This window comes from Corythoichthys intestinalis, chromosome 4 (assembly GCF_030265065.1).
Source record: "Corythoichthys intestinalis isolate RoL2023-P3 chromosome 4, ASM3026506v1, whole genome shotgun sequence".
Taxonomy (NCBI): domain Eukaryota; kingdom Metazoa; phylum Chordata; class Actinopteri; order Syngnathiformes; family Syngnathidae; genus Corythoichthys; species Corythoichthys intestinalis.
The window spans coordinates 42,411,599-42,483,687 of NC_080398.1; the positions used below are offsets into that span (position 1 = coordinate 42,411,599).

The 72,089-nt window shown below is 38.8% G+C and overlaps 2 protein-coding genes across 2 annotated transcripts in view; both read left to right on the forward strand.

Moving 5' to 3' along the window:
- Window positions 1-647: 647 nt before the first annotated feature.
- LOC130915341 (collagen alpha-1(I) chain-like) lies at window positions 648-46,895 on the forward strand. The gene is made up of 24 exons (XM_057835301.1): window positions 648-746; window positions 987-1,169; window positions 5,638-5,775; window positions 5,841-5,894; window positions 5,966-6,019; window positions 6,121-6,174; window positions 6,274-6,327; window positions 6,426-6,479; window positions 6,562-6,615; window positions 7,380-7,433; window positions 8,838-8,891; window positions 10,819-10,863; window positions 15,566-15,619; window positions 15,755-15,808; window positions 15,887-15,940; window positions 20,339-20,410; window positions 25,511-25,546; window positions 31,250-31,294; window positions 31,370-31,402; window positions 36,909-37,055; window positions 37,133-37,309; window positions 38,776-38,866; window positions 38,936-39,013; window positions 45,967-46,895. Exons 1-24 carry the CDS (start codon window positions 648-650, stop codon window positions 46,164-46,166), a joined length of 1,938 nt encoding a protein of 645 aa, XP_057691284.1. The 3' UTR covers window positions 46,167-46,895.
- An 11,772-nt stretch (window positions 46,896-58,667) lies between these two features.
- The window catches only part of LOC130914347 (uncharacterized), a 22,117-nt gene continuing 8,695 nt past the window's right edge, over window positions 58,668-72,089 (forward strand). The window contains exons 1-3 of the mRNA XM_057833445.1: window positions 58,668-58,969; window positions 59,054-59,187; window positions 67,430-67,664. Of these exons, the coding sequence (XP_057689428.1) occupies window positions 58,933-58,969; window positions 59,054-59,187; window positions 67,430-67,664 (406 nt within the window). The 5' untranslated portion in view covers window positions 58,668-58,932. The remainder of the gene's footprint in view (window positions 58,970-59,053; window positions 59,188-67,429; window positions 67,665-72,089) is intronic.

Here is a 72,089-nt window from a genome sequence, read left to right on the forward strand (position 1 = left end):
GATAAAACCTAATGAAGCAATAGTGTATTTAACTTTGGTGATTAAATATATATATATTTTTTGTGAATACCATGTTCACCACCTGGCACCTTGCTTGCTGCCGGATCACGTTGAATAAGGCGCTATTGGAATGGAAAACTGTTGACAGGCTAGGTGTTACTATGGCGCAAAAACGATTTTTCTCTTTACAAAAACATAGAAATTTTGTAAAATTCAATTTGAGGTCGAAAATGAATATAATAGAATAGAAGAATAGAATAGCCCTTAACTGTCATTATACAGTTGTACAATGAAATTGTGGAGCATCTATCGTGCAGTGCAGGACAAGTAAAAATCTCAAAAGTACAAGAATAAAAGTATAAAATCTAAATAAATATCGCAGGTGTATGAGGTACTCCTATGTTCAGGCAGTGCAAATAATTGAGTAGCAGCAGGTGATAGTGGAGGGATTGGATATTGCAGATTATTATTGCACGTAAATAAATATTGCACATAGAATTTGTGTAAATAGAAGTTAAGAAGCAGCAGTTGATGGTGAGGCATTGAATATTGCACATCCTAAGTATTGCACATAGTATATTGCAATACATCTCCCAGAGAGGTCAGTTCAAACAGCTGGAAGCCAGACTAATTATAATGATAGTTCTATGATAGTGCCCAGCGAGGACAAGTTAGCTGCAGATTTAGACTGTGGAGTCCAGAGAGGAAGTCTATCGTTGGTCTTAGACTTCACTATCAGCTTACGGGTCACGGGACTTGGGGCAGATCTGTCGGCTGCCTATTTTCAAAAACTTAAAATTCAAATATATTCAAAACCAAAGCCGCTAGCGACCTAAAACCAAAACAGGCACCTCCTTCAGGCATATATGAGTCTCCCTCAGTAATAGAGTCGCGAAACATGGTCCATTCGGACTGAATGTCTCCCGCCTCTCCCTGGACATGGGAGAAGCTCTGCCGGGGATGGGAGTTGAAACTCCTTCGGACAGGGGACTCCGCCAGGCGTTCCCAGCGAACCCTCACAGTGTATCACCAACACGGTGCATAGTGTGGATGGGGCGCTGCTCACCTTGACCTGGGATGTTGTGAGTCGGTGGACCGAATACTTTGAAGACCTCCTCAATTCCACCGACATGCCTTCCCATAAGGAAGTAGAGCCTGGGGTCTTAGAGGTGGGTCCTCCTGTCTCTGGGGTTGAAGTCAACGTAGTGGTTAAAAAGCTCCTCGGTGGCAGAGCCCCGGGGTGGATGAGATCCGCCCGGAGTTTCGAAAGGCTGTGGATGTTGTGGGGTTGTCTTGGTTGACACGCCTCTGCAACACCGTGTGGACATTGGGGACAGTGCCTCTGGATTGGCAGACCCGGGTGGTGGTCCCTCTTTTTTAAAAAGGGGACCGGTAGGTGTGTTCGAACTATAGGGGATCACACTCCTCAGCCTACCAGGGAAAGTCTACTCGGGTACTGGAGAGGAAGGTCCGTCGGGAAATCGAATCTCGGATTCAAGAGAAGCAGTGTGGTGTTCATCCGGGCTGCGGAACAGTGAATCAGCTCTATACCCTCAGCAGGGTTCTCGGGGGGGGGGGGGGGGGGGGGGGATCATGGGAGTTTGCCCAACTGTCAGAAGGCGTTCGGCGGTGTCCGGGGAGTCCTGTGGAGGGTGCACCGGGAGTTTGAGGTAACAGAATTCCTAATACGGGGGATCCGGTCCCTGTATGACTGGTATCAGAGTTTAATCCGTGTAGCTGGTTGTAAGTCGGATCCGTTTCCAGTGAGAGTTGGACTCCGCCAAGGCTGCCCTATGTCACTGGTTCTGTTCATCACCTTTATGGACAGAAAATCTAGGCGCAGCCAAAGCAATGGGGGGGTCCTGTTTGATGGCCTCAATATTGCATCGTTGCTTTTTGAGGATGATGTGGTGTTGTTGGCATCGGGCGGTGACACCTTCAGCTCTCACTGGAGTGGTTCGCAGACGAGTGTGAAGCGGTCTGGATGAGAATCAGCACCTCTAAATCCGAGACTATGGTCCTCAGTCGGGAAAAGGTGGAATGCCCTCTCCGGGTCAGGGATGAGGTCCTTCCCCAAGTGGAGGAGTTCAAGAATCTCGGGGTCTTGTTCACGAGTGACGGAAAAATGGAATTGGAGATCGACAGGCGGATCGGTGCCGTGTCTGCAGTGAAGCGGCCTCTGCATCGGTCCGTTGTGGTGAAGCGGGAGCTGAGCCGAAACGCTAAGCTCTCTATTTGCCAATCGATCTACGTTCCTACCCTCACCTATGGTCACGAGCTGTGGGTCGGGACCGAAATAACAAGATCCCGGATACAAGCGGCCGAAATGAGTTTCCTCCGTAGGGTGTCTGGGCACGGTCATCAGGTAGGAGCTCTGAGTAGAGCTGCTGCTCCTACACATTGAGAGGAGCCAGATGAGGTGGCTCGGGCATCTGATTATGATGCCTCCAGGGCGCCTTCCTGGCGAGATGTTCAGGGCATGTCCCAAGGGGATTAGGCCGCGGGGCCGACCCAGGACATGCTGGGGAGACCCTTGTGAAGCTGCTGCCCCTGCAACCCGACCTCTGATAAGCGGGAGTTGGTGGGTGGGTGAATGGATGGATGGATGGATGGATGGATGGATGGATGGATGGATGGATGGATGGAAGTACAACAAAAGAACAATTGGCTAACTTGCACAGCAACACTCCTCTAGCTTAAATGCTATATAATGCTAATGTTTCCCGGATTGTTTCTGGTGCACACCAGATGATTTAAATTTGTTATTTCTATCTATGTTCCTTTAGGGTAGGGGTCAGGAACCTATGGTTCCCGAGCCATATCTGGCTCTTTTGAGGAGTGCATCTGGCTCTCGGCCAATGTGTAATCTTAAATGTGGAGCTGATGGAGCATTCAGACATTGATCTTGGACATTTCAAACATACGTTGCCATGGTATGCTTCAGTTCGGTGCCCATTGGTGGTCCTGCCATTGCCGATTGCACAGAAATGGATAAAATGCGTAGAGGAAAATAAACCACGAAAGTGAACTGCGTGGTACCCCAAGTCACACGGGCGGGTGATCGGTTTCACTTTCATTACTTTTTTGCCTGTCAAATTGACGCCACTTCGAGCAGAGTGTGACTCACAAACTGGCTGCCTTGAGAGGCTCCACCTGTCTAAGCATAAATGATGCATATATCCACCTGGTTGTCCCTAGTTGTGCTTTCCACTTCCAGGAAATATACGTAATGCCAATCCATGTTTCCATTTGTTTTTTTCCAAGTGGTGAGTGCGCAACTGAGCAACGATTGTAATATATTAAGTGACGATTAGGCTTTCGTTGTTGTTTTCTCAAGATTTTTATCAATCACAACTCGACAACTATGTAATATATACAGTGGGGAGAACAAGTATTTGATACTCTGCCAATTGGTTTTCCCATTGACAGTTTATCAAATACTTGTTCTCGCCACTGTATATAGACACACAGACACAAAAATTCTGTATGGCTCTTGTAGAAATACATTTTTCTCTCAGTCAGAAAGGTTCCCGACCCCTGCTTTAGGGGGCTCCGTATAATATAGTGTAGATACCACAAGAGGGTGCTGACAACGTCTCTGAATGTGCCTGGTCAAAGGTTTAAAAAAAAAAAAAAAAAGTTTGTGGCGGTCTCGGAGACAGAAATCTAATGTCCTCAAATGAGTTTGCAGGGTCTTAGGAATTTAAGTAAATATCATTTTTCATTGTTTTATTTCATTTATTTAACTCATTGCTAGCCATTGACAACAATAGACGTTCAATTTGGTAAGTTTGGTACAAAATTAAATTTGTTTACTTATGGAAATGATATACTTACATATTTATGTCGTTTTCATAGTTTTTGCTTCAAATCCAATTTACAGCCAATATGCTAAGGTCAGAGTGATATAACAATAAAAAAACATTATTCAGCTCAACTAATCACAGATATTGAAATATACAGAGGTGTAGCAAGGGTCCCCGGGGGCCCCAGGCAACAAGTGGCCCTTTGAGCATGTGCAAGTAAGGGGGACAGTTGGACTTGGAGCAATAGCATATTTAATAAAAGTCTATTGTAGATACAGTGCCTTGCAAAAGTATTCGGCCCCCTTGAATCTTGCAACCTTTCGCCACATTTCAGGCTTCAAACATAAAGATATTACTTTTTTTTTTTTTTGTTAAGAATCAACAACAAGTGGGACACAATCGTGAAGTGGAACAACATTTATTGGATAATTTCAACTTTTTTAACAAATAAAAAACTGAAAAGTGGGGCGTGCAATATTATTCGGCCCCTTTACTTTCAGTGCGGCAAACTCACTCCAGAAGTTCAGTGAAGATCTCTGAATGATCCAATGTTGTCCTAAATGACCGATGATGATAAATAGAATCCACATGTGTGTAATCAAGTCTCCGTATAAATGCACCTGCTCTGTGATAGTCTTAGGGTTCTGTTTAAAGGGCAGAGAGCATTATGAAAACCAAGGAACACACCAGGCAGGTCCGACATACTGTTGTGGAGAAGTTTAAAGCCGGATTTGGATACAAAAAGATTTCCCAAGCTTTAAGCATCTCAAGGAGCACTGTGCAAGCCATCATATTGAAATGGAAGGAGCATCAGATCACTGCAAATCTACCAAGACCCGGCCGTCCTTCCAAACTTTCTTCTCAAACAAGGAGAAAACTGATCAGAGATTCAGCCAAGAGGCCCATGATCACTCTGGATGAACTGCAGAGATCTACAGCTGAGGTGGGAGAGTCTGTCCATAGGACAACAATCAGTCGTACACTGCACAAATCTGGCCTTTATGGAAGAGTGGCAAGAAGAAAGCCATTTCTCAAAGATATCCATAAAAAGTCTCATTTAAAGTTTGCCACAAGCCACCTGGGAGACACACCAAACATGTGGAAGAAGGTGCTCTGGTCAGATGAAACCAAAATTGAACTTTTTGGCCACAATGCAAAACGATATGTTTGGCGTAAAAGCAACACAGCTCATCACCCTGAACACACCATCCCCACTGTCAAACATGGTGGTGGCAGCATCATGGTTCGGGCCTGCTTTTCTTCAGCAGGGACAGGGAAGATGGTTAAAATTGACGGGAAGATGGATGCAGCCCAATACAGGAACATTCTGGAAGAAAACCTGTTGGTATCTGCACAAGACCTGAGACTGGGACGGAGATTTATCTTCCAACAGGACAATGATCCAAAACATAAAGCCAAATCTACAATGGAATGGTTCAAAAATAAACGTATCCAGGTGTTAGAATGGCCAAGTCAAAGTCCAGACCTGAATCCAATCGAGAATCTGTGGAAAGAGCTGAAGACTGCTGTTCACAAACACTCTCCATCCAACCTCACTGAGCTCGAGCTGTTTTGCAAGGAAGAATGGGCAAGAATGTCAGTCTCTCGATGTGCAAAACGGATATAAACATACCCCAAGCGACTTGCAGCTGTAATTGGAGCAAAAGGTGGCGCTACAAAGTATTAACGCAAGGGGGCCGAATAATATCGCACGCCCCACTTTTCAGTTTTTTATTTGTTAGAAAAGTTTAAATTATCCAATAAATGTTGTTCCACTTCACGATTGTGTCCCACTTGTTGTTGATTCTTGACAAAAAAATTTCTGTTTCAGGTCCCCATCAAGCACCAGGGACCGGATACGGGTTCGTCGGAGGAGTCTGGCGGCGACGCGGCCCTCGGCGAGGAGGGCCCCACCGAGTGCGACTGCGAACCCGGCGAGCCAGGATTTGCCGGTTTTGCCGGACCGAAGGTGCCCGCCGCTCAAAAAACTACCTCAGTACGAATCGCTTATCTGATCTTTTCACTTCCCGTCAGGGCTTGCGAGGCCTTCCCGGTAAACATGGTGCACCGGGACACCAAGGCAGAGAGGTGACGCAGCAAAATCGGTAACATATCCTCCCCAAAATGAAAAGATCTCAACTAATAAATCGTGTTTTTAGGGTTATAAAGGAACTAAAGGAGTTCAGGGACGAAGAGGAGATCCCGGACCAGTGGTGAGTTACTCAGAATAGGGGTTGGTGGGTAGTCATTTGCTGCTAACCCTCCCAGTTGAAATGGATTGGACGTCTGGTGCCAACCACTCTGTTTACTTCAGGGTGATCCTGGACCAGAAGGTGAAGATGGAGGTTCAGGTTTCTCTGGAGGAATGGTAAATAAAAAGCGAGAAAAACAGAGTTTTGCAAAAAAAAAAAAAAAAACACACAAAAAAAAAAAAGTTATCAATTTCATTGATTTACTTTTTTACCAGGGAGAACCAGGACTTATGGGATCACGCGGTGAGCCCGGAGTGCCGGGTCTGAAGGTGAAATGTTACCCAGAACACAATTGATTTTTTTTTTTTCTAAATTGACGACAGTTTTTTTCATGATCATAAAATCAAATATCGTTTCTTGTTTGCAGGGCGACTTCGGCATGGAGGGACCGCGTGGAGGAGTCGGGCTGCCCGGTAACACTGTACGGACACTCAATCATTCATAAATTTGTTATTATTTTTTCAAATTACAAGTAAAATTTTGCTTTTGTTGCTGTAATTTAGGGTTCTCGCGGAGACGCGGGCACCCCAGGATCAAGGGGAGGTAAAGGTCCCAAGGTAAAGAAAAATCATAAACATTATTTTTGTACTCATGAAATATTTAGGGCTGTCAAAATTATCGCGTTGACGGGCGTTAATTAATTTGTTAAATTAATCACGTTAAAATATTTGACGCAATTAATGCGCATGCCCCGCTCAAACAGATTAAAATGACAGTACAGTGTCATGTGCACTTGTTATTTGTTTGGAGTTTTGTTGCCCTCTGCTGGCGCTTGGGTGCGCCTGATTTTATGGTTTTCAGCACCATGAGAAATGGTGGTACTGAACAATGGCGAGGTACTAGTTTATTTTTTGTTTGAAAATTTTACAAATTTTATTGAATCGAAAACATTGAGGGGTTTTAATATAAATTTTCTATAACTTGTACTAACATTTATCTTTTAAGAACTGCAAGTCTTTCTATCCATGGATCGCTTTAACAGAATGTTAATAATGTTAATGCCATCTTGTTGATTTATTTTTATAATAAACAAATGCAGTACTTATGTACAGAATGTTGAATGTATATATATGTCTTGTGTCTTATCTTTCCATTCCAACAATAATTTACAGGGAAAATTTGGCATATTTTATAAATGGTTACAATTGCGATTAATTAATTTTCAAGCTGTGATTAACTCGATTAAAAACTTTAATCGTTTGACAGCCCCAGAAATATTTGATTATGATTCGCATTTTATTACTATTTTTTTTTTCCCAAATGTAATTCTTGTTTTTTTTTTTTTTTTTTTTTTTTTTTTTTTTTTTTTTGTTCTATACAGGGATCTGTGGGCGAAGAAGGCAAAGTTGGAGTTCAAGGACCTGAAGGACGCAAGGTAATTAAACGCAAACAAAAGATTTGAAGTATTTGGAGCATGTCAAATAAATGAAAATAACTTATTTCATTTTACATGAAGAAAACTAATTTTGCACTCAAACCTGGCCGCCCACTTTTTTGCCCAACCATTCTGGATGTGATATCACAATGAGCATGCCTAGCTTTTTAGTGTTACGCTAGCTTGTACATGTTGAAAGAATGACAGGATAGAACGCCTGCTAGCTAGCATGTTCGCTAGCAGACGGCTAAAATCTGTAGCTCACTCTGGGTGTGACATCATCTTTGAAATGACAAATGAATGGCAAAACGTTCATACGGCAACAACAAAATAGAAAGCCTGCTAGCTAGCAAGTACGCAAGCAGACGGCAAAAAATCTGCAGCGCACTCTGATTGTGACATAATCTTCTGTTTGGAGATTTTTTTTTAATGGGTGGTGTGAAGGTAGCTAAGAAAGAAAGACTCATTAGGATCCGCATTCATTGCTAAGCATTGTTCCTTTTTATGATGGATTTGTGTCAAAAATAACGTCTGCTATCATTTGAAGCAGTGGTTCTTAACCGGGGTTCGATGATTTTGATCGAAAGCTTAGCTCGCTGTCTAGCTAGGACTTAGCACCAACGTCTTGGCGAGGACGGTACAATGATGTATAATACATTTTTTGGATAGTTATTTTGAGATTTGGGGGGGTGTTAGGGGTACTAAAAGGGTTCCTTCCAACTTACATGGAAATTCGGGCTACGTCGCCAGCGTATGAACGGAACCCAGAGACCACCTGTAATGTAACTATGCAAATATTGCAAATGCAGTACCCAGTCTGAAACACATGTCTGAGAACATATTAATTCGTGAAGTTCATGTGACAATGTTGTGGCATTAGCAGTGCAATGACGGTGACATTTCAGTGCAAACTTGAGTAAGTCGACAGCTCCCAGTCTGTTAAACATGTAAACATGACAGAACATACATGGTCAAGGTTATTTCTACTAAACAGGCTTAACGTTGGACAATAGAAGATGTATTCCTCCAAAGTTGAATGAAAATTTCAAAGAATTGGGCAAGTCTTCGCCTTGTGTGATGATGAAAATGCCAAATGCATTCTTCAGGCTTCTCTATATCTAAAGATTACTCATAAAATTTTGACCTGTTTAAAAAAATGTCAAAATGAGAAGAAATTTGAATGGGGAAAATGCTTAGCTTGCTAGCTTAGCTATATTGGTTTTGAATTAAAAAAAAGTGTATTAATAAATTTATTAATTCGTAAGGGTTTGCTGACTGCACATGTAAAACTCATGGGGTTGGGTACCTTTTAGTAAGGTTAAATAAGTTTTAAACTGTGTGCGTGCTGAAATAGTCAACCAATAGGTGTCGCCATTGAGTCATAATTGTCTTGTGTCTACACAGGGTCAAACTGGAGCACCCGGATTTTCAGGAGATGTTGGCGAAAGAGGCTACACAGTAGGCAATTTTCTTTAAAAAATGTTATTTTTTTAATTACAGTAACTGCACTTAAATACTATGGAACACATTTAAACATTTGAAACTTATTTCTGAACGAGGAACGTATGGTTTTACAGCTTGTACCCAAAATATATGAATGCCTAGACCCCCAATAAATATCTTTTCAATCATTGGCTGCCCATCGTCAGGTTAAAAGAAGGATTGAAGAAGATTGTGACATTCAATCATCTTCAGCAAAAACAAGTGTCAACTGAAATACTTGCCGTTTTCAGTCTTTTTTTTAGTCAAATTTACTACATGGTGTTTTCAGTCATCTTTTTTAGTCAAATTTACATTGTCAAACAAAATAGTTTGCCGCCATTCAACGGTTCGTGTAAACACCAAATTAACAGGAGGCAGAACAAAGCACAGCACATGTGTCAAAATCAAGGCCCGCCGTTTTGCATGGCTGCGAAAGAAAATCGTGTGAAGTGACTCCATGAGTTTCGCTACGGAAGTCACAGACTATTTGTTGTTTTTGTATATTTTCAAAAACTAGAAACAACTCTTTGGCTGCCATTGACAGTGATAGATGTCCAGTCCATTTGAACTGGAAGAGTTGGCATTCGTTCACATCAGAAGGATGACTGGACACCACGTGATTGGACATCTCTCATCGTCAATGGCACGGAAAGAGTTAAATGTTGAGCAAAGTTACATTTAAATAAAGTGCAAAACTTCTATCTTAAATGTAATCTTTTTCTCTCCCACCACTGTCAGACCCCAAATAAAATTGGTCGCTAGACTTCCTTCTTTAGCAAAAAAAAGAAACCAACAACAACAAAAAACTCAAATTAAATATTTATTTTAATCATTCATGAATTCAAAAAACTTTTTTAAAAAAATAATTCATATACAGTCGTGTGAAAAAATTAGGACACCCCATTAAACATTCAGTTCTTGATCAAGAAATGTTCACATATCAATGTCTGATCTTGTTTATCTCTAGAAAAGAAAGTGATTAAATTGCAGTTAATCAACAAAAATTTACATTGTTTTACTCATTAAACGAAATATATATACAAAAATGCATATTCTAACTGAGGAAAAAGTTAGGACACCCTACCACCTAATAGCTAGTGTTACCCTCTTTGGCTGAAATAACGTCAGTGAGACGCTTTTTGTAGCCATCTATCGGTCTTTGTCATCGGTCTGAAGAAAGTTTGCCCCACTCCTCAACGCAGAATACTTTCAATGGTGACTGACTGTTCAAGTGAGAGAAAACTCATTGGTGAGATCAAAGGAGCTGTCTGAGGCCGTCTGAAAGAAGACTGTAGACGCTTATGAGTCGGGTAAGGGATTTCAAAAGATCTCAAAAGCATATAAAATCAGCCATTCCACTCTCCGGAAAATAGTCTACAAGTGGAGGGCATTCAAAACAACTGCCAACATGCCCAGATCTGGCCGTCCAAACAAGTTTATCCCGAGAGCAGACTGCAAGATGCTAAAAGAAGTCTCCAAAAAACCCTAAAATGTCATCACAGGACATACAGTAGGCTGTTGAAGCCTAGCTTGTACCAAAATAGATACATTTAAATAAATATGTATTTTACAGTGGACATTAAATCTCTCGCTGCCATTGACAGTGATTGATGTCAATAAAATTCAACTTAAAGACATAAAAACATTCAATAATCTTAAGCAAAAACAAATGTGAGCTGAAATACTTTGTTTTCAATCTTCTTTTTTAGTCGAATGTACTTTGTCAAACAAAATAGGCGAGTTTGCCGCCAACTAGTGGTTGTCGGTTAACACAAAATACACAGAAGTAACAAAGAGCACCAAAAAAGGCAACTATGCTATACATAAAAATAAATTTATTAATGCAGTGTGTTTTTTTAATTTACATTTCTGTCTGAATATTTACCTTTTTTGTATCCTTCAGGGTTATCCAGGCCAGACTGGAGGTCACGGACCAGTTGGACCGAAGGTACCCGCTAATTTTTCTCCTGTATTATTTGTTGTCACTCTGTTGAATCGGGTGGGCAAGCGAAAACTGAATTGGACTGACTATTAGGGGTGCACGATATCCATTTTTTTGAAACCGATATCGATAACTTCCTGCTCCTCAAAGCCGATACCGATATCGATAACCGATAATTAATATATAATTTTTTAAATGTATATTCACCTGAGTTTTTGAACACCTGGAGGTTTTAAAAAATAATAATGGTGGATTCAACATAGATTTGTCTTTGATCTCACCAGAATTTTCATAATGACATGAACATTATTATAATGAACAAAACAAAGACAAGAACAGTCTTGACTTCAAATAAAGTGCCAATATTTATTTTTTCAAATAATTATAATTTGAGTCAATCACAATTGGAGCTGAAACGAGTACTTGAGCAAGTCGAGTAACTCGAGTTTAAAAACTGATCCAAGTAATTTTATTCACCTCGAGTAATCGTTTATTTTGACAGCTCTAAGGATCACGTTTTGCTCGGACTACTTTTTATGCGGGACAACGCGCTGATGTCTCGTGCTTAGAGGGAGAAGCAAAAAAAAAAAAAAACTTACTGCAGCAGACAGCCGCTACAAACGACGCCGACGTTGCTAAATACTAGCCTGCACATGCTACGTTAGTTGCAGGTAGCGTCTGATGAGTCTCATAGTATGTTGAACTAGATGCGAAATGACAGACTAGGCCGCGTCTTGCCAGCGTTAGCAAACAGCCGCCATCTTAAAGCAGTAGAGCGCTAATAAAGAGCGCTAAGCGCTAATATATAAGATTAACGTTACTGTCACTACTAGCTCACGTAACGTTAGCCCTGCGGAGGGCTAGGTTTCTATTAATTAAGACCACTTTCGATGCGTGGCTAACGTGTCTTACAAACAGGCTTTAACATAACATAGCATTGTGGAGTGATGAGGGTGTAAAATTAAAACTTAATCATGCTAACTATCAATTTTAGCTCAGTAGTCCTTGCTGGATAAAACACCAAGTAGCACCCTAATGTGCTCCAATACAGCCTGTATCATACATTTATTTTGAACACTGCAAAAACTCAAAATCCTATCAGGACTTACAGTTTAGACTAACTTAAAACTTTCCTAGAACTTAAAAATGGCTTGACACAAATAGAAATTCAATTGAAAAACGTGGGAAAAAATCCTAACTTTTAGGTGATGTGTGTTATCAAGCGTAAAGGCATTTTTAGGTGTGTATATACACACACACACACACACACATATATATATATATATATATACTTTTTTTTTTTTAATAAGGTCTAAAGGTTTTTTTGAGTGAAAGCAGTGAATTAGTCTTTTTTTTTAATTCTAGTTACATCTGAGATGCAATTGTTGGCTGTTTTCAACAATATACATCAAAAATAAAGACATTGATTGACTGAAAATGGTTCAAGATTAAATGAAATGTCTTGTTTTCTCATGTATATTTATAATTGCTCTTCACCTAAAAATTTATTTGTTTTATCCGAATACTCGATTAATCGATAGAATTTTCAGTCGATTACTCGATTACTAAAATATTCGATAGCTGCAGCCCTAATTTAGTCAACCACTAATTGTGCAAGTTCTCCCACTTGAAAATATTAGAGAGGCCTGTAATTGTCAATGGGTAAACCTCAACCATGAGAGACAGAATGTGGAAAAAAAAAAACAGGAAATCACATTGTTTGAATATTTAAAGAATTTATTTGCAAATCATGGTGGAAAATAAGTATTTGGTCAATACCAAAAGTTCATCTCAATACTTTGTTATGTACCCTTTTTTTGGCAATAACTGAGGCCAAAAGTTTTCTGTAACTCTTCCCAAGCTTTTCACACACTGTTGCTGGTATTTTGGCCCATTCCTCCATGCCGATCTCCTCTAGAGCAGTGATGTTTTGGGGCTTTCGTTGGGCAAATTTTATGTTACTTATATCTTTATTATTAAAAAACACAGCAAAAAGTAAATGGTTACATTATCTTCAATTTTTATACATCCTATGTTCTTTAGTACCCTAATTTTCACACTATAAGGCGCACCTGACTATAAGCCGCCACCCACCAAATCTGAAATGAAAACGGCATTTCTTTGTAGATAAACCGCACTGGACTATAAGCCGCAGCTGTCCTCACTGTATTGTGAGATATTTACACCAAAAGATAGCAACTGGTGACACTTTTGTTGACAGCGGCATCATAAGACTGTCATAAGACCAAATGAACCACCATTGCTACATTGGTTCAAGAGGCTTCAATTTTGCCGTCACTGTTCTCTTGGGGGAGACAGTTGACCTCTGCTGCCACCTGCTGTCAACACTGTTGTTGTCCAACATGCCACCAAGCATGCATTGCAGTGCTACAGATGTAAATCAATCAAAATTCATGTTCTGTGTTAATTGTTTCTTCAGTTACTGGTCTAGTTGTTTCATTAATTACTAGATATTTAATTTGCTAACACTTTATTTGACAGTGGTGCCATAAGACTGTCATAAGACCATAATAATAATGACATGACACTGCCATTAGCACTAATGAATGCTCATGACAGATGTCATTTTGTGTCATCCGGCAAATTATCTCCCTTTTGAAAGGATGTAAAAGATCCGAGCTGGACATAAATGCAGTTAGTGAAACAATTTGCCGGAAGACACTGAATGACATCTGTCATAAGCATTCATTAATGGCCAATATACTGTCATGTCATAATTATTACGGTCTTATGGCAGTCATATGATGCTGCTGTCAAATAAAGTGTACCTATTAACCCAAATAAATCAACAAATAAGCCGCACTGGACTATAGACCCTACTCACATGACGTCACAGACACGCCCCCGCGCCATGTTGTCCGTATACTCGTCATGTTAATGCATTAGCGCTTCGTAAATTCCTCGTATTATGCCGTGTTTTTCTGCTCGTTAACATTAATAATCAAAATGGTGAAGTCGTGTGTGGCGGTCGGTTGCAAAAACAGAGACGATAGACGGAGAGACTTGAAGTTTTACCGTATTCCGAGAGACCCGGAGAGGAGAGCGAGATTGACTGCTGCAATTCGACGAGAAAACTGGGCTCCAAACGACTACCACAGATTATGTAGTAGTCATTTTATATCTGGTAAGATGCATTTAATATATATTTAGAGGGTTTTGGGCTGACAACCACAATTAAGATCATTGCGAGGCTAATTGCCGACAACATACACTCAGACGTTGTGAATGAACTACCTGAAAATATATAATTATAAGGGGATAATAAGACAGTTGTCATACATTTAATTTACAATTTCACTATTGAGGTCAAAAGCCAAAAAATAAATTCAACTAGGGACAATCTGGAGTAGTGCTATCGCACTTCATATTTATTACATATTATATATGTATGTAGTGAGAGTGCTATCGCTAAACCATATAAACATTAAAAGCTCTAGCTCCATTGACAAATGACATGAAATACATTAGACTTGACAGTGGATGTTAGCAAGAACAAAAGATTTTGAATTGAAAATTTCGTAACTCACCTTCCCGAGCACAAGATTCCTGCCGAATTTTCGTGTACGAGGACCTGTTTCACCCAACCAGCAACGTAGCATTTATAAGCCTCCAAGCTCTTAAAGTTTTTCAAACTTTCGTGAGAATAGGCTGATTTTGTGTGGACAAGATAGTTGTAAATATCAGTGTCAGGCAAAGACGGCGAAGACAGCGGGTCGAAAAACATCGATTTAGGCATCAAATACGGATCTAGCGAATGGATAAACTGAAGCTTTTCCACGTAACGCCTTTTATGCAACGCATCCAATAAGTTTACAGCGTCAGATAACACCGGGGCTTCCATGAATTGCTCTATAACTTGCACGACTAATTGAAAACAATGAGAATAGGTCTAAAACTATACGGACAATATGGCGGCCGGATATAGCGACACGTCATTTTGTGACGTAGGTGAGTAGGGTCTATAAGCCACAGGATTCCAAATGAGGAGAAAAAGTAGCGGCTTATAGTCCGAAAATTACGGTAGTTACAATTGAGATTTGGCATTTAGTATGTGAGGAACTGAGGGAAAATAAAAATTAGGAGATGGAGGTTGGGGTTATAGCTGCTTTTGTTATCTTTTATTTTGCAAATCATTGAAAAAACACAATTTTGAATGAAAATCAGTTTTTGTATGCGTTATAGAAATAACTGACCAAAACAGTTTTCTTTGCATTTCAGTAGTTTTGGCCCCCCAAATAAATAAATAAAATTTCTGGCTCCGTGGAGAGCTTCACGTCGGGGAGTTCCGGCAAGAAATTCTTCCCCCTTTCACCCCTGACTGTAATACACTAATATAGGGAAAAGCCGAAAGGAAAGTGAAACTACTTACGTTGGTTTCTCTCTTCTTATGAGGGCAGAAGCATCATGCAATAGAAACCAAAAATACTTTTGTGAGTCATTTGACCTTCCATGACATTCTCAGCGTGGTAATGCACCTGCCCGAGCTTCTGTCTTGACTCATGAGGACTCGAACCGCATGGTGATTTATTATTAGGAATTTTCTCATATGCAAATGAGTTTGATAGATGCTCTCAGTTCAGAACAATTCTGACACGTGGCTGTTTTTTCATGAACTGAAAATGATGCTTTACTTCTCATGTACTGTAAAACCTAAAACAAAAAAAATGGTTAATTATCTCCTCATCAGGGCTCCAAAGGTATCGGTGGCATACCAGGCAGTGATGGTGACCCTGGAGAAGATGTGAGTTTTTAATAAATAATATACATGTACAGTATGGCCTCTTAGCATGTGGTCATTCGCTCCCAGTCCAAATGGATTGGACGTTCATAACCGTCAATGGCAGTGAAAGATCTCATTCATAATTGTTCTCCTTAGGGTCCAATAGGTGTCCCGGGGCTGATGGGAGAGCCGGGTTCCTTCGGGGCTAAGGTGACAACCACTTTATACAAATGTATGACTATATTAAGTACAATGTAATGCTTAGGATATTCGTCAAAACTTTTGCAGGGCAGCAAAGGCGACCGTGGCGTGAGAGGGCCTCGAGGCCGAGTGGGCGCTGTGGTGAGTAAGCAGTGCACACACATTTTTTAAAGGTCACGTGTATGAGCAAGCACAATGGAAGGATATCACACTTCATGTGATACAATCAAACTATTCAGACCATCAGGACACTCAGATTCCCATTCTTTGTGTCTAAGCAGCTGAATAGGATAGGTTAAGAAGAAAAAAAAATTCACGGGCTTGATTTTCGTCATGTTAAAACCTCGGGGATAACGGCTATCTGGGCTAGCCCTAGCATAGCAGCTGTGTAGTAGCACAATTAAGCAATAGTGTGTTATTTTTAGGCACCAAGCATAAAATGATGTCTTAGTCAGCTATAAAATCCTCTTAGTGCTTGATAAAAACAGGTAGCCGTGAAGAAGCGCTAACAGCAGCTTCGTCATAGCTGCTTCTTTGTTTATCAGTGCCAGCCCTAGCATAGCAGCTTTTGTAGTGGCACAATCGAGCATTAATGTGTACTTCTTGAGGGCACCAAGCATCGCACAAAGTCTTTGTTAGCTGTAACTTCCTCTGAGTGCTTGATAAAAATATCTAGCCATTTAGAGGTGTTAAAAGAAGCTTTGTAATAGCTGTTTTTTTTTAAACGTTTTTATTTTTTTCTCAAATCTAACTTACCGCCCATTGTTAGCCAAAAACAAAAGCTCTATTGATCCATATAATCCCTAGAGTCTTAGCTAAAGTCCAATAAGACTAGATACCTTTGTTAGCACTAGCAACTGAGAGCCAAATCGTGGCAAACTTTCTTTCACTATACATATTTGGCCTTAAATGTACAGTGCCTTGCAAAAGTATTCGCCCCCCTTGAATCTTGCAACCTTTCGCCACATTTCAGGCTTCAAACATAAAGATATGAAATTTATTTTTTTTTGTCAAGAATCAACAACAAGTGGGACACAATCGTGAAGTACAACAACATTTATTGGATAATTTTAACTTTTTTAACAAATAAAAAACTGAAAAGTGGGGCGTGCAATATTATTCCGCCCCTTTACCTTCAGTGCAGCAAACTCACTCCAGAAGTTCAGTGAGGATCTCTGAATGATCCAATGTTGTCCTATATGACCGATGATGATAAATAGAATCCACCTGTGTGTAATCAAGTCTCCATATAAATGCACCTGCTCTGTGATAGTCTCAGGGTTCTGTTTAAAGTGCAGAGAGCATTATGAAAACCAAGGAACACACCAGGCAGGTCTGAGATACTGTTGTGGAGAAGTTTAAAGCCGGATTTGGGTACAAAAAGATTTCCCAAGCTTTAAACATCTCAAGCAGCACTGTGCAAGCCATCATATTGAAATGGAAGGAGCATCAGACCACTGCAAATCTACCAAGACCCGGCCATCCTTCCAAACTTTCTTCTCAAACAAGGAGAAAACTGATCAAAGATGCAGCCAAGAGGCCCATGATCACTCTGGATGAACTGCAGAGATCTACAGCTGAGGTGGGAGAGTCTGTCCATAGGACAACAATCAGTCGTACACTGCACAAATCTGGCCTTTATGGAAGAGTGGCAAGAAGAAAGCCATTTCTCAAAGATATCCATAAAAAGTCTCGTTTCAAGTTTGCCACCTGGGAGACACACCAAACATGTGGAAGAAGGTGCTCTGGTCAGATGAAACCAAAATTGAACTTTTTGGCCACGATGCAAAACGATATGTTTGGCGTAAAAGCAACACAGCTCATCACCCTGAACACACCATCCCCACTGTCAAACATGGTGGTGGCAGCATCATGGTTTGGGCCTGCTTTTCTTCAGCAGGGACAGGGAAGATGGTTAAAATTGACCGGAAAATGGATGCAGCCAAATACAGGAACATTCTGGAAGAAAACCTGTTGGTATCTGCACAAGACCTGAGACTGGGACGGAGATTTATCTTCCAACAGGACAATGATCCAAAACATAAAGCCAAATCTACAATGGAATGGTTGAAAAATAAACGTATCCAGGTGTTAGAATGGCCAAGTCAAAGTCCAGACCTGAATCCAATGGAGAATCTGTGGAAAGAGCTGAAGACTGCTGTTCACAAACACTCTCCATCCAACCTCACTGAGCTCGAGCTGTTTTGCAAGGAAGAATGGGCAAGAATGTCAGTCTCTCGATGTGCAAAACTGATAGAAACATACCCCAAGCGACTTGCAGCTGTAATTGGAACAAAAGGTGGCGCTACAAAGTGTTAATGCAAGGGGGCTGAATAATATTGCACGCCCCACTTTTCAGTTTTTTATTTGTTAAAAAAGTTTAAATTATCCAATAAATGTTGTTCCACTTCACGATTGTGTCCCACTTGTTGATTCTTGACAAAAAATTAAAATTTTATAGCTTTATGTTTGAAGCCTGAAATGTGGCGAAAGGTTGCAAGGTTCAAGGGGGCCGAATACTTTTGCAAGGCACTGTACGTCCTCTAACTTACCGCCCATTGTTAGCCAAAAAGAAAAGCCCTATTCATCTATAAAATCCCTAGAGTCTTAGCTAAAGTCCAATAAGACTAGATACCTCTGTTGGCACTATCAACTGAGAGCCAAATCGTGGCAAACTTTCTTTCACTATACATATTTGGCCTTAAATGTATGTCCTGTAGAGGCATATAGTTAGCATGTACCTGTAAATAACACGCTGTAGAATGTTATCGCTAGGAAACAACGCTAAGGGTGTGGTCAACAATGTGAGCGTTGCTACACTTGGTTACTCAAGAGTGTTGTTGGGTAACGCTGATATGTACAGTCCCTTTCCCAAGTATCAAACGAGCCTTTGTCAGCTATAAAATCCTCTGAGTACTTGATACAAATGGCTAGCCATTAAGCGGCGCTTACAGCAGCTTCGTCATATCTGTTTTTTTGTCCCTGTTTTTTTTAAAATCTAGCTTACCGCTCATTGTTAGCCAAAAAGAGAAAGCCCGATTCATCGATAAAATCCCTAGAGTCTTCGCAAAAGTCCAATAAGGCTAGCTACCTTTGTTAGCACTAGCAACTGAGAGCCAAATCGTGACAAACTTTCTTTTGAAATGTTTAACGATACATAGTTAGCCTTAAATTAATGTCCTGTAAAGGCATATAGTTAGCATGTACCTGTAAATAACACGCTGTAGAATGTTATCGCTAGGAAACGACGCTAAGGGTGGGCTCAACAATGTGAGCTTTGCTACACATGGTGACTCATGAGTGTTGTTGGGTAACACTAGTATGTTCAGTCCCTGTCCCAAGCATCAAAAGTCTTTGTCAGCTATAAAATCCTCTAAGTGCTTGACAAATACCGCTGGCTATTAAGAAGCACTAACGGCAGCTTCGTCATAGCTGTTTTTTGACGTTGTTTTTTAAAATCTATTAATCTATTTAAATCCGCCCATTGTTAGTCGAAAAGAGAAAGCCCTATTTATCGATAATATCCCTAGAGTGTTAATGAAAGTCCGATAAAGCTAGCTAGCTTTGTTAGCGCTAGCAACTGAGAGTCAAATCGGTGCAAACTTTCTTTTGAAATATGTTTAACTATACATAGTTAGCCTTGAATGTATGTCCTCTGGAGGCATGAAGTTAGCATGTACCTTTGAATAAGTCACTGTAGAATGCTATCGCAAGGAAACAACGCTAAGGGTGCGGTCAACAATGTGAGCGTTGCTACACTGGTAACTCACAGTGTTGTTGGGTAACGCTAATATGTACAGTGCCTGTCCCAAGTATCAAACGAAGTCTTCGTAGGCTATAAAATCCTCTAAGTGCTTGATAAAAAACGCTAGCCATTAAGAAGCGATAACGCCAGGTTTGTCATAGCTGTTTTTTTTTTTTTAATCTAAAGAAAAAGGCTAATTCATCATGAAAATCCATAGAGTGTTAGCTAAAGTCCGGTAAAGCTAGCTTTGTTAGCGCTAGCAACTGAGAGCCAGATCACAGCAAACTTTCTTTTGAAGTATGTTTAAATAAATAGTTAGCTTTAAATTTATGTCCTGTCGAGGCATAGGGCTAGCATGTATCTGTAAATACCTCAAAAATGTAGGTTGGTATCGCTAGGAAACGACGCTAAGGGTGCGCTCAACAATGTGAGTGTCGCTACACTTAGAATGTTGTGGGGTAACGCTAGTATGTAAGCATCCTAAACTGAACGCAACGTCACAAAGATGCGTCAGCCTGTTAAGCTAAACGAATGAATAAAAACATTTGCTTTGTAACAAGATAAGATGAAGCTAGTCTGAATGGAAAAATGTATAAATAATCCACTTTTCTGTTTAAGATGGAGAACAAAGTAGCGATTTACACTCTGAAAAATTTAGTAGTTTGTTTTGTTTTACTTCCTGTAGGTGTTGAGTCGAAACTGAACATTTATATTTTCTTCATTTTCACTTTGAACTTGTCTGATTATGTACATATTGATAAAGAGAAAACTAATAATCCCTGTCCTTTCAACAGGGCCCCAGTGGAGAGCCAGGAGATGCTGGCATACATGGAAAGCTAGGACCAAAAGGTCTGCAGGGACCAATTGTAAGTACTTGCAACATAAAACAATACTGTCAACTCCATTTCATTCATTTATTTGATTAGGACAATGCACATCAATCAATACATAAGAAAAAACATCAATATTAATATGACGGAGTTAGCATAGTAGCTAAATTTCATCTGTTGTCCTAAGGCAGGTACAGTGGTATGAAAAAGGATCTGAACCTTTTAGAACTTCTTACATTTCTACATAAAATCCCATCAAATGTGATCTGATCTTTGTCAAAATCACACAGATGAAAAAACAGTGTCTTGCTTAGCTAAAAACCACCCAAACTGTTTTCATATCTAAATGAGGATAGTATGCAAACAATGACAGAAGGGGGAGATAAGTAAGTGAACCATCACATTTAATATTTTGTGGCCCCGCTTTAGCAGCAATAACTTCAACCAGACGCTTCCGGTAGCTGCAGATCAGTCTGGTACATCAATCAGGACTAATCTTATCCCATTCTTTTCTACAAAACTGCTGTAGTTCAGTCAAATTCCTGGGATGTCTGGCATGAATGGCTGTCTTTAGGTCATGCCACAGCATCTCAATGCGGTTCAAGTCTGGACTTTGACCTGGCCACTCCAGAACTTCTACTTTGTTCTTCTGAAGCCATTCTGAAGTTGATGTACTTCTGTGTTTTGGATCACTGTCCTATTGCAGCATCCATCCTCTTTTTAGCTTCAACTTTTTGACTGACGGCCTCAGGTTTTCCTGCAAAACTTTTGAATTGATTCTTCCATTAATGATTGCAAGTTGTCCAGGCTCTGTGGACGCAAAACAGCCTAAAATCATGATGTTCCCTCCACCATGCTTCACGGTAGGGATGAGGTGTTGATGTTGGTGAGCTGTTCCATTTTTCCTCGACACATGATGTTGTGGTTTACTCTTAAACAATTCAACCTTGGTGTCATCAGTCCATAAAATATTTTGCCAAAACTTCGGTGGAGTGTCAAAGTGCCTTTTTGCGAACATTAAACGAGCAACAACTTTTTTTTTTTTTTTTAAGACAACAGTGGCTTCCTCCGTGGAGTCCTCCCATTCTTGGCCATAGTTTTATATATAGTTGATGTGTGTACAGAGATATTGGACTGTGCCAGTGATTTCTGTAAGTCTTTAGCAGACATTCTAGGGCTCTTTTTTTTACCTCGGAGTATTCTGCGCTGAACACTTGGCGTCAACTTTGGTGGACGGCCACTCCTTGCGAGAGAAGCAACAGTGCCAAACTCTCTCCATTTGTAGACAACTTCTCTGACTGTCGATTGAACAACATCCAGACATTAGAGATGGTTTTGTATCCTTTCTCAGCTTTATACAAATCAACAATCCTTGATCTTAGGTCTTCAGACAGCTCTTTTGACCGAGCCATAATACACATTAGATAATGCTTCTCATCAAGACAATTCTTACCAGGTGTGTGTTTTATAGTGAGCAGGGCGGCTTTAAGGCTTTAAACCACTCATCAGAGATTGGGCACACACCTGACTTAAACTGTTTGGTAAAAAAATGTTTCAATTGGTGTTTAAGTCTCCTTAGGCAGAGGGTTCACTTGCTTATTTTCCCCCCTTCTGTCATTGTTTGCATGCTATCCTCGTTAAAATATGAAAACCTATAAATGTTTAGGTGGTTTTAGTGAAAGCAGAAACTGTTTTTGCATCTGTGTGATTTTGACAAAGATCAGATCACATTTGATTGTGATTTTATGCAGAAATGTGAGAAATTTCAAAAGGTTCAGATACTTTTTCATACCACTGTATTCCTAAACAATAGGATAAATAATACAGCACAACAGAACATTATATCACATACAAAGAATACATACAGATGTATAAAAGAAAGTAAAACCATGTTGACCCTGTCGACTCAGATTAGGATCAGTAACGTTAGCAGGTCTGTCTTGTTTTCAGACACAGTTTAACTGTCATTTTAGGGGCGTTGATGTTGTTAGTCATCCTGATATGAGCTGGTGGGAAACAGGCAGGATACTGGCAGCAACAGTTCCTGTAACGGACACCACCATTTGGGTGATTCTCATGAAAGCTATGCATTACGCATTATGAAGGACATTTACCAAAGCTAGCTTGAAATGGCAGAATGCTATTATGACACAGACATTTTTTTTTCAGGTTTCAACATATTTACAGTAAAGTATCTAATATATTATTATATGTAAAAACATTATGGTTATGATCTCCTATGATGGGGAGGTAGGCATATAAACTTAACGATTAACGATATAAAAAAAGGCCGAACAATCCTAACTTGTAGCCGTCTTTTGTCTTGCTTTCTTTTTGGTGCATTATGGGTCAGATTAACTTTATTTTGATGACGAGACCATGAACACAGCACAACAGTAAAGAAAGCTGCAAGGTTGGACACTGGGTTTTCCTTAAATTTTTCTAATACAAAGTAAGAAACCATTATATCATATATAATCTGCTAAATTACATAGAATGTACATACTTTCATGAAATTGAATATTAATAATGCCATACATGTTTTTAGTGGACGCATTACGGTAATGAATTTGCGACTCTAAAATCAATTCAAAATAGGGCTGCAACTAACTATTATTTATTCTCAATTAATCGGACGATTAAGGAAACGATTAATCGAATTATCGAACAAATGTCACTTTTTTTAATTACCTTTAAGTTGTTTTAGGCATGTGGTAACTGGTAAGTAACAATGAAGACACAATTTTCTTGGAAAATAATGTTTTATGATAGCTTCCTGTAGTCTACAACTGAGTATAAAACCCATAAATAGTTTCTCAGTACACAAATCAGACAAAAGTCCTGTTCGTTCAAAAAAAAAAAAATATATATATATATAAAATATATATATTAAAAAAAAAATATATATATATATATATATATATATATACATATATATGTATACATGTGTATATATGTATGTATGTATGTATGTATGTATGTATGTATGTATGTATGTATGTATGTATGTATGTATGTATATATATATTTTTTAAATTATAATATTAATATAATATTTTTTATTATTATTATTTTATTTTATTTTTTTTAATTTGAACGAACAGGACTTTTGTCTGATTGTGTACTGAGAAACAATTTTTGGGTTTTATACTCAGTTGTAGACTATATATCAGGGGTCGCGTTAACCAAATATTTTCCGTCGTTGACCGGTTTTTTAAAACGGTGATGGAAAAAACTGAAGTCCATCCGTCATTTTAACAGGTTGCAATTCACACCCCCAGACCACAGGGTGGCGAGTGAGCAGATTAATTAGCTGTTGTCTCTCTTGATGCATGACCTCGTTGGCCTTACTCGGAAAAATGTCAAGGCAACTGAGTGTTTGCCTGGCACGGCCAGACTGTTCTCCCTGTATTTTTCAAACACTGAGAGAAAAGTCTGGGACACAGCCTCTCGAGTAGGTACAAAATCAATCGACAAATCAGATTTGTTTATTTGCGTGACGTGTTCTTCACGAGCAACGTCACTCTTGCGCGCCGAAAGTCGTCTCAACAACAACACGGATGGCGAACGGGAAAGCCGAGAATATGTTCCAGTCCGCGGTAAATTCAGTTTTAAATGAGCTAAAACACATCGACACAAGTCATTGACAACAGTCTGTCTCGCGCTAGCCATGTTGAATAAACTCCGTTCTCCTCGTATGTTTACTTCCGCGCGCTAGTCCCTCGTCCTGCCCTCGTCGCTTTGCTAACGGCACGTCTGCCCGTCGCTGATTGGTGCACTCCGCTGTCTGTTTGCCTCTTGTTAAGCTTGTTCGGACAGAATATTAATTAAAAATGAATGAAAACTAAATACTATTGAATATGTCATTATTATCATTTTTAAAATGTGACGGGTAAAAGTAGATTATGACCGGATTTTTATGACACTGTCAGTCAAAATGACAGACAACGAAAAAGTCTAGCGCAACCTCTGATATATATATTTACTTTTTTTTTTCTTGTGGGCAAAGCGCTGACATAAATTGTGTCAATGACTCATTTATTTTTTAAACAAACTAAACAACAAAATCAAATAAGGAAGAGGCAGACTGTAATGTAGTTGTTCATAAATACAATCCAAATCCAGTTTCAAAGCACACTCTCTTGTATGACAATTTACAGTTTGAATTGGAGTTTGTGTTGAAAGGAGACTCCAAGCCATGGGTACCCAATGTTTTTGCTCCAAGATCTACTTTTGAAGTACACAACCTCCCGAAATCTACCTTAAAAAAAAAAAAAAACTTTTTTTTGATGCCGCGAGCTATCCATTATATGAATGGGCTTATGTGTTTGGTTTCTTTTTAAAAGAAATTTGACAACTTTACCATCGCACAATACTCAAGCGCTAATATGCTTCACCAAAGCACATGACAAACGGAGACTTAAGACACTGATTAGCATAATCGCTACCGAGCGTAGCGCTCCGTGTTAAGTAGTAACGTCTCATCAACAAACAATACAAAATACAATTGGTTTCATTTACTCACCTCTGACAGAGGCACACTAGATCTAACAACACAAAAGACAATCTAACTCTGGACACTTCATGATATTATTGATTCAGCGACCCAACAGCAGCAGCAGTTGCAGCAGTGAACTCTCTCTCTCTCTTGCTGTAATTACTTGCACACGCGCAGCCTCATATCACACAAAAACAAGGACCCAAACGGGGCTGCTTGTAGCTGCAGGCAAAAATTGATTATTAAATTAGTTGGCAACTAATTTAGTAATTGATTTTAATTGATTTAATTGATTATTTGTAAAGATGCACGATAATATCGGCCCCCTAATCATAATCCCCATCTTTCAACTAAACTAATCCATGTTTTCATGTCTATATCCCTAAAATCAACAGAGCGACAGCTTAGCTTAGCTTCTTGAGAATCGAGAATCACCCGTTTGGGTTTATATAATTCTATGCCATTTCACCTCACAATCCACTTTTTCCCTTTTGTGTTTACACGCGAATTTTATTTTCCTTTATGAAGTCCTGTAATGGTGGAGGGACTATTCCATTCAAACTGTTTAAAATGAAACGGGCATCTAAAAAAACAATAACTGGAAACATCGTAATGGTTGTGTTTGTTTTGTTCTTCAGGGACCCAAAGGCGAAACTGGACCGGACGGCGAATTGGTGAGACCAGTCATCTAATCTAGTGTCTGCTTCTTGATGCAGCCCACCAATTTTAATATAGATGTGGGCAGTTGTTTGGAATTAGTTCATATAGTACTTCCCAGATGTTGTTAAGGCGCAATAACTGGGTGGAGCTTAAGGGGATCTGAAATCTGATTGGTTTATTTTAAATAGTATTTATATGGCCTTGGTCATCAACCCTGAGTCTGAAGGTCCTCAGATTATAATTATATGGCAACTGGTAAACTGAAATTTGATTGCAGGAAGATAATATTTAACCCTTGATTGTTGAGTTGTCCACTATTACCTATTGATAAACACATTTAATATTGGAAAATATCAGCATTGAATAAGTGCAAATATGTATGCTGGCCTGCAGCCTTTGTACTTGGGCTGGTCACAACTTAACGCAGCAGCTATGCTTAAAATTACCTCTTGAAGTCTCCAAACTAAGATGTTTGGGAGTTGTTACGTGAGCAAAGACCATTTGCATTCATGTTGCACAAATAAAATGAACAATGAATGAAAAATAATGAATTATTGGCTCATCACATATAATTTCTGTGTTACCAGAAAGAAATGGTCACTAAGAAAAGTAATAAAACACATCCTTTATAATTAAAAAGCCGTGCAAAAGCCCAGCAAAATGCATCTTGGGAATTGTTTACATCAAAATAGAGGCTGGTTGAACTCAGATTTAGGGAAAAAAAGGACAAATTAGCACAAACATATGGCTTTATTGCAGTTCCGTTCTACTGTACATGGTTGCCATATAACTGTGTGATATCATCACTACTAATTAAAAGCCGAATATCTACAAAACTGTGGCAGCAAAATTATAATTTTTACAGCACAAAGGATTGACACCATTTTTAGCTAGGTTTGATTCATTTTAAGGCATTTCCTGTTGATTTTCGGTTACTTCAATTTCCTTTTGGGGCATTTACGGGTAACTTCCTGTTGATTTTGGGTTACTGAAAAGGAAGAATGTCCCCAAATGAATAGGAAGTGACTCAAAATAGGAAGTAACGTGTAAATAATTTCCCCAATAGACTGGCTGTGAATTAGGGCTGCAGCTATCGATTATTTTAGTTGTCGAGTAATCTATGAACGTATTGGCCCGAATATAAGACGGCCCTGATTATAAGACGACACCCTCATTTTCAAGACTTTTTGAACGCCAATTACTTTTTATACAGAAAATAATTACAGTACATCTGAAACAGATGATAATAACAATATATTTGAGTGAAAAAGCATGTTATTTTGCCTCATTCTAATCTCAATATCTGAACATTTAAATATGTTAAGTCCAATCACCTTTGTAAATGAATGGCTTTTGGTTTTTGAAATGTAAATAAATCAATCTATTGTGATAAAACAACTAAATTACAATAACTGCATTAACCATCAAAGTGAAGTCTAACTGTAACTGTAGTCTTGAAACAAATCTGAATAAGGAAAAACATTGCAATAAAATAATGCAAACTGGTAAATGTCAGAGTAGCTGAGATATGTCTTGACAGAACATCGCTTCAATGATATCTGGCGCTATCTAGCGTCGTAAATGGGGAGAGTAGCTGAGATCTGTCATGACAGAACATCGCTTCAAGGATATCTGGCGCCATCTAGCGTCGTGAATGGGTATAATGTCTAGACCGCGAATATAAGACGACCTCCTCTTTTTCAGTCTTATTTCAATGCAATAAACACCGTCTTATATTCGGGCCAATACGGTAGTTAGTTCGAATGATCGACTAAGGAACATAAAAAATTAAAATACCTGAGCTGAGCCTCAAACGGTATTAAAAAAAATAATTAAATGAGGATCTAAGCAAAAGTCTAAAATGCAAGCTTTTTTTTGTTTGTTTGTTTAAACAATGCTCTTATGAAATGGTTCAAACCCCCCCCCAAAAAAAAAAACGGCTAAATATACCTATAAACTAAATTACTAATGCGTTTAAAAACATTGGCTCAAACAAAAACCTTGCTTATGTTAGTCTTAACAGGGAGCAGCTGGAGTCAGCCATGTGAAATGAGTTATATCATATTCACTGTTGCCTTTAAAAAACCTTAGCTCAAACAAAAACCTTGCTTATGTTGGTCTTAACAGGGAGCAGCTGGAGTCAGTTATATCATATTCACTGTTGCCACTAGAGGGCAGTGTAGCCACCTAAATCAATAAAACTAAATGCAAGCACTTGAATGAATACTCAAAGCAGCAAAATTACTCGAAGTAATCGAATAATCGTTGCAGCACTAGTTAGTTCAAATATTCGAGTAAACGGATTAGAAACATAAAAAATTTAAATACCTGATCCTTGCCTCAAACGGTATTAAAAAGATAATAAATGAGAATCTCAGTACAACAAAAGAACAATTGGCTAACTTGCATCGCAAAAGTCCACTAGCTTAAATTCTATAAAATGCAAACTTTTTTTTTTTTTTTTCCAACAAATCGTTCAAACTCGTATTCCAACAAAAAACAGCTAAAAATACTTGTAAACTAAATTACGAATGCATTTAAAAAAAAATTTAAAAACTCAAACAAAAACTTACCTTATGTTGGTCTTAACAGGGAGAAGCTGGATTAAGCCATGTTAAATTAGTTATGTCGTATTCACTGTTGCCACTAGAGGGCAGTGTATCCACCCAAATCAATAAAACTAAATGCAAACACTTTCAAAACAAACCATTACAGCGCCACTTTATTTAAACGAATACTTGAAGCATCAATATTAAATTTGAAACCTTTTTTCTAATCGAATTACTCGAGTTAATAGATTAATCGTTGCAGCACGGGGCGCGGGGCTGATTAATAGGGGGCCTGCATTGTTGGCGTGGCCATCAAAGCTTACCGAATCACAGACTAAGAGCTTTTTTCTTTGAAAATTCTTGTGAACAAATGCTTAAATCCCTGAATTCTTAATAGATATGGACGTAAAACAGTCTCGATTCTTGGTTAATAGCAAAAAAAGAAAAAGTGCAGTTAGCATTTATTTTACGTGAATATCTCGAAGTCCGATGGTAGTCTGTCAGTCAATGTGGCTGCCGCCATATGTAAACAGAGCTTTTTCGGTGAAAATTCTTGTGAATAAATGCTTAAATCCCTGAATTCTTTATAGATATGGACGTAATACAGTTTTGATTCTTGGTTAAAAGCCCCCCCCAAAAAAAGTGTAGTTGGCATTTATTTTCCGTAAATATGTCGAAGAATGATACAAGTCTGTTGGTCAATGCGGCTGCCGCCATATGTAAACAGAGCTTTTTTGATGAAAATTCATGTGAATAAATGCTTAAATTCCTGAATTCTCTATAGATATGGACGTAAAACAGTCTCGATTCTTGGTTAAAAGCAAAAAAAAAAAAAAAAAAAAAACGTGTAGTTAGGATTTATTTTAGGTAAATATGTCGAAGAATGATGCAAGTCTGTTAGTCAATGCTGCCGCCGCCATATGTAAACAGCTTTTTAGGTGAAAATTCTTGTGAATAAATGCTTACATTCCTGAATATGTATAGATGTGGACGTAAAATAGTCTCGATTCTTGGTTAAAAGCAAAAAAAAAAAAAAAAAAACGTGTAGTTGGCATTTAGTCTACGTAAATATGTCGAAGAATGATACAAGTCTGTTAGTCAATGCGGCCGCCGCCATATGTAAACAGAGCTTTTTTGGTGAAAATTCTTGTGAATAAATGCTTAGATTCCTGAATTCTGTATAGATGTGGACGTAAAATAGTCTCGATTCTTGGTTAAAAGCAAAAAAACAAAACAAAAAAAAAACGTGTAGTTAGGATTTATTTTAGGTAAATATGTTGAAGAATGATGCAAGTCTGTTGGTCAATGCGGCCGCCGCCATATGTAAACAGCTTTTTCGTTAAAAATTCTTGTGAATAAATGCTTACATTCCTGAATTCTGTATAGATGTGGACGTAAAATAGTCTCGATTCTTGGTTAAAAGCAAAAAAAAAACAAAAACGTGTAGTTGGCATTTATTCTACGTAAATATGTCGAAGAATGATACAAGTCTGTTGGTCAATGCGGCTGCCGCCATATGTAAACAGAGCTTTTTCGGTGAAAATTCTTGTCAATAAATGCTTACATTCCTGAATTCTTTATAGATATGGACGTAAAACAGTTTTGATTCTTGGTTAATAGCAAAAAAAGAAAGAGTGCAGTTAGCATTTATTTTACGTGAATATCTCGAAGTCCGATGGTAGTCTGTCAGTCAATGTGGCGGCCGCCATATGTAAACAGAGCTTTTTCGGTGAAAATTCTTGTGAATAAATTAGGGCTGTCAAAATTATCGCGTTAACGGGCGGTAATTAATTTTTTAAATTAATCACGTTAAAATATTTGACGCAAATAACACACATGCCCCGCTCAAACAGACTAAAATGACTACAGTGTAATGTCCGCTTGTTACTTGTTTTATGGTGTTTGGCACCCTCTGCTGGTGTTTGGGTCCAACTGATTTTATGGGTTAGTACCATGAGTGCGCATGGTGTAATTACTGTCATCAACAATGGCGAACAACTAGCTTATTTTTTTATCTAAAATTTTACAAATTTTAATAAAACGAAAACGTAAAGAGGGGTTTTAATATAAAATTTCTATAACTTGTACTATCATTTATCTTTTAAGAATTACAAGTCTTTCTATCCATGGATCGCTTTAAGAGAATGTTAATAATGTTAATGCCATCTTGTTCATTTATTGTTATAATATACAAATACAGTACTTATTTACCGTATGTTGAATGAATATATCCGTCTTGTGTCTTATCTTTCCATTCCAACAAAAATTTACAGAAAAATATGGCATATTTTAGAGATGGTTTGAATTGCGATTAATTACGATTAATTAATTTTTAAGCTGTGATTAACTTGATTAAAAATTTTAATCGTTTGACAGCCCTAGAATAAATGCTTAAATTCCTGAATTCTGTATAGAAATGGATGTAAAACAGTCTCGATTCTTGGTTAAAAGCAAAAAGAAAAAAAACCAAACGTGTATTTAGCATTTATTTTACGTAAATATGTCGAAGAATGATTCAAGTCTGTTAGTCAATGCGGCCGCCGCCATATGTAAACAGAGCTTCTTGTGAATAAATGCTTGAATCCCTGAGTTATTTATAGATGTGGACATAAAACAAGTCTCGATTCTTGGTTAAAAGCAAAAAAAAAAAAAAAAAAGTGCAGTTAGCATTTATTTTACGTAAATATGTTGTAGAATGATGCTAGTCTGTTAGCCTTACAACAAAAAGCTTTTTTGTTGAAAATTCTTGTGAAAAAAGGAAAAATAGAATAATTACCTTGACTCCTTGAACAAATCACTCCTCAGACAATCCTGTTTGTGTGCGGTACAGCTTCTGTACTTTTTCAATATAAATCTGGCGTTAGATCGCTGCATGTGTCGCTGCGACCGACTGCAAATAACTGAAGCGGATTGTGGGGTGGCCCCCTACTTGAAGGCGTGGCGCAGTGAAGGTTGAATCTGATCCGTCAATATCATTATGAAGTCTGTGGCTCTGGTTTCAGTATTTTTTTTTTTTTTTGACACTATCAAGCTAAATCACCTTTTCTATATATTTTCACGCCCCTATTGTGCACTCCAGTTTTGATACGATTAGACCAAATGTGTACGCTACTTTGCATTTTCTTCATGATTTTCTCCAGTCATATCTGCTTTCATTTTCATATGCAGGGTACAAAGGGAAGGAAGGGACAGAAGGGTCAAAAAGGACAAAAGGTACATTATATTCAATGTGTGTGAGATATTTACACAACACTTCCTCTTTACACATTTGCATCCTTTTTTTTTCAGGAAGCAACTGGCGATCGTGGAGATAAAGGACAGGTTGGTTAACTGACCAAGAGCTATGATCGTGTTTCAGCCATTGACGGTGATAGACGTCCAATCATGTGGCTCTTGAAAACTATTAAAAGTCTAAAGGCGTTTGTCACTAGTATGCGTCAAATGGATTTGAACTGGGAAGGCTAAAAGCAAATGAACGAATGCCAGCCCGGACGTGTTCAAATGGATTGGACGTCTATTGACGTCAACGACCTTGCGGATTTATAGAGGACCAGTTAGTGCCCGATAAGTGCCACAGTTTAAATAGCGCATCATTAAATGAATAATTGAATGTGTCAAGTATATTTTTCAGTATTTACATATACAGTGCCTTGCAAAAGTATTCACCCCCCTTGAACCTTGCAACCTTTCGCCACATTTCAGGCTTAAAACACAAAGATATAAAATTTTAATTTTTTTCTCAAGAATCAACAACAAGTGGGACACAATCGTGAAGTGGAACAAAATTTATTGGATAATTTAAACTTTTTTAACAAATAAAAAACTGAAAAGTGGGGCGTGAAATATTATTCAGCCCCCTTGCGTTAATACTTTGTAGCGCCACCTTTTGCTCCAATTACAGCTGCAAGTCGCTTGGGGTATGTTTCTATCAGTTTTGCACATCGAGAGACTGACATTCTTGCCCATTCTTCCTTGCAAAACAGCTCGAGCTCAGTGAGGTTGGATGGAGAGTGTTTGTGAACAGCAGTCTTCAGCTCTTTCCACAGATTCACGATTGGATTCAGGTCTGGACTTTGACTTGGCCATTCTAACACCTGGATACGTTTATTTTTGAACCATTCCATTGTAGATTTGGCTTTATGTTTTGGATCATTGTCCTGTTGGAAGATAAATCTCCGTCCCAGTCTCAGGTCTTGTGCAGATACCAACAGGTTTTCTTCCAGAATGTTCCTGTATTTGGCTGCATCCATCTTCCCGTCAATTTTAACCATCTTCCCTGTCCCTGCTGAAGAAAAGCAGGCCCAAACCATGATGCTGCCACCACCATGTTTGACAGTGGGGATGGTGTGTTCAGGGTGATGAGCTGTGTTGCTTTTACGCCAAACATATCGTTTTGCATTGTGGCCAAAAAGTTCAATTTTGGTTTCATCTGACCAGAGCACCTTCTTCCACATGTTTGGTGTGTCTCCCAGGTGGCTTGTGGCAAACTTTAAACGAGACTTTTTATGGATATCTTTGAGAAATGGCTTTCTTCTTGCCACTCTTCCATAAAGGCCAGATTTGTGCAGTGTACGACTGATTGTTGTCCTATGGACAGACTCTCCCACCTCAGCTGTAGATCTCTGCAGTTCATCCAGAGTGATCATGGGCCTCTTGGCTGCATCTCTGATCAGTTTTCTCCTTGTTTGAGAAGAAAGTTTGGAAGGACGGCCGGGTCTTGGTAGATTTGCAGTGGTCTGATGCTCCTTCCATTTCAATATGATGGCTTGCACAGTGCTCCTTGAGATGTTCAAAGCTTGGGAAATCTTTTTGTATCCAAATCCGGCTTTAAACTTCTCCACAACAGTATCTCGGACCTGCCTGGTGTGTTCCTTGGTTTTCATAATGCTCTCTGCACTTTAAAACAGAACCCTGAGACTATCACAGAGCAGGTGCATTTATACGGAGACTTGATTACACACAGGTGGATTCTATTTATCATCATCGGTCATTTAGGACAACATTGGATCATTCAGAGATCCTCACTGAACTTCTGGAGTGAGTTTGCTGCACTGAAAGTAAAGGGGCCGAATAATATTGCACGCCCCACTTTTCAGTTTTTTATTTGTTAAAAAAGTTTAAATTATCCAATAAATGTCGTTCCACTTCACGATTGCGTCCCACTTGTTGTTGATTCTTGACAAAAAAATTAAATTTCATATCTTTATGTTTGAAGCCTGAAATGTGGCGAAAGGTTGCAAGATTCAAGGGGGCCGAATAGTTTTGCAAGGCACTGTATCAACTTCAAAATGTATCTCGTTGAAGATTGGTTAATTTAAATTTTTATGAAGTTTACATTTTTAACATACACAGTGGTATGGAAAAGTATTTGAACCTTTTGGAATTTCTCACATTTCTGCAATGAATTACCATCAAATGTGATCTGATCTTTGTCAAAACCACACAGATGAAAAAACTGTCTGCCTTAGCTAAAACCACCCATGCAATTTCAATTTCACCCTGCATTTCACAGAAGGGTGAAAAATAAGTGAACCCTCTGTCGAAGGAGACTTAAAGAGCAATTCAAACTAGGGATGTTCCGATCCAGGTTTTTGCACTTTCGATCCGATACCGATATTGTTTTGCACTTCCGATCCGATACTGATACTGGCCGATACCGGCCTGTCCGAGCATGTATTAAAGTTTAAAGTTATTTAGCCTACTTACTTAGTTAGCAGATTCATGTTGAAAAGGATTTTAGTACTCTTGATAACAACTCGCCACCTGAATTAGGTGAGTTTGAATAACACAGAATGGTTGGTAACAAGAAACTGACCTGTTTATTCAGTGATAAACACAAAACATAATAAATAACAAACAGAAACGGTGTATTCAGCCAGTAAAACGTGCAAATAATATTGTAGACTGTCTTAAAAAAGCAAAACGCACAAACAACCTCCCTGGAAAATAAACTATTAACTCAGCATCAGTTCTCTGCTCTTGAACAACTGTACCTAGGCTTTAAGAAAATGAAGGTGTACTGTAAAATGCGGAGCGGAGTTTAGAGAAACCAAAGCAAAAACTGGAATGGATTATGTAAATCGGTGCACTGGAAAACCCGGACCGGACGCTCGCCCAAAAAAAAAACGGATTGGGAGTCTGGATCGGAATTTTTCCGTGTCAGCCGATCCGATACCGATTCGCATTTTTTTGCGCATGTCGGCGGTCGATCCGATCCAAATATCGGATCGGGACAACCGTAATTGAAACCAATTTATACCAAACAATTGAAGTCATGTGTGTGCCCAATCGCTGATGAGTGGTTTCAAGCTTCTGTGCCCACTATAAAACACACACCTGGTAAGAATTGTCTTGATGGGAAGCATTGTCTGATGTGCATGGCTCGGTCAAAAGAGCTGTCAGAAGACCTACGATCAAGGATTCTTGGTTTGTATAAAGTGGGGAAAGTATACAAAACCATCTCTAAAAATCTTGATGTTCATCAATCGACAGATTACCCTAGAGTGTCTGCTAAAGACTTACAGAAATCACTGGTACAATCCAATATCTATGTGCACACATCAACTATATGTAAAACTATGGCCAAGAATGGCGTTCATGGGAAGTCTTCACAGAGGAAGCCACTGCTGTCTAAAAAAAAAACCATTGTTCCTCGTTTAATGTTCGCAAAAAGGCACTTGGACACTCCACAGAAGTTTTGGCAAAATATTTTGTGGACTGATGAAACCAAAGTTGAATTGTTTGGGTGTAACATGCAACGTCATCTGTGGAGGAAAAATGGAACAGCTCACCAACATCAACACCTCATCCTCACAGTGGTGGAGGAAACATCATGATTCGGGGCTGTTTTGCTACCTCAGGGCCTGGACAACTTCCAATCATTAGTGAAAGAATGAATTCCAAAGTTTATCAGGATGTTTTGCAGTAAACCGTGAGGCCGTCTGTCAGACAGTTGAAGCTAAAAAGAGGATGGATGCTGCAAAAACAATGATCAGAAGTAAATCAACTTCAAAATGGTTTCAGAAGAACAAAATACACGTTCTGGAGTGGCCAAGTCAAAGTCCAGACTTGAACCCCATTGATATGTTGTGGCTTGACCTAAAGACAGCGATTCATAGCAGACATCCCAGGAATCTGACTGAACTACAGCAGTTTTGTAGAGAAGAATGGAGATTCGCTCTGAGCAATGTGCCAGACTGATCTGCAGCTACAGGAAGCGTCTGCCAAAGTGGGTGCCACAAAATATTAAATGTGATGGTTCACTTGCTTATTTTTGCCCCTTCCGTCATTGTTTGCATACTATCATCATCAGTGTTGTCACAGATTACTTGAAAAAGTAATTTAATTACTGATTACTGATTACGCCTCAAAAAAGTAATCAAGTTACTTTACTGATTACTTCAGTATCAAAGTAACTAAGTTACTTTAAAAGTCATCTATCAGTTACCAGTTATCAGATGATTGAATTTAAAAGGGAATATCAGAATTTCGCACTAGCTTAGCCACTCCGGAGCCCTGAAACTAAGAAATATCTGACAAACTGCTTAGAATTTGTTGAAATCAACTCCACCGACCAATTAAACCCCACTAACTCTAAGATTAAGCCTAATGTCAAAACTTCTGAATTTCGGGCTATGGTTAACAGCATATCAGTGGCAATGTAAAACAATGCAAACTGACGGCACAATAATCAACAACACACAAGTGGATTGTACAGTGCAATAAACACAAAGGTGGTGGCGAGCGCGGATGCGCGTGCAGCCGTTCACATTAATAACCCGGAAGTACTCCTCTCAACACACACGCGATCAATTTGGCCACAAAACGTGGCGGCAACTAAGCACTTTAAACTCAATCGGATTTACAACACATCCCACAGATGCCAAATGAACACATCACCTCACGGCATAAATGTGCAACACGCATATGATGTAAACAAAGCTTGCCAACTTGGAGCGATGACTGCCCGTCGTTGCTACGGCAAAGCTACGAAACGGCTGCGCATGTAGGGGGTCCAACCTTTCACTGATACCCTCCAGAATGAAGGAAAAATACTCACCTTCATTCATGGATATCCACGGATCAACATTCTCTCGCAACGTCTCAACACATGGCGCGAATGTCCACCCGCCTCAGTCCCACAACACGTGACGCGAGACCAAAACAGGAAATAGCTAAGAGGTTGTCATGGAAACACGTACCGGGAACCTTTTATTTTAGCATTTTCTATTCAAAATGCTCTTCGTACATGACTACAATATTCTTCATTCTACATACATTATGAGGCAATGAAAAAATAGTAACGCAGAGACACGAAGGAAACTAACTTTAATCAGATTACTGGTGTAGAAAAATGAACGCGTTAGATTACTCGTTACTGAAAAAAGTAATCAGATTACAGTAACGCGTTTCTAACTAACGCGTTACTGACAACACTGATCATCATTCAAATATAAAAACCTATAAATGTTTGTATAAATGTGGTTTTAGTTAAAACACTGTTTTTTTTTTTCATCTGTGTGATTTTGACAAAGATCAGATCACATTTGATGGTGCTTTTATGCAGAAATGTGAGAAATTCCAAAAGTTTCAGATACTTTTTCATACCACTGTATTTCATGTGGTATAATTGTTTCTATAAGTATGTTGTTATTTCAATATTTACCTATTTATTTCAATTTTAAAAAAAATTTCCTAACCAATGATAATACAATAGAATGAGAATAGATTTCAGCATTTATTTATTTAATTTGTTTTTTTTTCCACATCTCTTTGAAGATTTTTGCCATTTTTTCTCCAATTATTTCAATTCTTGTCTTTTCACCAGCGTGGTCCAAAAGGCGGGGTCGGTCGGCCGGGAGAATCTGGCCCCGAGGGTCCTCCCGGCCTTCCGGGGCCCCGAGGGGCTCGCGGCCCTCTCGGAGACCCGGGGGTCAAAGGTCAAGCTGGGCCCAGAGGAGTTCAAGGTCCCATGGTGAGCCCTGAAAATTGCCACGAAGATTTAACGACAGCCGATTAAACAGAAAACGGTATCTTTGACGTTGTGTTCAGGGTCCCGGGCTGTCGGACGAACAGGTGCTGCAGTTGTGTCGCAGCGTCGTCACTGCTCAGCTGTCGCAGTACGCCTCCTCCATTAGGAGTAAATGCTTGCAAGGCTGCCCAGTCAACAACCGCACGCTCATCGGACCCCCTGGAGCCAAAGGACCCCTGGGACCGCCCGGAAAATCTGTGAGGCTGTTATTTTATTACTGATGATACATGGACAGAAATATATACGGTGCCCTCCATAATTATTGGCGCCCCTGAAAAAGATGTGTTTTTTAGCTTCTAATAATTTTTCTTTTAATTAAAAAAATATGAGACCTTCATAGAAAAAAAGAGAAAAATCCAACCTTCAATACAAGTGCATTCATTCAGTGGTGAAAAAATCCCACATAAAGAAATAATTATTTGACATCAAATAATGTGTGTCACAATTATTAGCACCCCTGGTGTTAATACTTTGTACAACCCCCTTTTGCCAACAAAACAAGGTCTGAGGACTGAGATGGCCTTGGGATGAGCTTGATTCTGTGTCTGGTGAACCATTTCTGTGTAGATTTGGCCATATGTTTAGGGTCAATTGTCTTGCTGAAAGACCCAGTGACGACCCATCTTCAGCTTTCCGGCATAGGGCAACAGATTTGTTGCTAAAAAGCTCAATCTTGGTCTCACACAAAAATACACACTGTCCCAGGCTTCAACTGGGACTGTGTGCTTTGGTCAGATGAGCCCAAGATTGAGCTTTTTGGTAACAAACACTCTAAGTGGGTCTGGCGTGCCACGAAAGATGCGCATGCTGAAAAGCACCTCATACCCACTGTGAAGTATGAGGGTGGGTCAGTGATGCTGTGGGGCTGTTTCGCTTCCAAAGGCCCTGGGAACCTTGTTAGGGTGCATGGCATCATGAATGCTTTGAAATACCAGGACATTTTAAATCAAAATCTGTTGCCCTCTGACCGAAAGCTGAAGATGGTTCGTCACTGGGTCTTTCAGCAAGACAATAACCCTAAACATATGGTCAAATCTACACATAAATGGTTCACCAGACACAAAATCAAGCTCCTCCCATGGCCATCTCGGTCCCTAGACCTTGTTTTGTTGGCAAAAGGGGGTTGTACAAAATATTAACACCAGGGGTGCTAATAATTGTGACACACATTATGTGATGTCAAATATTTTTTTCTCTATGTGGGATTTTTTCCCCACTGAATGAATGCACTTGTATTGAAGGTTGGATTTTTCTCTTTTTTTCTATTAAGGTCCCATATTATTTGAATTAAAAAATATATATATATTAGAAGCTAAAAACATCTTTTTCAGGGGTGCCAATAATTATGGAGGGCACTGTATGATAAAAAAAGATTTTTTTTTTTTAAATTGACCAAAAGGAGTAAAAAAAAATTTTTTTTCAATTGTTGCATTATTGCAATTGGCTAACTTGCATAGGAAACGTCCGCTAGCTTAAACGCTATTTAATTCTAATGCGTTCAAAAACATAATCCCTTTTTTCGTTCTTTAGTAATCGTGAAATCCGTTTTCTGACCATTTTGACCTCATCTTCCCAAAACCTAATCGCCTATTCCGTTTCATGTTATAAACATATTCAAATCTACCAACGCAAAACACGCTTCCTTCTTTGCCATCTTTTGTAGGGCAAAGCGGGAAAAGCCGGATCCAAGGGAGCCCGTGGTGTTCAGGGCGATCGAGGCCTGGAAGGAGAAAAGGGAGCGCAGGGTGAACGAGGTCCGCCACTTCTGATATTGTCATTTCTTGAATTCATGTTTTGAAATTCATAGTACCCTTTTTGAGCAGGCAAAAAAGGTCCAAAAGGAATAACAGGCGATCAAGGAACAGGTTTCCCGGGACTTGATGGACCACAAGGGGTCCCTGGTGAGATCATGTCTTCATTGTTTCTTCATTTCCAGGTCAAACTTACTTTCTGTAATGACTTCAAAACATAGGCGGAGTTTGACTTTTGTGGCAGGGAGGGTAAAAATGTTGATGACCCCGAAACATAGTGTCAGCAATAAAATTAACTTACACAATGTATGCTCAGTTAGTAGCTTAGCACATAACAGATAAGGATAGGGTTGCCACCTTTCAGAAATAGAAATAAGGGACGCCTCCCCTCGCGCCCAAAGCCTTACGGGCGAAAAAAAGGTGCATCTACAAAACTCCTAAAATGCATAGAAATGTAAGTATTTTTAGATGAGAAAACTGTATTGTGCGCTTTGTGGGCATGGCTGTTTCCTTGCAGCAGATTGTTGTTTTTCTTTTCTGCAGGTTAGTGAAAACGAAGTTGTCAATATCGTAATTAACATTTGTGTTGTCACCACTGAATCCAGTCACGTGATGCATTGACAAGCCAAATTTCTTAAGGGAATGTTCTAGGATAGCTACAATTCCAGCAGCTGACTCGTCTGCATTCTCTATGAAGTCCAGCATTTTGTTGGTGAGCTCAGACTCTGGACTGAAGTACTGGACAGCAAGGGGAACGTCTTCCTGCTCAATTTATTCGAGGCATCGGTCTGTATGGAAAATGGGATGGGTGACGTTAAGATCTTAAGCACATCACCCACTGCCTTTCGACCCAGGACCTGTTTCAACAGTGCCTCTTGCTTGTTCTCCCCAAAGTCATTTTCTTCACCATTTTGGAATCACATAAAAATCTTCTGATTGAGCCTGTGTCCACAGTCAGCACTATGGTAGCTCTGGCTGGCTACGTTATACTGTGTGGTATACCTGTGTCACCTCACCTGCAGCAATTTAGAGGGTAGGAGTGGTATGATGTTAAATTCACTATTAATCAATAGATAGCATATATTTGCAGTAGGACTATTTATTCAGTGTTTATTTGCTGTTAATCTATTAGGAATAATTCCAAATGAGTAGCATTAGATAGCGTAACAAAATAACATGTTCTTTATGGGTACATAAATTCATTCCATATTGAGTGATAATAAATGTATGTTTCAAAAAAAAAAAAAAAAAAATCAACATTCCTAAAACTAATCAACCATACTAGCAACTGAAATAGCCTAGCTATGCTCCTATCAATGCAAGATGTATGAAGGTAAATATAAATATAGCCTATATGTTATACATATACAAGAGCATAATATACCAAATCAAGCTCAGGGGATGTTTTAGGTACAAAGAATTGTGACGAAGGCTCTTCTGGGATCTTATATTCCGTTTGTGGAGGTCCCCTGCAGCATGCTGTTTTACGCTTCCGTGAGACACTGCAAAAACTCTCCTGCCTGCCTTGCAGTTCGCGTTATACTCATCATGAGTGACTCTATCGAGCCACTCCAGTCTATTTTTTGGAGACGTTTCCCCTTTTGAGGATGACGTGGGGTGTACTGAACTTCTAATGTTGAAGAGACATGTTAGTTTTGAAAACACGCGGGGCGGTGCACTGAGCAGAGACAGCGAGGTAACTAGGCAACGGACCCGGAAGTGGAGCGCAGTGCAGGGCAGACAGCAGCGGGCAGGCAGATAACTATCTTGCTGTCTTTAATATCTCCTGCCCTTTTTGTTCATTATTGTTGGCTCAGTGGTCACTCATGAGCGCAGGTGTGTGTTTGTGTGTGACAGACGTGCATGGGCTGGGCGCACCGCCGCCCGCCACGGAGGAGCCGCCGGTCGACCCATGGGACAATTGTGAAATACGGAATAAACTGCGTTCCGTATTGGTTCAATACAGAACGCAACTTTTAATTCCCACTTACGGAACGATTCCGTATTTCAAGGGACGGGTGGCAAGCCTAGATAAGCAACTGGGCTGTTGACGTCATGCCGGGCTCAGTCCATTTTGTCGGATGCGTGTCCGGCAAAAATAGAAAAAAGCCTATACCATTCGGCGGGCTGCAGCACGCCGGAAATGGTCCGCAGTCAATCCGCAGCTCTGACGCGGCCGGTATACAGTGGGGCAAATAAGTATTTAGTCAACCACTAATCGTGCAAGTTCTCCCACTTGAGATTATTAGCGAGGCCTGAAATTGTCAACATGGTTTTTTTTTTTTGTTTGTTTTTTTACTTGGATTTACACTTATCCAGAGTCTTTAGTTTAGGCTTTTCGGTAGGGTTATCAAATTTATCCCAATAGCGGTGGGAATTAATTTTTTTAAAAAATGTATCACGTTAAAATATTTAATGCAATTAATGCATGCGCTGCACGACCTACTCACGCATTGTCGCGCTCTATCTGTAATGGCGCCGTTTTACCTATATAGAGAGACAAAAAGGCAGCGTAAAATGAGGAGAGTGAATTTTGGCAGCCTTTGGAGCCTTTTTTTTAATTGGCTAAAGCCTTACAATCCCTCTCCCTACGATTACAAATATCATGGGAAGCAATGTGGGGAAGCAAGGTAGCAACTGATCTTTTTCTTAACACCTTATGTTATTTCTCACGCAGAGAAGGTATATCAATTGGTAGCACTACGCACAGTCATGGTTCCACTTCCCATCATGCATTTGGGCATGCCTACAGTATCATTTACTGAAAGCTCAACAAATACACTAGATGGCAATATTTAGTCACAATATACAAAGTCACAAGTCTTTCTATCCATGGATCCCTCTCACAGAAAGAATGTTAATAATGTAAATGCCATCTTGAGGATTTATTGTCATAATAAACAAATACAGTACTTATGTACTGGATGTTGAATGTATATATTCGTCCGAGTTTTATTCTTTTTTTTTCTTAATGCATTGCCAAAATGTATATGATCAGGAAAAATTATCGGGAATGATTGGAATGAATTGGGAGCAAAAAAAAAGAAATCGGATCGGGAAATATCGGGATCGGCAGATACCCAAACTAAAACGATCGGGATCGGATCGGGAGCAAAAAAACATGATCGGAACAACCCTAGACCAAATACTTATTTTCCACCATGATTTGCAAATAAATTCTTTAAAAATCAAACAATGTGATTTTCTGTTTTTTTTTCCACATTCTGTCTCTCATGGTTGAGGTTTACCAATGTTGACACTTACAGGCCTCCTCTCTAATATTTTCAAGTGGGAGAACTTGCACGATTAGTGGTTGACTAAATACTTATTTGCCCCACTGTACGTTGAACAATAGGATATAATGGGAACGGATTGGCTCCGGCGCTATTTTTTACCAAAGCCGGACCAGAACGATGATGCATCTGGTGTATTTGGGCCCTTAAAGTTTTGACAATTTTTGACATTTCTAGCTCGATAGATATAGGCTAGTTCAGGGGTGGGAAAACTATTCCACAAAGGGCCGCAGTGGGTGCCGGTTTCCATTCCAACCTACGAAGAGGAAACTTTTTCACCAGTCTGGTGTCTTGCAAGTGCAATCAGTTGATCGCAGTCAGGTGCTTCCTGTTTCAACGGAAAACTCATTGATTAAACTAGTGCTTCTCAATTATTTTCCGTCACGCCCCCTCAGGAAGAAGTAAACATTTCACACCCCCTCACCCCCAACTCTCTGCCACCAATATAAATAGTATCATTTGTCTATAAAATTATTAAACGCACACCTCTGCGAGTCACGTCATCACTCGAAATTAATATCTCAAGCCCCCCTTTTGCTGCAAAATTGACCAGAAGGGGTGCCATTTTGTTTGTGCTACGTCTGCGCCAGTTGTTGGGACATCCCTCTGTTATGGAGAGAGTTGGTACGCTCTGTCAGCCACAGGAGTTGGACACGGAAAAGCTGCGAGTGACGTCATCGCTCGAAATTAATCTATCAAACACGATAGCAGCAGAAACGAAATTTTTGACAGCACAAACGTAGCATAAACAAATGGCGCCATCTCAGGTCCATTTTGCATTAAATAGAGGCTGCATGACATCATCACTCGAATTTAGGGCTGCAGCTATCGAATATTTTAGTAATCGAGTAATCGACTGAAAATTCTATCGATTAATCGGATAAAACAAATATATTTTTAGGTGAAGAGCAATTATATACATGAGAAAACAAGACATTTCATCTAATCTTGAACCATTTTCAGTCAATCAATGTCTTCATTTTCGATGTATATTGTTGAAAACAGCCAACAATTGCATCTCAGATGTAACTAGAATAAAAAAAGACTAATTCATGGCTTTCACTCAAAAAACTTTTAGATCTTATTAAAAAATTTTTTAAAATTATATATATCTTACCTAAAAATGCCGTTACGCTTGATAACACACATCACTGAAAAGTTAGGATTTTTCCCCACGTGTTTCAATTGAATTTCTATTTGTGTCAAGCCATTTTTAAGTTCTAGTTAAATTTTAAGTTAGTCTAAACTGTAAGTCCTGATAGGATTTTGAGTTTTTGCAGTGTTCAAAATAAATGTATAATACCTGCTGTTTTGGAGCACATTAGGGACCAGTGCTACTTGGTGTTTTATCCAGCAATGACTACTGAGCTAAAATTGATAGTTAGCATTATTGAGTTTTTATTTTACACCCTCATCACTCCACAATGCTATGTTATGTTAAAGCCTGTATGTAAGACACGTTAGCCACGCATAGAAAGTGGTCATAACTAATAGAAACCTAGCCCTCCGTAGGGCTAACGTTACTTGAGCTAGTGACAGTAACGTTAATCTTATTTATTAGCGCTTGGCGCTCTGCTGCTTTAAGATGGCGGCTGTTTACGAACGCTACCCAGACGCGGCCGAGTCTGTCATTTCGCATCTAGTTCAACATACATGTGATCTCTATGAGACTCATCAGACGCTACCTGCTACCAACATAGCATCGTGCGGGCTAGTATTTAGCAACGTTGGCGTCGTTTGTCTGCAGTGGTTTTTTTTTTGGTTTTTTTTTGCTTCTTCCTCTATGCACGTGACATCAGCGCGTTGTCCTGCATTAAAAGTAATCCGAGCAAAACGTGATGCTTAGAGCTGTCAAAATAAACGATTACTCGAGGTGAATAAAATTACTCGGATCAGTTTTTAAACTCGGGTTGCTCGAGTATTTGTTTCAGCTCTACTCGAATTAATATCTATCTCAAAAACGATGGCAGCAGAGAAGAATATTTTTACAGCACAAACGTAACACAATTAATTGAAGCCATTTTTAGCTTTTTTTATCATAATAGGGGGCTGGTAGACCAAAGAATGACCTACTCTGAAAAAAATAAGTGGTGGATTTATTTGATGAAATCATTGTAACAATTTGTACTTACTTTTATTCAGTAAATTTTACTGCTTGCGATATTAAGTTCAGTTGACAATGAGTCAAATTTACTTAATAGAAGTAAGTGCAAATTGTTCCAATGATTTTATCAAGTAAATCCACCAGTTTTTTTTTTTTTCAGTCTGTATAAAAAAAGTAGTACCTCAAAAAAAAACAGCAGCACAAATGATCACAAACCTAGCACAAACGAATGACATTTTTACAGTTGTGGTCAAAAGTTTACATACACTTGTTTAGAACATAATGTCATGGCTCTCTTGAGTTTCCAGTTATTTCTACAACTCTGATTTTTCTCTGATAGAGTGATTGAAACAGATACTTCTTTGTCACAAAAAACATTCATGAAGTTTGGTTCTTTTATGGCTTTATTATGGGTGAACAGAAAAAAGTGATCAAATCTGCTCTCCACTGTCTTCCCACTCCATTGTATTTTTTGGAGACGTTTCCCCTTTTGAGGATGAGGTGGGGTGTCCTGAGCTTCTGCTGCTGAAGAAGTCATTTTTGTTTTGAAAACTCGCAGGGCGGTGCACTGAACAGAGCAAGCGAGGTAACTAGGCAACCAACCCAGATGTGAAGCGCAGTGCAGGGCAGACAGCAGTGGGCAGGCAGATAACTATCTTGCTGTCCATAATATCTCCTGCCCTTTTTGTTCATTATTGTTGGCTCAGTGTGTCAGGGTAAAATACCAAAACATAGCTCAAAATGAGAATGATGAATCAAACAGCCAAGGATTGCCTTCATCGAAGATTTTTATATACAGTAACATGATATATCACGGGTACAGACGCGGAGTAACACACAAAGTGCCTCTCCGCATGTGGACAAAAGAGAGATACAGGACATGCCTCTATTTATGGGTTGACGCCATAGAAACGAAATCGAAAGTAAAAACATCTCAAGTTACAGAAAAACATCTCTCATAGGGGAAAAACAGCCCAAGCTACAACCTTGAATCAGCAGCTGTGGCCAGGAAGAAGTTTGATCAGCCACAGTTGCTATATTGTACTCATTCAGGGAATATTGGAAACAACAGGAACATGACAGTCCATATTTGGGCATATTGACTCCATCTACAATTGTCAAGGCTATGAGAAGGCCCATTCAAAAAGACTACAACAGATTGTTCTAACAATGATACTCTAGGCTATAATGTTCTCATGCAAGCATAACAAAAGCATTCAACATATATAATGTTTGTGTTTTAAGCATGAATAAATTCTCTCACACAGTGGTCACTCATGAGCGCAGGAGGTGTTTGTTTGTGTGTGACAGACGTGCATGGGCTGGGCTCGCCACGAGTCGCGCGGGGTCGCCCCTCGGGACAATTGTGAAATACGGAATAAACTGCAATACGGAACGCAACTTTTAATTCCCAATTACGGAACGATTCCGTATTTCAAGGGACGGGTGGCAAGCCTAGTCTTATGGGGGGCCAACCTCACATAGGTGACAGAAACTATGTCACATTTTTGTCTTGTTCTCGTCTCGTCAGGCAAAAACTGGCATTGGTTTTGTTATGTTCTAGTCTCCCAAGCCGCGTTTTTAGCTCGTCGTGATGGAAAAATTGTTTGTTGACGAGATATTTTCCTTAATCGTCATTGTTCGTCGATGTTAATTCGCTGCAAATTCTCCCACCGACATAGATTTTTATTGTTTTTTTTTTTCAGGATTCCCGGGCGAGCCCGGCGTTGCCAAAAACGGCATGGAAGGTCCGCGCGGCCCACGCGGGTTCCCGGGTCCGGTGGGCATCACCGGAATGCTGGGAATCGCCGGCGTTCCGGGTTTCTGCGAGGCCCGGGATTGCAGCATTCACGCTCCGGTCATGCGAAAAGAGCAGGGTCTTGTCAAGGGTCCCCACAGCTCCTAAACCTGAAATTTTTACACAGAAAAAAATATACGTGTCTGGAAAATACTCACTTTGCTTCCCTTTTTTCTATATTTTCTTTCCTTGTAGCCATCTTGAAAACGTATTTATAGCTTTTTGTTTGTCATCACAACTATCTTTGGCCAGAAAAAAAGTGGAAGCATTGTGAATATTTTCCAGATGCGAGGTGAGTAAATATAGGACGGTGTGTAAATATGATGTAAAGTATCGCAAATACATGAAATGTGCTTTGAAGTGTTTCGGATAAACTGACTGCTTTGTTTTTTGAACCTGCTCGCTTTTTTGCTATACAGTTGGTTTTTTTGCCACAGAAATCAGACTTTAAAAGGGCTGTTTTTTGTTGTTGTTTTTTTTTCAACTGTTTAAATACTCTATTAAATGTGAAGTTTATTAATAAATCCATGGGATTTGTGGAGTCCTTTGAGGTATGTCATTTTTAGAAACAATACTTTTTTTCAATAAATACATTCACAACACATTTGATTTGAATGATTTGGTTTGATTTAATAGGATGTTTTTTAATTACGTTTCTATCAGGCAGGGGTGTCAAACTTGCGGTCCAGGGGCCAATTGAGGCCCTCGGCACAATATTTTTCGGCTATTGATTGATTGTATTATATAAATGGATATTTATTATTATATTATTATTATTTATTATTATATTATACTATGAATTGATATATATTATATTGGGCGGTTAAAAAATTAATGTTTAAATTTAAAAAATGAAGGATTCATTTTGGGGAAAAAATCATTTGAATTGTAAGTAAAAAAAAGAAACATTAAAAAGCTTTTATTAAAAATATGTAATCTCAAAAAAAATTCTAGAAGTAATTTAAAATTCAAAATGAATTAAGGAAAATTAAGGAAAAATTAGAAAGTTAAAAAAAAAAAAAGCCTTGACTATTGGAAATCTAAATCTAAAAGAAAATTTAAAAAATATATATACATTTTAATTCCATTTAAAAACAAATTTTTTTCTATGTAACCCCCCCCACAAAAAAAAAAAAAAAAAAAAAAAAAAACATGTTGCGGTCCTCAGGACAATATTTTGCAGCCCCAATTGAGCAATAAAAAAAAAAGAAGAAAAAATAGGAATTTTAAAGTTAAAAGATACATTAATTGAAGGATTCGTTTTGGGGAAAAACTATTATTTAAATAATAAGTTTTAAAAAAATGTAAAAACCCTTTTTAAAAATGCGAAATCTATATATACAGTGCTGCTCAAAAGTTTGTGAACCCCCTCAACATTTTGGAATTTTCTATTATTTCAACCTGATTTCCTAATCAATCAATTCAGTAGTTTTTTTTTGTTTTTTTAACAGTTGTGTTGTCGAGACTAAATTAAAAAGAGTTTTCATCAACTGATGTAGGTGCAAAATTGAACTGTTTGGTCACAACCAAAACCGCCATGTCTGGCGAAAAGTCAACACTGCATACCACCAAAAGAACCTTCTCCCAACAGTGAAGCATGGAGGTGGGAATGTCAAGATCTGGGCTTGCTTTTCATCCTCAGGACCTGGACAACTCCACATAGTCCAGGGAATCATGAATTCTGAGGAATATTGTCAAATCCTAGAACATAACCTGACGCCATCTGTTTTGAAGTTAAAGCTTGGCAGAAGGTGGATCATGCAACATGATAATGATCCAAAGCATTCCAGCAATACAACCAAGGAATGGCTGAAAAAGAAGAAGATTCGTGTTCTGGACTGGCCCAGTCAAAGTCCTGACCTAAATCCCATTGAAATGCTGTGGCGGGACCTGAAGCGAGCAGTTCATGCCAGACGCCCATCAAACCTCTCTCAACTGACTGCGTTCTGCAAGGAAGAATGGGCAAAAATCCCCCAAAGTAGATGTGAGAGGCTGATTAGTCACTACAGAAACCGTTTGGTTGAGGTAATCTCTGCAAAAGGAGGCGCAATATCCTATTAACTGAAGGGGTTCACATACTTTTGCACACATGATATCTGAGTTTTTCTTAAATCAACCACTTTTGTTAAATAAAGAATGACAATATAACTATTTCTTTTGTTTCAGTCCATTATTTGGAATGTCAGTATTGTGGATTTGGGTATAACTTAACATTTAATAAGGTTATTTTAGTTTTTTTTACAAAAAATCTGACCATCGCTGTGGGGTTCACAAACTTTCGAGCAGCACTGTATTTTTTTATTACACAATTTTAAATATATAAAATATATACATTCTCTGTAATCTATACAAATAAAACATATATCCATAGATAAGTTATATTTTAACAAAAAATATAAATTCTTTATAATCTATAAAAATAAAACATATATCCATAGTTAAATTATTATGTTTTTAACAATAAAAAAAGCTAATTAAAGTGAATATGGCTCTTTTTTTTTCCTTTTTTTTAAAATAAATTTCTTGTGACCTCACACAGCATAACTATTTGGCTGCCATGGACGGCAATAGACGTCCAATCAGTTTTAACCAGGAGGGACTGCCCCCTCTTATTTGAAAAGGATTGGACGTCTATAACGTTAAAAGTTGTTCTCAATATCAATTTCACTCGTTAACTATCGACTACAAAACATACTCTGAATGAGTTAAGCTAATGCTAACTTTTGAATACATGTCCATGGTCACTGAAAGGGTTAAAATTTAGACCTGAATTTAAAAAGAAAGTACAGTACATTATATCGAAACAATATTGCAAACAAGAAAGTGTAGCTGTGAAAATCAAAAACCCTAACTATGAAAGAAATACAAGATACGAAAGCAATATTTGCCAATAGCATTAAATTACAACTTTCGGTTTCATTATGAGTGTACAATAACAGGATGTGGCGTGTTAGATAACAAACATACTCGGCTAGATGTCGGAGATGGAGGCTGTGAGCCAATGGGAACGCGCCATTTGTCAGCGCACCTGCACCGCCCTTAGATAAATATTTGATAACATTAAATTACAACTTTCGGTTTCATTATGAGTGTACAATAACAGGATGTGGCGTGTTCGATAACAAACATACTCGGCTAGATGTCGGAGATAGAGGCTGTGAGCCAATGGGAACGCGCCATTTGTCAGTGCAGTGTGCACCTGCACCCGCCGCCCTTAGATAAATACTTGATGACATTAAACGGAACGTGTACTTTGAGTAGCTATAAAATGCTCAATTTTCAACCAAAATTCAAACAGCCACGTTTATCTTACACATCTGAAATGCAGGTATTTCACTTTATGCTTGAGATAATTAAGAGAATTTGTATTTCAGGGGTGAAAAACGATGTTTTATTCATATTGCGGGAGGGCGTGTCATTTAAGAAACTTAAACTTGGTTAACCGTAAACTGTTTGATTATCTCAACGGTTGCCAGATGGGAAAACGCCAAATTAAACTGTAAAACCCGCCAAGCTCGAATGACGACTTCCTGTTAAAGATAAGATAACAAGAAAAATCAACACTGGGAGAGAAGTTGTAGACTGGAATCCACGGGCGTCGCCAGACATATTTTACTTGGGGGGTGGGGAGGATCTTTTTTAGTGTTTCCCGTGGCGCTCAATAGACCCTACCCACGTGACGTCACAACTCTTTCCTCCTGACTGGTGCCGCCCACTTGACCGTCAACACATCATGTTTCCCTGTTACGGCTACGCACATTCCTCCTATTTACGGCGTGTTTTTCTGCTCCTTAACATTAATAATCAAAATGGTGAAGGCGTGTGTGGCTGTTGGTTGCACTAACAGAGAAGATGGAAGGAGAGACTTGAAGTTTTACCGTATTCCGAGGGATCCAAAGAGGAGAGCGAAATGGACGGCTGCAATTCGACGTGAAAACTGGGCACCAAAAAAATCACCACAGACTATGTAGTAGTCATTTTATATCCGGTAAGATGCATTTAAGATATACTTAGAGGGTTTTGGGCTGACAAATAACCACAATTAAGATCATTGCTAGGCTAATCGCCGACAACATACACGTATGTATGTAGTGAGAGTGCTATCGCTAAACCATATAAACATTAAAAGCCTTAACTCCATTGACAAACGACATGAAATACATTAGACTTGACAGTGGATGTTAGCGAGAATAAAAGATTTTGAATTGAAAATTTCGTAACTCACCTTTCCAAGCACAAGATAGATTCCTGCCGAATTTTCGTGGACGAGGACCTGCTTCACCCAACCAGCAACAAAGTATTTATATGCTTCCAAGCTCTTGAAGTTTTTCAAATTTTCGTGAGAATCGGCTGATTTTGTGTGGACAAGATCATTGTAAATATCTGCGTAGCGGATGTCAGGCAGACAGGGCGAAGACAGTGGGTCGAAAAACATCGATTTGGGCATCAAATAGGGATCTGGCGACTGTATAGAACGAAGCTTTTCCACATAACGCCTTTTATGCAACACATCCAGTGAGTTTACGGCATCAGAAAGCACCGGGTCTTCCATGAAATGCATTTTAAATTCCTCCATCAATTGAAACCAATGCTAATACAGAGACAAAATGACGGACAAGTGGGCGGAACCATACAGCGAGCACGTGGATTTGTGACGTCGGTGGGTAGGGTATATTGCGGGAGGGCGTGTCATTTAAGAAACTTAAACTTGGTTAACCGTAAACTGTTTGATTATCTCAACGGTTGCCAGATGGGAAAACGCCAAATTAAACTGTAAAACCTGCCAAGCTCGAATGACGACTTCCTGTTAAAGATAAGATAACAAGAAAAATCAACACTGGGAGACAAGTTGTTGACTGGAATCCACGGGCGTCGCCAGACATATTTTACTTGGGTAGGTGGGGAGGATCTTTTTTAGTGTTACCCGTGGCGCTCAATATTAGCGCGGCTGCTCCCGCCAAGTTTAGAATTTTTATTTATTTATTTTTTTAAACTTTATTCACAACGCCCCCTTCTTCTTTTTTTACTTTATTCACACAAATACAAACATGGGGTGAACGATTCACATACAATCAACAAATTTACAACAACAAAAATAATAAAAGAGTCTGAGTTATTTTCAACACAAACTGTATGTTTTGCAAAGTCTTTTGGCCCTTATAGCCTTGGGGTTCAAAGAGGAACTTAAATCTTCCAAATGTAAAGAAAAAAAATTTCCAAAATGTTTTACACAGTGAATGTGAAATAACAACGTCCCCTGCTTTTTATTTATTTATTTATTTTTTTATTAACAACAATAACAACACAACAAAATAAACAACAATACAAACACAAAAAATACAGACAATACTAGAGCTGGGAATCTTTGGGCACCTAACGATTCGATTACGATTACGATTCAGAGGCTTCGATTCGATTTTAAAACGATTATTGATGCACCCCCGACCTTTTTTTCTTTTTTTTTTTTTTAATGTTTTGTACATTAGTTCCAAAATTGTTCAAAAATACTCTCAGGCTAAACCACAATTCTATTTTAGTATCAAGTTAACATATAGCAGTAAACAAATCTACAAAAATAACATTAAATAAAAAAACTCCAGTCCCCATTCTGTATCAGCAGCTTTAAACTACATTCAATTAATTTAATGTTGTGAATCAACCATTAAATTTGTTAAAATTGCTCCCGTTATTCTATAATTTCCCTTTTGTCTACTTTCGACATGTGAAAGTTTTAAAACTATTTTAAAGATAGATTCAAGTCAATGGTTTACCGATTTAGGAGTATTTTAGATAAAAAGTTAATTAGGTTTGCTTGGAAGGTTCGCTACAACAGCCTTGCAGGGAAGTGTACTGCTTTAAGATGGCGGCCGTTTATAACGCCAGCATCTAGCTTTTTGTAGATGTGCTGCTAACACTACCAAATCTATATTGCATCTAGTCCTATATAAATGATATCCACCATAACATTATATGGATGTACTTTGGAGCAGCTTTTCGGCAGCAGTCAGGTATGTTGTTGTGTTTTTTTATCTCGTTGCATGAGTTGAGCTAGAGCCGTGATTTGAGCATTGGCATTACCCGAGGGGCCGGGTAATGGGAAGCATGATGTTTAGCTACTCTCGCTCCGTTCCGTCCCGAAGACCGCGCTGCGCGCTGAGTGTTGTGTACTTCCACTTTACTTAGCATATTTCAATAATCGGAATTTGGATGTTTGTGAATCGTTCTCGAATCTTCCACGGCCGAATCGCGAATAATCTAAGAATCTGAAATTTTGCACACCTCTAGACAATACTAATACAAAAAAAAACAATACAAACACAAATATGCCAGGGGGTACAAACATAACAAACATTGCATATTAGAGAAAAAAAATAAATGAATAATACTATAGTCAACTATTCACAAAAAAGTAGTAGCTTTTCACAAATGTCAATTATTTTCTCCGCTTTTCTATTCTTTGATTTTTTCAATAGATTTATGTAGCATACCGTTTCATTGTGGAAGTGAGAAAAAGATGGTATCAGCTTGCTGAACTTACATTTGTGGATGTAGAATTTCGACAACAAAAGAAGTAGATTAATAATAAAAATATCTACATTCCTGATTCTTTTATAAAAATAAAAAATGACATTTTCCCATTTTAGTTTAAGTCCACATGTAGATTCCTGTCAACAAACTTACAAAAATCTTTCCAAAATTTGTTGGAAAAAGAACAAGTCCAAAAAAGGGACAATGCCCCCTGCTTTCAACGAGTAATCAGCAGTGGCGCCTCCAGAAATTTTTCATAGGGGTGGCCAGATGGGGCCACTTAAAATCTTGGGGTGGCCAAAGCTAAAAGCTATAATTTCAGGTTTTCATTATATTATTGCAGTAAAAAGGTGAGGGGAAAACGATCAGAAAGGCTTAAAGAGCATATGACACGAGAAAAAAAGTCTAAAATGTCATTATTATGTGAATTAGAATCATATTTTGAGACGATTCGACTATATACAACAATTTAGCAAAGCACAGATGACGAGAAATTAGTCTTTTAATCTGCCGGTTAGCCACGCCTACCATTATAGGGCTTTAGCGTCCCCAACAGGTGGATGACGTCAGCGGTAGACTTGGCTCATCGATTTTACTATTCAGCCCATTGAGGGGAAATTATTCAGAACGAGGAAAACGCGACGAAGAAAGCCGCAAAATGTCATTGTTTCAGTCTCTCTACTCCAATATTTTTACAGGATATTCTTTTTACCCAAGTAATTTTCCCCAATAGCTATATAAATGGCTTGAGAAGGACCAGTCAGCCCGTTGAGGGGGAACTATTCACAACGAGGAAAACGCGACGAAGAGAGCGGCAAAATGTCATTGTTTCTGTCTCTTTACTTCAATATTTTTACAGGATACTCTTTTTATCCAAGTATTTTCCCCAGTTGCTAAATAAATGGCATGGTCATGACAAATAACAGTCTTGTGCTGAATGGAATATGAAATAATAAAAATGCATTTATTCAGGACATGGCAAAATTACTCCATAATGGTCAAAACTGTCGACTTCACCTTTACTGTCGCACCTCCCGAACGATATTTTATGACACCTAAATCGGACATATGTCATTTCCCTTCCCCGGCTTCGGAGAATGTAAACAAACCAGAAGGCGTGACAGCTAGCCGACATGCTAACCCGAACCGAGTGATGTTTCAAAGTCTTCAAAGCGGAAAATCACACATAGCTATCCTGGATTATTTGACATGACGACCCGATTATCGAATGTTTTAGCGGATCGGCAAACCGCCCGGCGGAGAGCAATTTACAGTTTGTTCCCCGGAGGATGGTGGCTGGAGCTAACGCAGCTAACGTGCTGCTGCTAATGGATTAGGAGAGCTTTTTACATACCTATCAATGATCAAACGTAAGTAGTCCTTCATTTAAAGGAAGTTTGTAGTGTTTACTTTGTAATCGCTGTATTCGTATTTGACATAATACAAAACAAGATGTTTACTCACTTCCTCGTAAGTCCAATGGTCCCACAGTAAATATCCACGGTGAATGGGAACCTTTTGAAACTCCAAAAAGGCGCATACGCCTCTCCCTCATACAGAATGATTTTTCTGCAGCCGTTTGGCTGGCGTGATGCGAAAAATAAACGTATTAATCCGCAAAATCAGCTGAATCCTTCGTCCTCATACACAACAGTACACTGTAGCGTGAAGAGGACGTCTTCTACCGTACACGTCACAGCGCCCTCCTCCTTAATGCAAGACCGAAGCCGGAAGTCACTCATTTTCCTGGCGCGGGATTCAAAAAACTAAATAAATATAGCGATCGCTTCCACACACATCCAAGCGGTCCATATCATTCAGGGGCATAAAATACCGCGTGTATTATGAAATAAACATGCTTTTTCGTGTCACAGGCACTTTAAGGACACGGCTACTGATATACTTTGGTGTATTGTGTAATACTTGATGTTACTAATGATTTAATGTGCATAGTCCGTAACTGTCCAGTCAACATTTTGAGTTCCACAACATTTCTGTTTTATTGTGTTATGTACTGTATATATTAGGCATAAGGTGTACATTTAACTAGGGCTGTCAAACGATTAAAATTTTTAATCGAGTTAATCACAGCTTAATAATGACTTAATCGTAATTAATCGCAATTCAAACCATCTCTAAAATATGCCATATTTTTCTCTAAATTATTGTTGGAATGGAAAGATAAGACAAGACGGATATATACATTCAACATGCTGTACATAAGTACTGTATTTGTTTATTATAGCAATAAATCCACAAGATGGCATTAACATTATTAACATTCTTTCTGTGAAAGGGATCCACGGATAGAAAGACTTGTAATTTTTAAAGGATAAATGTGAGTTTGTATATTGTGACTAAATAGTGCCACCTAGTGTATTTGTTGAGCTTTCAGTAAATGATACTGTAGCGACTTAACTGTTCTGCCCCAATGCATGATGGGAAGTGGTGCAACCATGACTGTGTGTGGTGGCTGCAAATGCTACAGTACATCTTCTCTGCGTTGGGTACACTACAGGGTGTTAAGAAAAAGATCGACTCCTGTCATTCTTCACGTCGCTTCCCACAATATTTATAGTTGCTGTGGGAGAGATGACAAAGCTTTTGCCAATTAAAAGCACGGCCCAATGAACGCTTTTATCTACTCCACTCACTTGACACGGCCTCTTATCTCTGTATAGAAGTAAAACGACGCCATTGTAGGCGGTTTGCGGCAATGCGTGAATGAGTCGTACTGCGCATGCTTTGATTGCGATAAATATTTTCACGTGATTAATTTTAAAAAAATAATTACCACCCACTAATGCGATAAATTTGACAGCCCTACATTTAACAAAACAAAATAAATGTATTAATTTGGGATGAAATGCATAACTGATGCTACAACAATCTAACGATATACTGGCAAGTAGGGTGGCCAACCAATTTATAGGGGTGGCCGTGGCCACCCCCTGGTGGAGCCACTGGTAATCAGATCAAGCTTCGTCATGTCCAGGGCCTTTGTCTTTTCATCCCGCTTTGACTCTGTTGTTCGGCTATGTTCATTCCCCTTTAAGAAAGCAGACAGTGTGCTTACGTATGGAGTCACGTGGTTTTCAGGAAGCCAAACAAACAGAAGCCCGGTAGGCTAACGCTAGTGGCTAACACTACAAGTAAACGGGATGGAGTCGGGCTTGCACCCGACTTTAAGTAAACTCTTGGCGGGTTGCAGACGGACTTTCAACCGCTGTCCTCCCCGGTTCTCACGATATCAGGAGAGGATGCTTTCAGTCAGACCCGGCTGCAGAAATAAATTACGGGGGGGGGGGGGGGGGGGGGCATTAAATTTTTGGGGCGGGGCACACTTCTTCAACGAAAATGTAGCAGTAACAGTGGCGTTTTTACCCGTTATATTTTCTGATGATAGTGTCAGTCAGTGAAACTGCAGGAGGTGGCAGCGCTATCCCTTCATGTTGACTTTCGGCCGCGTCTTTGTCATGGCTTGAGTTCGTCTTTAGTTTCTTGAAAAAAAACACGGATGTCCATTTCAATTTGAATGAGCAACGGTATAGCCGCTAAATCGCCATTTCTGTAACCGGAGCAATCCCTGTCCAATCGCATTACCCAATGGCCGGCTACTCAGCCCGCCCCCCCTTATCTGTGATTGGCTAGAAATTGCCTACATTCGCTGCTCACATTGGTTGAATTGAATGACGACAGGTCAAGATAGGATGACTAGAGCCGTGTTTTCAACCTTTTCTGAGTCACGGGACGTTTTTACGTTGGAAAAAATGTCGCGGCACACCACACCAAAATGTTCCAAAATTACTTTCTGTACAGTATATTTAATTATAAAATAATTTCGCAGTATTTATACTTACTCAGTGTGAAACGTTTAGCTATTAGGCTTGAAAAAGTATCAGACAGTGGACTTGAGCAATGTCTTTAAGCACATCAGGGCTGGTCGTCTCGCTGACAATGGCTTTGCAGGCAGGTAGTAGTAACGTCTCCGCCACAGTTTGGGACTTTTGGGATTTAGCAACAAAGTAACTGCCTTTCAAGGCTTTCTATTTACCTTTGTAGTTTTTCCTCAAAAAAGTTGCCCATTTCTCTGTGTTTTCACGAAGGCGTAAAAAATAGTCCATCGTCTTGTTCTGAAGCGACAGGCATTCATTTGGAGATTACGTTTAAAGTGCTTGTGACACGAAAAAGCATGTTTATTTCATAATACACGCGGTATTTTATGCCCCTGAATGATATGGACCGCTTGGATGTGTGTGGAAGCGATCGCTATATTTATTTAGTTTTTTGAATCCCGCGCCATGAAAATGAGTAAATTCCGGCTTCGGTCTTGCTTTGAGGAGGAGGGCGCTGTGACGTGTACGGTAGAAGACGTTCTCTTCACTATACAGTGTACTGTTGTGTATGAGGACGAAGGATTCAGCTGATTTTGCGGATTAATACTTTTATTTTTTGCATCACGCCAGCCAAACGGCTGCAGAAAAATCATTCTGTATGCGGGAGAGGCGTATGCGCCTTTTTGGAGTTTCAAAAGGTTCCCATTCACCGTGGATATTTACTGTGGGACCATTGGACTTACAAGGAAGTGAGTAAACATCTTGTTTTGTATTATGTCAAATACGAATACAGTGATTACAAAGTAAACACTATTAAATTCCTTTAAATGAAGGACTACTTACGTTTGATCATTGATAGGGATGAAAAAAGCTATCCTCATGCTCATTAGCAGTTAGCTGTTAGCACGTTAGCTGAACAACAATTCCAGCCACCCTCCTCCAGGGAACGAACTGTAAATTGCTCTCCGCCGGGCGGTTTGCCGATCCGCAAAGAAACTCGACAACTGGGTCGTCATGTCAAATAATCCAGGCTAGTTATGTGTGATTTTCCACTTTGAAGACTTTGAAACATCCCTCGGTTTGGGTTAGCATGTCGGCTAGCTGTCACTCCTTCTGGTCTGTTTACATTCTCCGAAGCCGGGGAAGGGAAATTACATATGTCCGATTTAGGTGTCATAAAATATCGTTCGGGAGGTGTGACAGTAAAGGTGAAGTCGACTGTTTTGACCAATATGGAGTAATTTTGCCATGTCGTCTTGAATAAATGGATTTTTATTATTTTATATTCCATTTAGCACAAGATTGTTATTTGTCATGACCATGCCATTTATTTAGCAATTGGGGAAAGTACTTGGGTAAAAAGAATATCCTGTAAAAATATTGAAGTAAAGAGACAGAAACAATGACATTTTGCCGCTCTCATCGTCGCGTTTTCCTCATTGTGAATAGTTCCCCCTCGACGGGCTGACTGGTCCTTCTCAAGCCATTTATATAGCTATTGGGGAAAAATACTTGGATAAAAAGAATATCCTGTAAAAATATTGGGAGTAGAGAGACTGAAACAATGACATTTTGCAGCTCTCTTCGTCGCGTTTTCCTCGTTCTGAACAATTCCCCCTCAATGGGCTGAATAGTAAAACCAATGAGCCTAGTCTACCGCTGACGTCATCCACCCGTTGGGGACGCTAAAGCCCTATAATTGTAGGCGTGGCTAACCGGCAGATTAAAAGACTAATTTCTCGTCATCTGCGCTTTGCTAAATTGTTGTATATAGTCGAATCGTCTCAAAATATGATTCTAATTCACATAATAATGCCATTTAAGACTTTTTTTCTGGTGTCATATGCTCTTTAAGCTTGTATGGCGCCAGATAGCCGCTCGTGTCGCGTTCAAGAACTGCTCGGATTTCTAGCCATCTCCCACCTTGCTGTCTTCGATAATGTGTTGGAATAAAACAAAGAGGGATGATTAACGGCCGCCACATATGGATAAAATAGAAAGGACACTTTTGTGTATATCGACACTTGAAAAGTCAAATAATGGACAGTAGACGTGCTTGGGTCCACATTGTTGCGTAGAGCAAGGTGCAATCCGAGCAACTATTGAACGCAACACGACTCATCTGCACACAACCGAGAACTTGTTGCCTACTCCTTCCTTCCTACTGTAACTTTTCCCGACGATGTTTAAAAAAAAGCGACATTGGATAATTTCTCGCGGCACACCAGACGATCTCTCACAGCGGCGGCACAATCGGTTGAAAAACACTGGAATATCCTGTTTCATCCTCTCCGTGTGTGTATGTTTTTGTGGAAGATTTAAAAAAACAACATTACACAGTACAGTTTAATAAAGCTAGGGCGGGCACGGCCGTCCCTCAGGGCGGGCACGACCCCCTAATGCCCGCCCATGCGGCCGGGTCTGGTTGCTGGTTCGGTTTAGGTTAGTTGACTGGTTAGTTGCTGGTGTGTTTGAGCCTTTAGACGTGGATAAACCAACATGTTGTAAACATGAGAACCCTTCGCCTCACCATCTTTGTACTTCTAGGTGAGTATTTTTAACGTATCTTCCGATATTCCTTCGTGCCACGCCCCTGCACTTATATTTGCACACGTCTCTTTTTTTAATAAGGTGGCGCAGTTTTAACTGACAAAGTCGGTCAGAAGCTTTATACTGTGGAGTCAGTTGTTGGAGCAGACTGTTCAGTCCCCTGCATAACGCAGGGTAAAGCGGGAGTGCAGTATATGTATCTGGCCTGGTACAAGGTAAACAAAACAAGTGCTACATGTATGTGAAGTTGTTTTTAACAAGTGGAAGATTTGGACGTGAAGTGCACACTAGTGTATTTTCAATCCTACTAAAGACCAATGCTGCGTTTACGTAATGTCGTATTTATGATAACCGCTGCAAATCGTATTTTCGATTTAAAAACTGGCATTTTAACTGCGCGCGTCCACTTTAAATGAACGGTTGTACACGTCAAGGCAGAGCAAAAGTTGAGAAATGCGCCATCTTTACGTTTCATTTCCTTTGAAATACTGTAAAAGTGGTTATTTCTTTGCTAGGCTAAAAGCACAACAACAAAACTAGTCACGGTCTCGCTGACACCAGCAAAACTCTTTGCACGGCTGTGTTATCTCCCCCACTCCATAAAATACGAAAAGTTGCGCAGTAAGAAAAAAATTAATGCATTTGTGCACTTTTCACTGCCCTGCAGCGAAGAAAAAAACCGCTTTCTGTGCAAGTATTGTGTTTGTTTCAATTCTATGGAAGACCGAAGCTGCCTAACTTAAAAATAAATTAAAAGTGAAAGTAAAAACCACTATAAATACACAAATACTTAAGTAAAAGTACAAGTATTTAAGAAAAACATTGCTGAAGTAAAAGTACAAAGCACTTGCTTTTAAATTTACTTCACAAGTAAAAAGTAAAAGTAATTTCTCCCGATGCAAAAATGTAACATACGTATATATTACGTATATACAGGTAGTCCTTGGGTTAAGAACGAGTTCCGTTCCTACGCTGGCGACGCAAACCGAATTTCCACGTAAGCCTGAATGGACCCTTTAAGTACCCCAAAATAACTATCCAAAAAGTCCAAAAGTATTGTGTTATGTTTAATAATGGAGGATACACTGTCCTCATGTGGCAGCGTTGGGTCTGGCTGGACTGTCACCATATGACTGAGGAGCAGACTCCCGTCTGACATGGATAAAGGACAGGTGCACTCTGGTTTGGCCTACATAAAGCTGTAAGTTGTTTCAGCTAATATATATTTGTATGCATATGAAATTAAGTTTACAGCTAAAATTTCTGGAGTTACGTGTGAGTGATTTGCGATGGGAATTTTAAATACATTAGCATTCCTAGCATTTAAGCCAGCGGACATGTTAGGTAAACTAGGCTAATTTAGTACATTTACATATTGATCAGACTAGATGGACTTTTCAACTCCAATTGTTTTGTGTCAAGTGTTTTATTGTTAAAATTAGGGCTGTCAAACGATTAAAAATGTATAAGTTAATCGTAATTAATCGCAATTCAAACCATCTATAAAGGATGCCATATTTTTCTGAAAATTATTGTTGGAATGGAAAGATATGACACAAGATGGATATATACATTCAACATACGGTACATAAGTACTGTATTTGTTTATTTTAACAATGAATCATCAAGATGGCATTAACATTAACATTCTGTTAAAGCGATCCATGGATAGACTTGTAGTTCTTAAAAGTTAAATGTTAGTACAAGTTATAGAAATTTCATATTAAAACCCCTGTTAATGTTTTCATAGAATTTGTAAAATTTTCAATCAAAAAATAAACTAGTAGCCCGCCATTGTTGATGTCAATAATTACACAATGCTCATGGGTGCTTAAGCCCATAAAATCAGTCGCACCCAAGCGCCAGCAGAGGGCGACAAAACTCCCAAAAACACAAGTAATAACTTTGCATTGCACTGTGCTGTCATTTTAATCTGTTTGAGCGGGGCATGTGCGTTAATTGTGTCAAATATTTTAACGTGATTCATTTTTAAAAGTTAATTACCGCCCGTTAACGCGATAATTTTGACAGCCCTAGTTAAAATGTGTGTCATTTTTAACATAAGTGTACATATGCTTTACAAATTCTCAAAAGTGAAGGAAGTAAAGAGCTTCAAAAACCACAGTTGTTTAGTCTCTGTTAAGCTGAACAATTTCACGTTTAGTGAGAACAGAACATGCTATATTAATAAAGTAAAAATAACATACTGTAAGGTACAATAAGGTACTGTTTACGCGACAAAAAAAAAACTGGGGACAAAATGTCGGACCAGACTCCCGCGTCTTAAAGTCGAAAAATCGCTTAAGTCCAGTACATCGTAACCCTGGGAAAGAAAGAGTTATGTGTCAATATTCAAAAAAAGAAACAGAAAATTAATTGACTGTTCAGTGTCACTTAAACTGTGCAGAATGGAAAAAAACAAGCAATAAAATTGACTGCACTATAAAAAGAAGTTTAACATCTCAACAACTCCCAAACTTTGTTTAATGGCGGATTGCCAGCAACTATCAGGTGCATACCGCCACCTACTGTACAAGAGTGTGGTAGGTTTTGATTTAGTGCTGCAACGACTAATCGATTAACTCGAGTATTCGATTAGAAAAAAATATTCGAATTAAATTTTCCCGCTTCGAGTATTCGTTTAATTAAAGTGGCGTTGTAATGGTTTGTTTTGAAAGTGTTTGCCTTTAGTTTGATTGATTTAGGTGGATATACTGCCCTGTAGTCTGCCTCATTCACATGGCTGAATCCATTTGCTCCCTGTTAAGACCAACATAAGCTGAGTTTTTGTTTGAGCTAATGTTTTTGTTCATGCATTCGTAATTTAGTTTAAAGGTATATTTAGCCAATTTTTGTAGGAATATGTGTCTGAACCATTTGTTTAGAGCATTGGATAAAAAAATAAAATTAAAAAAAAGTTTGTATTTTTATAGCATTTAAGCTAGCGGACTTTTACAATGTAAGTTAGCCAATTGTTCTTTTGTTGTACCTAGATTTTTATTTATTTTTTTATTTTCTATACCGTTTGAGGCTCAGCTAAGGTATTTTAATTTTTTATGTTCCTTATCCGATTACTCGATTATTTGAACTAAGTAGTTCATCGATTAATCGACTACTAAAATAATCGATAGCTGCAGCCCTATTTTGATTGAATATCTTGTTCCCCGGCCAATCTTGCTTGTGCTTGTGTGTTGCTACCTCTAGTGCTCAGTTTATCGATTGTTTATCGGGGCTTATCGATTGCGCCGGTGCTATGAAAACAAAACTATCAATTCGCAATGAGGAAAAAAAAAGAAAAAGTAACGTGTAACGCAAAAAAGAGAACAGATACCTGCTGTAAAATGTTGTGAAGTAAAAGTAAAAAGTACCACTTTATGTTAAACCACATTCCTTTTATAGCAAACAAGAAACTACAAACAACAAATTCCATTTTAAACCATTTACAGGAACTCTGCCAGACTCACTATAATGTTTTTTTTGTCTTATTTGCGTCTTTAGCGTTGCTGACAAAGACTAATACTGCTAAGCGACAGATATGTGAAATCATAAAAGGGACATCTTGACCAAAATGACATGTTGTTCTCTATTTACCGCTCACATGAGAGAGGGACAATTTGCTCTTTGATACTGAAAGCAGAAGAGCAAGCTTATGTTCACAAATAATAGCTGGTCATTAACTAAAATGTCATGCACAGTCACGGTGTCGTACCAAAACTGAAATGTTCACATGACAAACTAAATAGCATTCCGAGCAAGTAATGAAACAACTGGCACAGTAACTGAAGAAATAATTAGCACAAACATAACAAGTCTGAACGATATTTACACAAAAAAGACAAAAAAATCCACACAAAAATTATTATTTGAAATAAGGCTGCAGCTATCCAACATTTTAAATAATCGAGTAATCGACTGAAAATTCTATCGATTAATCGAGTAATCGGATAAAACATATATTTTTAGGTGAAGAGCAATTATAAATATACATGCGAAAACAAGACATTTCATCTAATATTGAACCATTTTCAGTCAATCATTGTCTTTATTTTCGATGTACATTGTTGAAAACAGCCAACAATTGCATCTCAGATGTAACTACAATGAAAAGAAAAGACTAATTCACTGCTTTCACTCAAAAAACTTTTAGATCTTATAAAAAAAAATATATTTCTTACCTAAAAATGCCATTACGCTTGATAACACACATCACTTGAAAGCTACGTGTTTCAATTGAATTCCTTTTTGTGTCAAGCTATTTTTAAGTTCTAGTTAAGTTTTAAGTTAGTCTAAACTGTAAGTCCTGATAGGATTTTGAGTTTTTGCTGTGTTCAAAATAAATGTATGATACAGGCTGTATTGGAGAACATAAGGGACCAGTGCTACTTGTTGTTTATCCAGCAAAGACTACTGAGCTAAAATGGATATTTAGCATGATTAAGTTTTTATTTTACACCCTCATCACTCCACAATGCTATGTTATGTTAAAGCCTGTATGTAAGACACGTTAGCCACGCATCGACAGTGGTCATAATTAATTGAAACCTAGCCCTCCGCAGGGCTAACGTTACGTGAGCTAGTAGCGACAGTAACGTTAATCTTATTTATTAGCGCTTAGCGCTCTTTATTAGCGCTTAGCGCTCTACTGCTTTAAGATGGCGGCTGTTTACTAACGCCACTGACTCTGTCATTTTGCATCTAGTTCAACGTACATGTGATCTCTATGAGACGCATCAGACGCTACCTGCTACCACAGTCGCATCATGCGGGCTAGTTTTAAGCAACGTCGGCGTCGTTTGTAGCGGCTGTCGGCTGCAGTAAGTTTTTTTTTTTTCTTCTTCTTCCTCTACGCATCAGCGCGTTGTCCCGCATTAAAAGTAGTCGGAGCAAAACGTGATGCTTAGAGCTGTCAAAATAAACGATTACTCGAGGTGAATAAAATTACTCGGATCAGTTTTTAAACTCGAGTTACTCGAGTTGCTCGAGTATTCGTTTCAGCTCTAATAATTACTAGGGCTGTCAAACGGTTAAATTTTTAATTGCGTTAATTACAGCTTAAAAATTAATTAATCGCAATTAATCGCAATTCAAAGCATCTATAAAATATGCCATATTTGTCTGTAAATTATTGTTGGAATGGAAAGATAAGACACAAGACGGATATATACATTCAACATACGGTACATAAGTACTGTATATGTTTATTTTAACAATAAATCAACAAGATGGCATTAACATTATTAACATTCTCTTAAAGCGATCCATGGATAGAAAGACTTGTAGTTCTTAGAAGATAAATGTTAGTACAAGTTATAGAAATTTTATATTAAAACCCCTCTTAATGTTTTCGTTTTATTAAAATTTGTAAAATTTTCAATCAAAAAATAAACTAGTAGCTCGCCATTGTTGATGTCATTACACCATGCTCACTCCCCAAACCCATAAAATAATTTGGACCCAAGCGCCAGCAGAGGGCGCCAAATAACAAAAAACAAGTAACAAGCGGACATTACACTTCTGTCATTTTAATCTGAGTGGGCCATGTGCGTTAATTGCGTCAAATATTTTAATGTGATTAATTAAAAAAATTAATTACCGCCCGTTAACGCGATAATTTTGACAGCTGTAATAATTACACAATGCTCAGGGTGCTGAACAACCCATAAAATCAGTCGCACCCAAGCGCCAGCAGAGGGCGACAATAAACACAAGTAACAAATGGACATGACACTACTGTAATTTTAATCTGTTTGAGCGGGGCATGTGCGTTAAATGCGTCAAATACTTAAACGTGATTCATTTGAAAAATTAATTAACGCCCGTTAACGCGATAATTTTGACAGCCCTACATATTATTATGGTAAATATTGTCAGTTTATGGTAATGTTTTGAACTACCAATATGCTACGCTTGTGCTGTGTTTCACCAGTCAGTAAAATGAAATTTCTGTATCTGCACACGAGCTCTGTTTTCTTGTCGTCTTCTATTTATTGGTGCTAAAATTACGGTGCGCATTATAAACGGGTACAGTAATTTTCCCTAGATTTTACAAGTAAATTTGGGGTGCGCATTATACACGGGTGCGCCTTATATTCGGGAAATTATGGTAATTCCATTCCACTACTGTCAAAAATAAATAAATAAATAGAATTAAATGTCAATCTATTAGAGGTGTGCAAAATTTAGATTATTCGCGATTCGGCCGTGGAAGATTCGAGAACGATTCACAAACATCCAAATTCCGATTATTGAAATATGCCAAGTAAAGCGGAAGTACAACACACTCAGCGCGCTGCGCGGTTTTCGGGGCGCAACGAGGAAGAACGCAGCGAGTAGCTAAACATCATGCTTCTCATTACCCGGCCCCTCGGGTAATGCCAATGCTCAACTCACGGCTCTAGCTCAACTCATGCCACGAGATAAAAAAACCACAACAACATACCTGACTGCTGCCAAAAAGCTGCTACAAAGTACATCCAAATAATGTTACGGTAGATATAATTTATATAGGACTAGATGCAATATAGATTCGGTAGCGTGAGCAGCACACCTACAAAAAGCTAGATGCTGGCGTTAATAACGGCCGCCATCTTAAAGCAGTACACTTCCCTGCAAGGCTGTTGTAGCGAACCTTCCAAGCAAACCTAATTAACTTTTTATCTAAAATACTCCTAAATGGGTAAAATAATGACTTGAATCTATCTTTAAAATAGTTTTAAAACTTTCACATGTCGAATGTAGACAAAAGGGAAATTATGGAATAACGGGAGCAATTTTAACAACTTTAACAGTTGATTCACAACATTAAATTAATTGAATGTAGTTTAAAGCTGCTGTTACAGAATGGGGACTGGAGTTTTTTATTTACTGTTATTTTTTGTATATTTGTTTACTGCTATACGTTAACTTGATACTGAAATAGTAGTTTGGTTTAGCCTGAGAGGATTTTTGAACAATTTTGGAACTAATGTACAAAACATTTAAAAATAAATAAATAAATAAAAAAGGGAGGGGGGTGCATCAATAATCGTTTTATAATCGAATCGGAGCTTCTGAATCGTAATCGTAATCGAATCGTTAGGTGCCCAAAGATTCCCAGCTCTACAATCTATATATGTAAGCGCTTTGCTCAGGAACTCTGCCAGACTCACTACAATGTTTTTTTGTCCTATTTGCGTCTGTAGCGTTGCTGACAAAGACTAATACTGCTAAGCGATGGATATGTGAAATCATAAAAGGGACATCTTGACCAAAATGACATGTTGTTCTCTATTTACCGCTCACATGACTGTCTGGGACAATTTGCTCTTTGATACTGAAAGCAGAAGAGCACAGTCACGGTGTCATACCAAAACTGTAACATTCTGTTCAAGCGATCCATGGATAGAAAGACTTGTAGTTCTTTAAAGATAAATGTTAGTGCAAGTTATAGAAATTTTATATTAAAACCCCTCTTAGTTTTCGTTTTAATAAAATTTGTTAAATTTTCAATCAAAAAATAAACTAGAAGCCCGCCATTGTTGATGCCAGTAATTTCTTACACAATGCTCATGGGTGCTGAAGCCTATAAAATCAGTCACACCCAAGCGCCAGCAGAGGGCGACAAAACTCCCAAAAACACAACAAGTACACATTTCACTGTGCTGTCATCTTAATGTTTGAGTGGGGCATGTGCGTTAATTGCGTCAAATATTTTAACGTGATTAATTTTAAAAATTATAATAATAAAAAGCGATAATTTTGACAGCCGTAAAAATCAATAATATCCCATTTAAATAAAATATATTGAAATGAGCTGAAACACCTGTAATTAGATAATAAGAATAATACACAGATACTGCTTACACATTTAAATTGATTCATTTCTGTGTGGCGCTTTAACTTTGAGAAAATTCTTCAATAAAGCTTTTGAAAACCGTTCATAAGAAGAAAAAAAAAAAGATTCATTGAGGCATTGAATTTGTAAAATAAATGTTAAAATCTTTGTCATTGGGATTGCTTTTCTCTTAAGTACAGGACTTCTTTTTTCTTCTTTCTTTTAGAAAGAAAGCTGACCAATACGCGGGGTCTGAAAGGCAAATTTAATTGTTTTATTTACTTTTTGAGCAGAATTCTAGCTTTGTATCTTATTTTCCTTTTGTTGAAAGCACAAAAGTGTGTAATAAACAACTAGCACATTTATATTTTGCATTTTGTTTTCTCACTGTACCGAAAATGAACCGAACCGTGACCTCAAAAGATTTTTGTGTACCGTTACACCCCTACCCAAATCTATTCGTCACTTTAAGATACCCTCAAAATCAAATATATGTACTTTGGGTTGAATTTCATGAAATACATTTCCTGGCAAAAACCAACATGCTTCGTTTTCATGCTTTTTTTTTGTGCGATATATAGTCTGAAAAACACAGTACATGAAAACAAGCCACTGCAGTGCGCTCTACCGCGTGGATGTGACAGATGCAGATGTTTCCCGATTCGCCGGAGCCGCAGCGCCGAGGCCTGCTGATCAGCTACCCTGATGGACGGCTTGTGCACTGGGCCAATCTGAAGCGGGAGGTGGCGCTGCGGAACGAAACCCGCGAACTCCTGCTGCCCAACGTCACTTGCGGAGACCAGGGAGAGTACGTCTGCAAACTGCAGGCGCCCGTCGGGGAGGTCATCTTGATGGAGTCGGTGCGACTCCTGCTGTCGGGTACGAGTCGTCGTTTTCTCGCCGGATGAACAAATCGGTAAATGAGCGGAGATGCGGGAAACTAAGGGGGATGGGATGTTAATGAATTCGCTGCCGTTGACGACGATGGACGTCTGTCGTCGTTAATGGCAGCCAATGATTCAACTATCAACAAGCCAAGTGGATGCTGTTTTTTAACGTTAGCATTTCAGAGTTATTCCCTTGATGTCTGAATTGTACAGAAAAAATTTAATCATTAAAAAAAAAATGTAAAAAATTAGGAAATCCAGAGTTTAAAAAAATCAATGAACGATATTTACCCCCAAAAAAAAGAAATGGAAGAAAATATTAGAAATTGACGAAATAAATTTAAATAAAAAAAAAAAGTAAAGAAATTAGATGAAGAAATTTAAAACCTGAAAAATATTGAAATACTGAATTCCTCCTTGGCTACGTTCATACTTAATGCACGAATCCGATTTTTTTGTCATATCCGTTTTTTTGGCGTGCCCGTTCAGACTGCCTTTGTCCATTGAGACCATTCAAGTATTACGCATGCGCACTAATTCGCAGTCCGACACGCGCTGAGCAAGTCGACCCGCATGCGCAGAAGCATCAAAACAAATGACACACGTCATCCGTCATTCCAGGGATATCATATTTTGCTTTTCAAAAGGAGGACACAAATAACAGACATAAATAATCCCCGTTTAGGCTTATATTCAAAGTTTATATGGATCGATAGCATGCACGCACGGTCCGTGCACGTCACACACACATACGGGCAGTTTGCCCCGACCTCGGCCGTGTAGGCAATGTTGAAATATTGCTCACGTGGAGCAGAGAGAAAACTGAGCATTCTCAGGCTTATCCTCAACCCATTTTTATTTTTTATGACTGTTGTCAAGCCCAGCCCTTCCCCAAAAGCCGTGTTCACTGCAAGCTAGACGCTAATAACGCACAGCGGCACCACTATGGTATGCGTCTCTCTCGCTATTTGATGACGTAATTGCTGCATGAAATCTGATTTGGGAGAGTGGACCGTACAGCCCGCCGCGACAGTCTGGAAAAATGTGCCCCAGATCGGATTTGAACCACATACGAAAGTGACCCAGATCGGATTTGAAATGGTCCAGTTCTATGCGACTTGTCACGTTCAGACCGTCAAGTTAATGCCTCACTCGAGTCGGAAAAACACGAAAAAATCGGATTCGTGCATTAAGACCTGTAGTATGAACGTAGCCCTTTTGTATTGAACATTTGTATTTTCAAATATATACTTATTTTTTCTTTAGTTTTTATGAATTTATTATGATTGATAATTATTACTAATTACTTTTTGACTTTTTTCCTCAATTTTTGTTGTATTTTTCAATTTAACCATCTCTGTACATATGATATTTTTATCCCATTTCCTCTTGTTTTGTTACAAACTGCTTCCTCCCATTGTTTTGAATGCAACACTTGATTGTGTCTGCTTCTTTCCCAATGTAATAGTTGCTATGCTCATTGACCTACCTCATGATTAGAGTTGTCAGATAATAACGTTTTACCCGATAACCGATATTGTCCAACTCCCTAAACCAAATACCGATATCAAACAGATACCGATATATGCAGACGTATTTTATGGCTATTTGTATTGTGATGCCCAACTGGATGCTTTAATAATGATAAATGTAACAACTTCAAGGTTTTCCAAAAAAAAACATTTTGTGAAAATAAACGAAAATGAAGGTAAATGAAGTCATGGAAAAGGTGCCTATCAGTGTTGTTTTCGTCAACGATGACTATAACGAAAATATTTTTGTTATACATTATTTATATGTGTACACACACACATATTTATATTAGGGCTATCAAAATTATCGCGTTAACGCGCGGTAATTAATTTTTTAAATTAATCACGTTAAAATATTTGACGCAATTAACGCACATGTCCTGCTCAGAAAGTATTCTGCCTTTTGGTAAGTTTTACAGCAAGGCTTTTTGCGCTGTCCAACAGCGAACTCTTGTGGTCGCTTTGCGACATGGTTTATTATTTTCTTCTTTTCTTTCTTCATTATGGCCGCACGACGTCTCGGGCTGATAATGTTGTGCTTATATGATCCTTGGACAAGATTTGTCCGTAAGTATGGTTGTTGTAAAGAATGTACATATTATGTTAGTAAGCGAAATGTTATATTTTTTGTATGAGACGCTTTTTGTTTATGTTTAGTGAACCTGTATAGCGTGCTAAGCTAACGTTGTTGCTAATGCAATGCTTGTGTACTTTTATTTTGTAGTTTTACGACGGTCTAAAGAGGACAATGGTTTGAGGCCATTTTATTAATAAATCAGATGAAAAAGGAAGAAGTCTAATTATTAAGGCGTCGTTCACTAGTTGTCTAGCTTTGGAAAATGTAGACGCTTCGGAGTGAGGACAGCGTAGACAGATTTAAATGACAGTAGAGTGAAATGCCCACTACAGTCCTTATGTACCGTATGTTGAATGTATATATCCATCTTGTGTCTTATCTTTCCATTCCAACAATGTATTTTATAGAATATATATATAATTTACAGAAAAATATGGCATATTTTATAGATGGTTTGAATTGCGATTAATTGCGATTAATTACGATTAATTAATTTTTAAGCTGTAATTAACTCGATTAAAAAATTTAATCGTTTGACAGCCCTAATTTATATATATATATTAAAGATGCACCGATACCGATACTAGTATCGGCAGGGGGCGCCGATCCGGCCCGAAATGGTGGTATCGGTATCGGCGAGTACCAACAAAGACGGCGCCGATACCATTTACCGGTCCATTATTATAACATTTGACCGAAGCCTTTTTCTCCTCCTGGCGCTCACTACACTCTGTCTCTGTGTTGTGTGATGACACGTGAACACCAAGCAGCTATCGCTATTGGCCTGCTCCAGACCAATGAGAGCGGGCCAATAGCCACTCCTGACCAATCAAAAGGGGGCTTTTTCATATGGACGAAAAACAAACCAGGAAATATGGTTAAATAGAAATCCCGTCGATTAAAATCAATGGCTGCATGCAAGATTTGCGGCCTGAAAGTTTAAGGATGTGGAGTTAAATCGGCCAGTTTCAATACCTCGAACTTGATAAAACATTTGAAGACGAAACGTGAACGAACACAACGAGTTTGAGCCTGCAAGAGCAGGACTGCTATCCAGAGGAAGAAGGCCGCTGGACCGGAGCAACCATCTCTGGTCAGTTCACTTCGTCTACTTTACTTTTATTGTCTTTTACTGAAAGAAATGCCGCAGTAATTTGGGAAGTGTTTCCAAAGTATTGTTGCCACCTTTCAGAAATAGAAATAAGGGACTCCCACCTCCCGAAAAAAAGGAGAGACGGGATGCTGTGGTCAATTATTATTACTTATAATTGTTAGCGTCCGCAAATGCGGAAACAAGGTTGAACCTCGAAGCAGACAACAAGCGGGGGATACATAAAAGGGTTTAATGATTGCAAACAAAAAATAACACGCGATCGTGGGACAGTAGAAATAACAAAAGGAGTCCGTGACAGCAGGTCGACGGACAAACTAAGACGATAGGCAGCGGTTACAAACGAGAGCAGCACACTAACAGAAAAACCCAATGCAGGGGCATAACAAGCAAATGTAGCGAGATTATTGTGCCAGATGTCAAATGGCGATCAGCAAGGCAAATATCTCGGCAGCCTTCTCTGAGATCACCCGTGCTTAAATGCTGCGTTGATGAGCCTGCATTGGATTCAAGTGCCATGCCCCCACGCCCAGCAACAAAACACAATCTAACCAGCAGCAGAATGTGACAATAATTTCATGAAAGTTGCACTGTTTGGACTTTGAGAGGTTTAAAAAAGTTTATTCAGTTCATTCAGAGTTTATTATTATGAATTTATTTTTACTTTCTTACTGTTGGGCTAGTATTATACATGTTTTATTAATTTCACAAATTTAGCACTATTTTGGCCTTTGAGAGTGGAAGGTTTATTCAACTATTGTCTACTAGGGTTTAGTGTACTTTTTCCTATTTTGCAAAGGTAAGCAACAGCCTGACAAAGCCTTGATAGCAATGATTTCACATCCAAGTATGTAGCTCTCTGGAGAAAAAAAAAAATATATATATATATATAATTGGTATGGTATCGGTATCGGCCGATACTGCACAGCCAGGTATCGGTATCGGGGCCAAAAAATTGTATCGGTGCAATACTAATATATATATATATATATATATATATAATACACTCACCGGCCACTTTATTAGGTACACCTGTCCAACTGCTCGTTAACACTTAATTTCTAATCAGCCAATCACTGCCAGGAGCGAAGGGCCTTGCTCTGGTGAAAATGGCTGGGAGTGAATGAGTTAATGTGAAGGAAATTGAAAAAAAAAAGTGACCTTTATCCGATTAATCGTTTAATGAATCGCCCGATG

What these genes read in the sequence shown, in the direction of transcription:
- LOC130915341 (XM_057835301.1), top strand. Translation starts at nt 648, where the DNA reads ATGATAGTGCCCAGCGAGGACAAGTTAGCTGCAGATTTAGACTGTGGA. An exon ending in CAGGTTTCTCTGGAGGAATG is followed by an intron (nt 6,175 to 6,273) that starts GTAAATAAAAAG and finishes CTTTTTTACCAG; the next exon opens with GGAGAACCAGGACTTATGGG. An exon ending in TGGGACCGCCCGGAAAATCT is followed by an intron (nt 37,310 to 38,775) that starts GTGAGGCTGTTA and finishes CATCTTTTGTAG; the next exon opens with GGCAAAGCGGGAAAAGCCGG.